Here is a 72089-nt window from a genome sequence, read left to right as displayed (position 1 = left end):
GGTCTTCAGCTTCCACCCAGATACCCAAGTAATATAAGATGAAGATCACTGAAAATCTTATCATATAAGAAAATTCTACCAATCCCAAACACACTATCTCCCAGGTTAATGAATACAGGCAGTCCCCAGGTTACGTACAAGATAGGGACTGTAGGTTTGTTTTTAAGTTGAATCTGTATGTAAGTCGGAACTGGCCTCCAGATTCAGCCGCTGCTGAAACTGATCAGTTTCAACAGCGGCTGAATCTGGACGCCAGTTCTGACTTACATACAGATTCAACTTAAGAACCCCAGACATCCCCAAGTCAGCTGCTGCTGAAACTGATCAGCGGCTGATTCCAGGAAGCCCTGGGGTAGGGGCTTCCTGTAGTCAGCCACTGGTCAGTTTCAGCAGCGGCTGACTTGGGGACATCTGGGGCAGAGCAGCTGGGGTGCTGCTGGGTTGGTCCAGTAGTGCCGCCGCTCCTCGGCACTACTGGACCAACTGAGCAGCACCCCAGCTGCTCTGCCCCAGGTGTCCTGATTCAGCCGCTGCTGAAACTGATCAGCAGCGGCTGAATCAGGACTCCTGGGGCAGAGCAGCTGGGGTGCTGCCGGATTGGTCCAGTAGCGCCAAGGAGTGGTGCTGCAGGACCAACCGGCAGCGCCCCACCTGCTCTACCACAGGCCAGGGGCTTTGCTCCACGTCTCCCTGGTCTGCTGGGGGGGGGGCACTAGCTGCGCCCCCCCCCCCCCAGCAGACCAGGGACATGGGAAGCAAAGCCACAGCGGCGGCGGAGTCCCGCGCCTCCCCAGCTTTGCTAGAGCAAAGCCTCAGAGGCGCGGGACCCCTCCGCCTCCCCGGCTTTGCTCCAGGTGTCCCTGGTCTGCTAGAGACGGTCCCCAGCAGACCAGGGGCACCCGGAGCGGCTTTTCTCGCCCCGGAGGTCGAGGTGGTGGGACCGCTGTACTCTGGGCGGTCCCGCTGCCTGCGAGCTCCGGGGCGAGAAAGCCCCGTTCGTAAGTGCGGATCCGATGTAAGTCGGATCCGCGTAACTCAGGGACTGCCTGTACTCCAAATCTTACCCAAATACACGCTTAAAACTAATTCTTAGTAACTAAACTAAAAATATTTTTTTTAAAGAAAAAAGACGTATTGGTTAAAAGATCAGTATGCATAATGGCAAGAGTTCAGTTCTGAGATCAGTTTCAAAGTAGAGATGATGAACTTTGTAGCTGCAAAATCTTCTTTCAGAATTCGTCCATAGGTTATAATCCAATGTTCATATTCAGGGTGATCCAGATGAGACTGGAGTTCTTAGTCTTATGATTCAAGCTGTCCCTGCATAAAGCATCAAGCAGATCTTAGATTAAAGGATCAGGACCTCAGAAACCTTTTATACAGTTCCAGGCTTTCTTTTCATAGCTCACAAAAAATAGGTAATCATCAAAACGATGAAGTAGACCTATTTCTTAAGCATCACCGTAAATTAGTTAAACAGATTAACATAGGGCAATTGTCTGTTTTCCACCATTTGCCAGTGATTTGCTATCCAGTTCTAAATGAGATCAACATAGTGATATCACTATATTTACAGTTCATTTAAATGTTAAATTTTTCTTTTGAGCTCTTATTAACAGAATACAACATAGACAGGGGCTGTTTGATTATATTGTTAACCTCTAACAGTATACATGTAACCCCACTAAAACACAAACATTATCTACCAAAATGTCTCTAAGGGCATGTCTGCACAGCAGCATTATTTCGAAATAGCTAAGTGAGCATCTACACAGCAAGTCCGTCATTTCAAAATAATTTTGAAATAATGGGCGTCTTATTTCGAAATCTGTAACCCTCATTTTACGAAAAATAACGCTTATTCTGAAATAGCTATTGTGGGATAGTGTATGTCTAGCCAGGGCAGCTGGAGTTATTTTGTAATAAGTGGCCTCCAAGAAATCCCACAGGTGCCCTGCTGGCTGCTCTGTTCACGCTCATCAGAACTCTATGGCTTCCCTTCCCCTGCAGGCAGAAGGGAAAGGGCTTGTGGCATGAAGCAAGCCCTGCTCGCATCCTCCCACACAGCAGAACCCTGCACAGCCTTTTCTGCTGCCATGGCTGAGCCCACCTCTCCAGCTGAGGCCCCCACAGCTGCCAGCGCTGCCTCAGGCAATTCCTAGGACCTTGCCCAGGAACAGCTGTGTGCCTTCCTGGTCTGGTGCAGAGATCCTGGATCTCATTGAGATCTGGGGAGAGGAGGCAAACCTCCAGGATCTCCGCACCAGATACAGGAATGCGGACGACTATGGCCGGATGGCCGATAGCCTGGCCACCAAGGGCCACATGTGTACCCAGGAGCAGGTCTGCATGAAAATGAAGAATTCAGTCACACCTATGCCAAGGCAACAGAGCGCAGCTTCCGCTGCGGGGCAGCACTGTAGGATATCTCCCAGGCATCATCCAAAGCTTGGGAAGGCCCCTCAGGTGAGTGCCATTACTTTCCCTAGACACACATGGGTGCAGCTGCGTGCTCCTCGCTTGGCCCCATGCAGCAGACTGTGCACGTGTGTGCACGTGCAGCGCCAGACTGAGGCACAAAGCCCCAGGAAGCAGCAACAGAAGACCCTTGTGTTCTGTCTCACAGGGCATCTGGAGAGGCCTGCCTCACTCCCGACACTGGGGTGAGATCCCCTTCCACCACAAGCCACCACTAGAAGGAGGCTGGGGACATGGAGACACACACACACACACACATTCAGCAGTGCTGCACACAGCACACAGGCATGCCCACACCCTCGGGGCAGTATCCACTCCCAGGGACAGCGTGATGAGGCTCAGGAACATGTGCTGCTCATACACACCTCCCCCCAACACCCTGCCCTCTCTCCTCCAGTGGCCAGGGATACAAGTCCTTGTCCTGTGGGATGTTGCCACTACCAGAACTGGAAAGAGTGTAGCATGTAGGGGAGCCCAGGCACTCCGTGGCTCCCCTCCTGCCTGCAGGCTCCCAGTCTGGCCAGCACCTTCCCATGCCTGCTTGTCCCTGGGAAATGGGGGTAGAGAGGCTCCCCCCTAGGACATCTGTGCCTCTGTAGGAAAGGGCCCACTCTCTAGGCCTCAGGTAGCCTTGCTTAAAGCGTATCACCTTCATCTGACCCAAGGCTTTTCAGTGTCAGCTCAGAGATCAGGGCTAGGCTTCATGCACTGTGTGCTCCAGGATGACTGCCCCTCTCAGCTTTTGTAACTGTTTTTTAGTCTAAGTTTAAGAAAAATTTCTAAACACTGTGTCTACACTGGGCCACTTATTACGGAAAAGCAGCCGCTTTTCCAGAATAAGCTGTGATCTGTCTACACTGGCCCCTTGAATTTCTGGAAAAGCAGTGACGATTTACTGTAAGAAATCAGCTGCTTTTCCGGAAAAACTATGCTGCTCCCGCTCGGGCAAAAGTCCTTTTTCCGGAAAACTGTTCCAGAAAAGGGCCAGTGTAGACAGCCCAGTAGTCTTTTCCGGAAAAGAGCCCCGATTGTGAAAATGATGATCGGGCTTTTTTCCGGAAAAGCACGTCTACATTGGCCACAGACCCTTTTCTGGAAAAAGGGCTTTTCTGGAAACGCAGCCTGCCAGTGTAGACGCTCTTTTTCCGGAAATACTTATAACGGAAAACTGTTCCGTTTTAAGCATTTCCGGAAATTCATGCCAGTGTAGACACAGCCAAAGTCATTTTGACTTGGAAAAAAGCTGAAAATTCCAAATTAAAAAATGTTAAAATAGGCTATTCTGAGTTTTGAACATTTTTTTTTTTAAAATTGAAGTTGGAATATTAGTTGAAATTCATTTTGTTTGGCAATCTAAAGAAGAGTTTTGTCTAAGCATGAAAATGTGTCTCTTTTCACCAACAGATGTTTCTCCAAAAAGATATTCCTTCACCCATCTTATTTTCCAAACAGTTCCTGTTTTGACAATCACTATTTTTGAGCAAAAATAGTCTCTTGAAAAATTCCAACCAGCCGTACTAAAGGCTTGATTCATAATTCTGGATGTGCAGAATTGTATCCCTACCTCTGAAGAGGCTCTGGATCCCACCTGGTGTTGAACTATTTTTAGTTTTATTATGCTACAATATTATTTGACTTATGTTTGGCCATCCGACAGTGTTTGCATGTGTATATATGTACATCCACACACTCCAGTGTTGAGTGGCTCTGAGATGAACAGCAGAAAACAGTAACTGAAAGATAGAAGAGTTCCTTAGATTCAGTTGTGGGCAAGATTGCAGTCAAAGGAATTGTTTTTATCTCAGGACATTATTTATTTATATTTACTGTCTTTGTAATTTGGAATTTATTTTGCTGACTCCCTGGGTTTTGAGGATGGGGCTTGTCATAGTTATTTGGAAGGCTTTTTGATTTCACTCTCTCTCTTTACCTGACAAGATGAGTGTTTAGAAAGGAAAATGGGATTTCTATCTTTTATGTAGAGTGGGTGGGTATTGCAAGTCTCCTATTCCATTTATATCTGCCTCTTTAGGCCTTCTTTGGACCACATCCTACACTTTCACTGTCCCTTTCTCTCTCCTTCCCCATACATTTCTCTCCATCCCACCTCACCTCATCAGATTCCTACTTCCAGAAAAAATAGTTCAAATGTATCAACCATGTGGACTCTCTCCTGTGTATTAAATATATGGATGAACATGCATTGCCAGTGCTACCTAATGTCTCCAATATATGCTGTTCTAGTGATTATGTTCCATTGGCATTGTAAAGGATGCTGCTATATTTTCCCAGCAGACAGAAATTGAATCAGAAGACAGCAGCATAGGTATGTGGAAGGAAATAAATGATGACATAGAAAAGTTTATGAGCCATATGTGCCCGTTTGTTTCGATCTGTGGAGCAAAGGACTACATAGCAAGTCACTACAAAAAATGGCCCGACAATGCCAGGTGCAAAGAGAAAAGTGGTTCCATGCATATCGCATTGCTCACCTACAACAGTGGCACTTCTTCGCTATGGATAATGTGACATCACAATGCAGAATTGGAGAATGCTGATATGTACTGCTCAGGCAGGTATAATTTACAATGGATTTCCTGCTGGAAGTTATTGCAGGTATTTAGAGCAGCCTACCCACCTCTGAAGAAGACCACCAGTATTAGTGTTCTGGAAGCATGCCTGGTTAATCTGCAGACATTGTGTATATGAGTTGTCTGTGACAGCAAAGGCCAGTAAATTGTGTGCTGTTTACTTTGGTGCATCCAGTGTGCAGCTGATCTCCTTGATAGACATCTGATTTTGTTGCTTTCCTGACAAATAATGTACAGAGTTTCAGATGCTCAGTGCATCACTTGCCCATTATACTGTTTGTGGCTGTGAATAACATGTAGCAGATAGAGTTGCCAATCCTCCAAGACTGTCCTGGAGTCTCCAGGAATTAAACATTAATCTTTAAATAAATATTCTATATGTGATGAAATCTCCAGGAATTTATCCAATCAAAGCTGGTAACCCTGGTAGGAGACAGGGCATGCTGCACCACTACTAGCTAAGGAATATCTTAGCTAATGGTCACCCAGATATTATCCATACCACAGAGCAGATTCTCAGCTGGTGTCAACAGTCATCATTCCACTGAAGTCAACAGAACAGTGTCGATTTACACCGGCTAAGGATCTGCCCTATGGTTTGAACTGTCAGAATATAACACCATATAAAAATGAAGTTTTGCATCATCAAGTAAAACAGCGTGTATCTTATTTCTATTTTAAACCAGCATAGAGTTAAGTGAACCCAAGCTGTGGAGCATATCAGAAGCTAAAATGGTTCGGACTGAGTTGATTTCACTTTGCCCTGGTCCACATTAGGAAGTTATTTTGGACCCCCCCCCCTTATTTCAAAATAAAAAGCAGAGTATCCACATTACCAAGCCTGTTATTTTGAAATCTGCACTCCTGCTTTCCTCAGGGAAGTTGTTATTTCAAAATAGCATTAGTGTGAACAATCCGGTGCTGCTAATTTGAAATAATTGGCGTCCAGAGGCCTCTCACAGCTGCGCCTGTGGCCTCTCTGGCCACACATGCCAGCTCCACTGCTCCCCTTCTCTTGAGGCGCTTAAAACAGTAGGCTGCAGAAGAAGGGCTTGTCACATGTGGCGAGCTTTGCCATTCCTGTGCCATACAGCCTCAGGCGATGGAGCCATGACAGACCCCAGTGCTCCCTCTGAGCCACCCATGGCTGCCAGCACTCCTGCAGCACCCCTAGGCTGCCACTGGCCAGGGACACAGAAGAGGACTGGCCTGGACTGGTGTGGAGATCCTGGACCTCATTGAGGTATGGGGGGAGGACTCTAACCTCTAAGACCCCGGCACAACACTGATGTCTGTGGCCGAATGACTGCAAGCGTGGCTGACAAAGGACTCACCCAGACTCTTGACCAGGTCCAGATGAAAATCAAGGAAAGGCACACAGGGGGAATGCAGGGGCCCTTGGTGGAGTGGCACAGAGGAGAGTCTGATAGCTGTCCTTGGCTGAAACTGTCCCCCAAGGCCTCCCGGATGAGCACAGCCTCTTGATGTGCTTGTCAAATGACACTGATGTCTGGCTGCTTGTAAGCTCTGGCCAACCACTCAACCTCTGCTCTCCACCCTCGCAGGAAAGTCTCTCCCTTGCTCTCACATAGGTTGTGGAGCATACAGCAGGCCACCACCACAAAGGGGATGTTGTGCTCACTGAAGTCCAGCTAGGTGAGGAGACTCCTGAACCTCCCTTTTAAGCAGCTGAATGCACACTCTACCATTATGTGGCACCTGCTCAGCCTGGTATTGAAGTTCTCCATGGTAGGGTTCAGGCTGCCCATGTAGAGCAAGGGGTATGCTGCATTGCCCAGGATGCAGATGAGCATGTCCACGTCCATGACCCTCACAGTGTAGTTGAGGGAAAATGTGCCAAATGTGCCAGTGTGCATCTTTTGGAACCGGCAGGAGTTTCGGAAGATGCAGGTGTTGTGTGCCTCCCCAGCCAGTTGATGTTGATGTCGGTGAAGCATCCCTTGTGGTCCATCTTGGAGACGTACCCCTTCCCAATTAAATAGCCTGAGGCCTGGTGGTCAGGGGCCAGGATGGGGAAATGAGTGCTGTCTATTTCTCTCCGGGTATGTCTACACTACCCTCCTACTTCGAACTAGCGGGGTAATGTAGGCATACCGTACTTGCAAATGAAGCCCGGGATTTGAATTTCCCGGGCTTCATTTGCATAAGCCGGGCGCCGCCATTTTTAAATCCCGGCTCGTTCGAACCCCATGCCGCGCGGCTACACGCGGCACGGACTAGGTAGTTCGGACTAGGCTTCCTAGTCCGAACTACCGTTACTCCTCGTGGAATGAGGAGTAACGGTAGTTCGGACTAGGAAGCCTAGTCCGAACTACCTAGTCAGTGCCGCGTGTAGCCGCGCGGCATGGGGTTCGAACGAGCCGGGATTTAAAAATGGCGGCGCCCGGCTTATGCAAATGAAGCCCGGGAAATTCAAATCCCGGCTTCATTTGCAAGTGCGGTATGCCTACATTACCCTCCTAGTTCGAAGTAGGAGGGTAGTGTAGACATACCCTCCCTTCCCTCCCCAGTTGGGGAAGCCCATGGCAGCAAATCCATTCATGATTGTGTCCATGTTGCCCAGAGTGATGACCCTCCGTAGCAGCACATGGTTTATGGTCTTGGCTACTTGCAGGAGCACGGTCATGACTGTGGATTCCCTGACCCCAAACTGGTTTCCAACAGAATGGTAGTTGTCTGGTGTGGCAAGCTTCCACAGGGTGATGATGACACACTTCTGTACAGAGATGGCGGGCCACAGTCAGGTTTCCTGTCACCTGAGAGCAGGGATGAGCCATTTGTAGAGCTCCAGGAAATGGCCTTCCACGTGAGGAAGTTTTAGGGCCACAGCTGGTTGTCTCATTGCTGCAGGATGATGCGGTCCCACCAGTCCAAGCTGGTCTCCCTTCACCAGAAGGGGCGTTTGACAATGTCCAGGGGATTGAGACGAATTTGTAGTAGCAGGAGCACCAGGACCTAGGTGAAGAGGTCCTCCAGTTTGGGCTGGTTGTTGTCCTGCTGAATGCCATGTGTGCCGTCTGGATGAAATGCTCCATGAGGTGCCGCACAAGCCCCGTGAGCCTTGCACTAGTTTGCAGCAGCTTCAGCTCCATGTTGAAAGTGCTGCGGTGTCCGCAAGGGCAACTTGAGCATACTGTGTCCATTTTGTGTCCCGCGAAGAGACAACAGAGGAGTGACATGTGAGATGCAGCTGTAGAGAGGACTCCCCTGAAAGCACATGTCTCAAATAGCCTGACCAAACAGCCACAGGAAGTATCTGCCTTCCTGGTGCCTTCCCCGGAGTATTCCCAAAGGAGGCTCCAACCAGTGTGGATGCGCTATTTCAAAATAATTCTGAGCAATTTTGATGCTTCCCCATAGTGGGAATGCACTACTTTGATTTTGTTATTTCACAAGTTATTATTTCAATTTTACTTATTTCTGAATTATTTGCTAGTGTAGACATACTAGGTTGCATGGGAATTACTGAAAGTTGTTTTATGGGTTTTACAGTTTTATATCATTATAGGTGCTGTGTTATACTTAGTACAAAGAGGGGCACTGACAAGTTTTAGTCCAATTTCATAGCAAATCCAGAACTTTAGCGGGTCATATGCATAAGTAACCAAAACCAAAAAAGGCAGCCAACAATAGTTCAGGAGTTTGGAGGTTTTTTGCTATGAATATATTATAGCCTTGCCCACACACTACTTTTTCATGCATTACATTAATCGTTAACATCATTAAAGATCCAACACAATAGAACTAAACTAATCTCAGTTTACTAAAACATTAACATACTAACAGCTACCAAGTTTGTTAAATCATAATGCAATGTCAAAATGACTATAATGCAGGAATAACATATCCAAAGTGTAAATATATTTTTCTACTTTTCTTTCTGGAGAAAAGAACATACTGTTTACTTTAATACAGCGACATTTTGTTTTGTGATTAATTTTAAAACAACATTGTAAAAACTACAAACTCGTTTTCATTTGACAAGCGTTTGGTAATTAATTCTCAAACAATGCTGCAGGAACCTAAGAAGCACTCTTCATTTGACATGTATTTTATAATTTATTTTAAAACAATGCTGCACAAATCTGCAAAGGCATTATTCATTTGAGAGTTCATTAATTATGCAAATGAGTTGCAATTAACAAATCTGTTCCAAGGATGGCATTTGCATAATAATGAACTTCATGTTTGTGACATTATTTAATAAGATACCTTTGTGCATTTTTAAACAAAACACTCCTGTGAATACTCTGAACTGGAAGGTGGCTAAAAATGGACAACCAGTGAATGAGATTAAAAAAAGTGTCCAGAAAAAACATAGTTAATATAAATAGAATTATATATTATACAAATGATAGATATGAATGTTGCTTTAAAAGACCTGGATTTTTTATTAACCTGTGCCTTCCAAAACAGTATTAGACTTTAATTTACATTTATAAAAAACATGTATGAGCTGGGGCTTATTGAGACAGCTGGAAATAAATAAAAATGTATGCAAACACCTATTTAGTATTGCCAGTGCGTGACATAAATTGAGTACATGACTCTGAAACGTTGTCTCTTATTACAACTTCCCTAATTAGCACATGAGCTAAAAGCCCAATGTCAGTCAATGGATAATAATTTTCAGCTACCTTAGAACACCCTTTGGATTTCATGTGTAATAATACCATCAAAGTGCTAGGAAAGGAGCCTTGCCAGACAAATGACCTTAGTTCCCACCACGTCAGAGTTTAATTTCAAATAGTTGTAGTTTGTGATCCGTTCCTAGAGATTCCATTCACAGTTCACTAATGGCTACATGTACAAGGAAATGGAGACCCAGATGTTTGGTGAAGACAAGTTCTTTATCGTAAAAAAAAAAGGCAATCTGCTGGTTGTTGTGGCATCTCAGTTGCAGCCTAAGACAGGGTTGCTTGGCAACACTATGAATAGTAAGGTCTTGGCTTGCTAGAGGGAAAAAATGACCAGACTGTAGTGAATCTGATAAAGTCACAATAGCATGTTTCAGCTACAGCTTGTTCGGGCAGAAGTGCTTCAAATGTAGATTGCCTGTGTCCTGTATTCTTGGCTACTTCCTCAGAATCAAAGAGATTCTCTTGTCTCTATTTTTATCTGTTGGTCCCGGTCTACACTAGGGAGTTATTTCAAAATAACACTTATTTCGAAATAACAAGTAGAGCACCCACACTATCAAGCTTTATTTCAAAATAAGGGGCTGGTTATTTTGAAATAATAACTCCTGATTTCCATGAGGAATAATGCTAATTCCAAAATAGTTATTTTGGGAGTTGTTATTTATTTCAAAATAATTTCTTAGTGTAGACATGCCCGTAGTCTGGTCACTGATGAGATGCTAAAGACAGGCAATATTTTGTGTGTACATCATATTGGACTCACCAAAGTGCTTTTAAGAGCATGATAAAGCAGTGTCAAGATGTTCATACAAGTTCTGTGTGACTCAGTTAAAAACAGATAAAGCTTTGGGATAAAGGCGTGTCCAAAAGATACAAGACAGATTTACAGAAAGTTATTTCCCAAAAGTCAGTTCTTATTCAAATAAACAGTGTTCAATAAAAAACATGAGTGGGAGATAAAAAGATAAAAAGAACAGACATTTCAAGCATAAAAATGCAAATAAACCTGTATTTTATTGATAGAGAAGTTTAGCATGCAGAAAATTACACACTCAGGACCAAATTATGCCCTCATTCATGCAATCAGTGAATTCAAAGATATTTATTGGTATTGTTTTATGGTAGTGTCAAGGCATCCCACCCAAGCCTCAGATGCCCATCGTTCTGAGTACTGCACAAACACAGCAAGAGACAGTCCCTGCCCTGGAGAGCTTACAATTTAAATCAAGAGGACAAACACAGGATTGAGGATCAGGGATAAAACAGGCAAACTGAGTGAGTGAGAGATACAGGCAGTCCCCGGGTTACATGGATCCGACTTACATCGGATCCCTACTTACAAACAGGGTGAGGCAACCCCGCACTAGCTGCTTCCCCCCAGCATGCCAGGGAGACGCGAAGCTAGCGCCCCTCCCCCAGCAGACCAGGGAGACGCGGAGCGGCTTTTCTCAGCAGACACCTCAGCTTGAGAATAAAGGACTGAGGGAAGTGAGGTGTGGGAGAATAAAACTGAGCTCTGGAGAAATGTTTGGCTAGAGTTTCCCCTACAATATGTACCAGTTCCGACTTACATACAAATTCAACTTAAGAACAAACCTACAATCCCTATCTTGTACGTAACCTGGGGACTGCCTGTAGTTTGCAAATGTCAACTTAATACGACAGTATGTAAGTTTGTAATTTTAAAAAATGGAGATGACTTTTTTTGGGGGGAGGGAATTAGCTATACAGCGAGACAAAGGAATAGAGAAAGGAATGCAGCCAGAGAATAGAAGGCAGTGAGAGAGAACAGCCAACCAGCAATTTTTCTGCTCAGAGCTGGCACAACTGGAGGGGAATGAAGGGCTTTAGTGCTTCCATAGGGGCAGAAGCACTGACTTTGTGATATTCCTAGAGGTGCCGTTGCAAGCTATGCCCCTACTGCATCCCTTTCTCCAAGCCTTGACCCCAACCCCGCCACTTCCCCTCCCGCTCCTCTCCCCTCAATCCCTTTTCCCTCCCCGGTGCTTCCTGAACACTGCTGAACAGCTGAACAATGGGGCCTGCTGGCAGGTGGAAGGTGCTGCGGGAGGGAGGGGAGGAGCTGATCTGTGGGGCTATTGGTGGGTGCTAAGCACCCACTTGTTTTTTTCAGTGCATGATCCAAGCCCAGAACATTCATGGAGTTGGCACCTATGCATGGAGGTGTACAGAGGTGCTTGAGAAGGACGAGTAATTCTGGCTGGAGCGCAGATCACTTCTCCCTGCTGTGGTTCAGCTGTCTACAGATGAGGACTCTAGTTGGCCCAAAGTGCCATCTAGAAACTAAGTTCTACCTCGGTTGTTACCTCTGGCACCATTGAAATCTTGTCAGCTAGGGAAGGTGTTCTCATTGCACATCATGGGGGATTTGCAGCTCTTCTGAACAAGCGTGTAGTGCACCCCTATTTGCTGCTAGCCAGCCCTTGCTGCCGAATGCACCATATGCACTAGTCATGTGGCTGGGCTAGGCATGTCCCTTCACTTTCATGAAGTGAAAGGGAAGAGTAAAGAGGGGAAGAGGATCCTTTTATACACTAACTCCGCAGAGAACAGGAACTAGCCCTTACAAGCAGGAGATGTTAGATGGGAACTCAGGAAACCAAATGCTTGTTGTTTTACATTAGATCCACATATGGCGGCAGGGGGAAAACACACATGCTAGGCCCACAGCTGACAGATCATAAGAGGATCACTCCTGAGGACTGATCATGCCATTTTGTTGCTGTCCTTTTCCTCCCTCCCCCCCTTAATATTTGTACCATTAATTGCCAGCTGCACTACTCACAGCTCCCAGGAGCCTCGCAGGGAGCCAGGCCATAAAATAGCATCCCAAAAATCTTTGGGATGTGGTTGGTTGCTTGTCTCTGTTCAAAGTGCACACGGGCCTGACGTCTCCCTCAGGCCTGCCCCACTGTTTCTGCTGCAGTCTATTTATATTTGAAGACTTTAAATGATTTTGATGGCCTTCCCCTCTGTGATCTCATTGCCAGGAACTAGAAGCTCATTGGAACTACACCAAGTTGTTGTCTGCAGTCAGCGTAAGCTCACTGGCTGATATTTTCCTGATCCTTGTGGCTTCCCCTGGGCTTAGCTCCATGGCAGCTTTAGCACAGTGTTCATTTTTGGATGTCCTTTTAAAGTGCATTTCAAGGGACTGACTCCATGGATCCCTCATTCTGTGCATCCAAGGGCAGTAATGATATTCAGGGCCTTTTCCCAGGTCCAATTATTAATTAGGATTCCTCTTCAAAATATCATGATAGAAAAAATGGATCATAGTATTTAGTGCTATTATACACTGACATTTCTGAAGGTGGGAGGGAGACAATCTTTATAGGATTCCCTTAGCTGTCACTTGGGAGATAACTGTCAGAATTGGGAGTGTGGGTCCAGCATAAGAGCACTGTCTTCAGACAGTGTAATAGTATGTTCAGTGAAAATATTTCGATTTGTAACCCTTGAGTATTAAAGCTGCTGTATAAATGTAAAATATTCATTATTATTATTATGTTAAAAACAGACATTCTTTCTTCATCCTATTTGAATTCTGACTAACAGCACAAGGGCTGTCAATTCTATGACAGGTATGCTGCTTGTGTTGATAAACCACACAGAGCTGGCATACCAAATCAATGGTAGGGATGCAAATATAACATCAACAAGCAGAACTGAACCTGGAACCTCCAGTGTAGTGCATGAGCCTCTACAGTTTAAGCTAGAAAGCCAGCTGGCGCTCAGCTAAGGCTGTAGAGCAAACTCATTCTTTCTCTCTCTATGTGGTTTAAGTACATGGGACAGTATACCACACTCAGCAGGTATGTGGGTTACATAAACTCTTGTATCTGTATATCAATCATCCACAGATCTTGAGCCTGTGATATAAATTGTCTCTATTTAATCTGTCACCACAAAGTGTGTTTGTGAAGTTAAACGCAATGTACTGCCAGGGCCAAAAAATAAAAATAAAAAATCTGGTTTACATTGATGTATCAGTTGAAGTCAAAGGAATTACTTCAAATGCATTACAATTTAGCTGTGGTTTAGAAAATTTTCTAAGCAGGTGCTTAATTTTAAATTATGCATAATCCCATTCCTACTGAACAAAGCATTGAACAGATACTGTGCTATAATAGAAGTATGTGTTTCTTTTAAAGCAAATGCATAAAGTAAGTGTTTTGCTGAACTGGACTAAATTTAGGCATGTGTTTAAGTGCCTTGCTGAAGGGGAAGCAGAATTTGGCTCTTCTTAATCCCAAAGAAATCAAATGTGAGAAATGCTGTACAGGCTTGTTCATTATGAAATTACTGAAAATAGGGTTTTTATTTAAACATTGTCAAATCTGGTTCCATTCCTCAAGAACCGAGTAAAAACCGAGGAGGGCTCTGAGGATTTAGCAAATGGTTTAAAATGTGTATTTTATTTCTATATTTGGGGAAATGCATATTTCAAAAGAACCAATTATATTTCTGAGACTACAATGGTGAGTAAACAGAGTTAGATCACATAAGCCATCCTTTAATCACATACATTTAATAGCCCTACAAGTACAGAAGGAAAACGAAAGTATTGGCTCTAGTCATCTCTTGTTGATTTTTTGTTTACATGCTTCAAATGCTGGGTAAGTGCAGCAGCGCTTGAAGTAGTTTCCATTTTCTGATGTCTGTCTAAGTAAAGCAATGAAATGAGAGTAGCCAAATGCTATATTGCTGGAAGTAATTATTGGAAAAATAACTGCAGTACATCAGGACACCAGTGAAGTGATGTTAATCTTTGCCTTTATTTCATAACTTATATTTTCTGCAGTTTACATATGTGTATGCTCAAATTGCATGAGGTCCCACAATATTTTAATAACTCTATGGTCTTGAGTAACCTGCAGAGAGCAGATGTTTCCCTGATAGCCATTGGTGTGAAAACCTGCAACAAAAACCTGATTAACTGAATACAGGACTTCACCCTGAAATGCTTAGACCTGCTATGGAAGTTTTGCAAAACAGCCCTGCAGTGGGGGTTGGACAGAATCACCAAAGTCAGAAACACATGAAAGCATTGTGCTGCCTATATTTTCCAGAAAGCAGTGAGATCAGAGAGGCTGAGAATGGTTATTTGCTTCAGAAAAGGGCTAGGCTTTATCTGCCTCTCATCTCAACCCCTCTTTGACACTTTGGGCTATCTAGTACTCAGGGAGGCTCATGGGAGCAGTTCCTTCATTCAGGTGAGTGCAAAGATTTTGATTGTGAAAATCCCTGCATGGTTCCTTGCATCCTACCCTCCCTTTGCACATCTGTGCTAGGAGTAGTCTCAATCTAGCTAGTGATTTGTCAGAGTGGTAGTTCTAGTATGAGGTAGTAATAAATTAATTAGAGCTGTTTAATTCAATAGGACAATAATAGCAAAAGCAACAGTCCATTGTTCTGATCATGCATATATTTTATATGGGGTCTATGACATGCAACACCATGAAACAATGCAGGTATACCAGCTAGATATGAGAAGACAGAATTAATTAACTGCATAAATCTCCTACAGGTGTCAAAGATGGAGTCATTAAGTATGGCTGGAGACTAAAGGTCCAATCAGATAGTCAGAGGAAAGCCCTGAGAACTTTATAGGAGCAACTCTCTGTGAGCGGTAGAGGAAATGAGAGGTTGGTAGAAGATGAATGAATCTTTCTGGCTAGCTAAGGAATGGCATTTGTTCTCTCTTTCAGAATGAAGCCTCAGAAAGGGAGAATGTGTATAGTGAGATTTTTCACTGTAGGAATGAGCAGCCTACTTTGCCACCTAACAGAGATTCCTGGTATTTTGAGATTGCTATCCACCATCAGGGCTGGCATGAGAATTTTTTGGGAGGAGTAGGGTGCTGATCTGACCTGTTATGTTCTTAAAAAAAAAATTAAAACCTCTTCTGTGGGTAAAAACCATAATGGCCCCATCAGCCAGGAGTAGATCCCAACTCAATATATTTTAGAAAGTTTTTCTAGGAATAGTTCAAATAAACTGGGGGTGCTGGGTGTGTCTTGCTTTCTAGCTACAGGAGGGTTTTGTGAATTACTAAACATTTAACTAAGCAGTTGCTTCTATTGACTTCTGGTGGTAGCAGGCATCGCTATCCCCATTTTCCAGGGGACAAAAGTTAAATGAGTTGGCTAAAGCTGTGGAGGGAATTGGTGTCAGATCAACAATTAAAACAGAGGAATCCATTACTAGTCTAAGCTACCTTATACTATTGAACTAATGCTCGCTCAACATATCCCTTGTAGCCAGACAAACCTAGCTGTAGTCGAAGGGGTTTTGTGGCATAGTGCAATTAACAGTACTTTTACTACGTCTACACTGGTGCATTCTCATGCAAAATCTCTTTTGCGGAAGAGTTCTTCTGCAAAATATCTTCCAGAAGAGATCGTCTATACTGGCATGTGCTTTTGCACAAGAGATGTGCTTTTGTGCAAGGGCATCCATGCTGGTGTAGGCGCTCTCTTGCGCAAGAAAGGTCTGATGGCCGTTTTAACCATAGGGCTTTCTTGCACAAGAAATTTATGTTGCCTGTCTACACTGGCCTCTTGCACAAGAACAGTTGTGCAAAAGGACTCATTCCTGAGTGGGAACATCAGAGTTCTGGCACACGAAGCTCTGATTTCATACATTCGAACATCAGTTTACTTGTGCAAGAATACACGGCCATTGTAGACAGGCAGCAATTTTTCGCGCAAGAGCAGCCGCTTTTGTGCAAGATTGTGCCAGTGTAGACACCGCCTTAGTGGTCTCTTTTCCCATTCCACCTTGGTGCCAAGATACACATTGGCAAAGAGTTTCCAAGAAAGTGAGGGGCTTGTTGCTGTAGGTTGCATAGACCCCAAAAACTCTCTGGAGGATTTGAGGGGACATTGAATTCCCAACCATAATAGACAAAACCAGTGTATACCTTTTAAGTCTAGCATTCAGTTCACATTTTTCAAGGCAGTGTGTGAAATTTTTTTTTTGAGAGATGAGTTTAGTCTTGATATTTCTAGGCTCCCTCACGTTAGAGAGATGGGGTGTATGGCTGAGGATTGCTTTGGACCTCAAAGACTGAGTCTGCAGAGATTTACACACACAGGGCCTGATCTAGGGACCCACTCAGAGAGCCCCATTCACTTTGAAGGGTTTTAGAGTAGGCATATACTGAGCACAAAGGGAAAGGATTTGAATGGAATGTCACCCAGAGAGGGTAAGGAGAAACTTGTAGGCTGTGTCTAGACTGCATCTCTTTTCTGTAAAAGGGATGCAAATTAGACACATCGCAATTGCAAATGAAGCAGGGATTTAAATCCCCCCCGCTTCATTTGCATAAACATGGCTGCCGCTTTTTTCCAGCTCGGAGCTTTGCCGGAAATAAGCTCCAGTCTAGACGGGGATCTTTCGGAAAATAAAGCCTTTTCTGAAAGATCCCTTATTCCTCTTAAAATAAGGAATAAGGGATCTTTCGGAAAAGGCTTTATTTTCCGAAAGATCCCCGTCTAGACTGGCACTTTTTTCTGGCAAACCTCCAAGCCGGAAAAAAGCGGCAGCCATGTTTATGCAAATGAAGCAGGGGGGATTTAAATCCCCGCTTCATTAGCAATTGCGATACATCTAATTTGCATCCCTTTTACGAAAAAGGGATGCACTCTAGACGTAGCTGTAGAGTGCTGACATGCTATTTGTTGATAGCTTTGTAAATATGATTTATACTACACTCCCATGCTGAAAAGCTTAGATTTCTGTCTTTATTCTTTTCCACTGACACAGAACTATTGCTCTCTTCCAACAGACACATTCACCCAAATTCACTGAATTACTGTTAGCAAAACAATCGTAAATGACCAAATATTAATTTATTTTAATACATTCATTCTATTAGCTTCTTAGATTCATTAACCTGCATTGCTGAGTGCACTCTATATATTTGTTTTAGGGATGTAATAGCGTAGTTGATTAACTGATAAGCAAAAGCTTGTAGGTTAATGCTATAGACTACATGTATTGCCTGCCCTCCCCCCCCCCCCCCCCAGTAAATTTTTTAGCAGTCTGGCCAGCAGTCTGGCTCAGTCCTGGCTTACACCAGGTCCGAGCTATCCCTGTTGCAGCTCTGCATTTAAAGTGTATTAGGAGCCAGGCAGGCAGGCTGCTTCACTCAGTTCTGGGTCCGGGAGCCCAGCCACTCTGCGCTGCTGCCTCTGTATCTGTGGCAGCAGTATGGGGTGACAGGTAGCCAGTCTGTGAGAGGACCTGATTTTTAAATTGACTCCTCTTGTGGACCAGCTCCCACCTGGCACCCTGTGCTTCACAGCCAGCAGCCCAGAGTAGCAGGGGGCTCCTTGGGAGTGGGGCTGGAGTGCACTGGCTGCCAGCCCCAGCCCCAGCCCCAGGGATTATAGAATAGTCGAGTAACCAATAAGAATTCATGAGATTAATTGACTATTCAGTTAACCGATATTTAACATCCCTAATTTGTTCGCAAAATCTCCTGATAGTGATGCTTGTAAATTTGCAAATGCTATAGCACTCACAGGAAGAACTTACAAGCTACAAAGTAAACTGCACTGTGCTGAATAGATGAAACGTAACCAGCCACTAGAACGTTCTATTTAAAACCAATGTTTTTATATTGCCCATCCTCTTCTGATGTTGTACTTTGCTTAAGGAAATTTTGACTCAACAAATGCAATAGGAATATATGATTTCAATTATGGAAAGTCTTTTCAGCTGATGGGAAAAAACAAAAGGATAATTGTGGTGGCAAATGCTGTAATGTGAATTTCTATATTCTTTATCCTTACTGTTGAAAACAGTTTCTATTTTGGATTACGTTATGCTGATGTATGAAAAATCCAAAGAAAACCTATGAGTATTATGTATGTTAATTGTATTAGATTCTGAATGGAAATGGGACAGCTTGCATAGTCTTCATCAAGCATATGCAAACATGGAAACTTTCCACCTTATTCCTTGTGCTGCATCTTCTTATAACCTATTTCATTTATAGCTACTTCCGCCCTCCCCCCACTGTGTTGTATTAAAACATTTCAGAAAATAAACCTTCCTGTTCTGTCTCTGTAGTAAGCATTTTCTTTAAAAATAACAAGCAATACCTCTTTGTTAATGATCAGCATTTTTTACAATGCTCTTTTCCCCCACATTCTCTGTAACTACTGTAACTAGATATTCCTTATTAAGAACAATGTGGCAAAAACAAAGTAAGATGTTGAAGAAAAAGATACTCATTGAAATAAATATGCATAAATTATTTCATGTCCAAACAATATTAATCCTCTTTTCTCTTGAGTTTTAGTGAGGCATACTTCACGCATTATATAAAACATAAGAGCATATGGTTCTGGCATTGTTAAATTTGTAGTGCACCGCAGATGTTTAAAACACTTCTGATGTTCCCTGATTAGCTTTCATAAAAATAGACCCAATGAGAAGAATATGTTAGTGCTGAGTATTCAGACAATGAACTACTACAAAGGGAGCAGACTACACTAATATTAGACTGAGCCCACAATTTACAAGCCACACAGTATTATTAAGGTCATGTCCTCTTCAGTGGTAAAACCATGGGAGGGGACAAGTGCTCAGGAGTCAGACACTGTCAGGTTTAGTTCGTGGGATTTCCTCTGTCTCTTCCCCTCAAGGAGGCTGTAAAAGAGGTGGGGACATAGTCATCAAAACCTGTAAATAATAGGGATCTACAGTGATAGTCAGCCAAAACAGCAGTTCTGCAAAGGAACCTGCTCAGCTGAAATCAGTCTCCTGAGGAGAGTGGAGGTTGTGGTCCCATGTTTTGCTTGCCCTTTGTGGTGCAGCCTACCACAACCTTTACAGCTCCACAATTCCTTCCGGTTGCTGCTGGAACTTCCTCTATCAAATCACTGCCTCTTCAAACCTTCCCATATCCAGTAGTGTCTCAAAGATTGAGCAGGTGTTAAAATGACCAGGAACAATATCAATTGCTACACTGTAGAGGGGTGTGTTGTTTTTTTTTTTGGAAAAACAGCTGTTTTTCTGAAAAAAAAAGTCACTTACGTCCACACTGCAATCATGTTCTTTTGAAAAAAAATTCAGAAGAACAGATGGTTTTTTCCAACATTGGAAAACCACTTTGTACAAGGACGAAGCCTTTTTCCGAAAGAGCTCTTTCAGAAAAAGGCGTGTGTGAACGAGGAAGAGGGGGTTCTTTTGAAAGAAGAGGAAAGAGGAAAAAGCACAGGTGCCCTGGTGGCCACTCTGTCCATAGTAATCACAGCTTACATGTGAGATAGCATCCATTCAGTGTGGATGCTATCTTTCGAATAAGCAGATTACTTTTTCGATGTGCTTTGGCAGTGTGAAGATCTCTTCCAGAAAAGCTTCTTCCGAAAGAAGCCTGCAGATTAGACATAGCCCTAATGTCTTCTCCTGGCTGACTGAGGAAGTGGGGTTTATGTAAAATAAGGTAGGGGGAAGTAATGGTTCCTGTCTTCTACACAAACAATACAGTTCTGGCTTCAAATCACTTCTGCTTTTGTTGAGAGAGGGACAAAGGTAAATATATCTAAGAGTAAATGTCTTTTTTTTTTTTGCAGTGTCTTCTGCCTAAGAATCATCAAAGAGAGGAATTTTGGATGTATTAATCAATACATTAATTAAAATAAAGTAAGAGTGAGTGTTCTAGCTTTATTCTGGTCATAAGAACCCAAAACTGCCATAGTGGATCAGATCAAAGGTCCTTCTAGCTCAGTATCCTGTCTTCCAGCAGTGGCCCATGCCAGGAGCATCAGAGGGAATGAACAGAATGGCAATTATGGAATCATCTGTCCCTTTGTCCAGTCCCAGGTTGTGGCAATCAAAGGATTAGGGACACAGAAAGCATGGGGTTGTGTCCTTAACCATCTTAATTAGTAACCATTGCTGGACCTATCCTCCATGCACTTCTATAATTTTCATTTACCCCATTTATATTTTGAGCTTTCATAATATCCCAGGCAATACAATCTGTGAGGAAGTATTTCCTTATGTTAGTTTTGAACCTGCTCCCTATTTATCTATTGGGTGACTGCTGGTTCTTGAGTTATGTAAAGAGGTAAGTCATACTTCCTTATTCACTTTCTCCACACCATTCATGATTTTCTAGCCCTCCCTTATACTCCCCACCCTTAAGCTGTCTCTTTTCTAAGCTAAACAGTGCCAGTCATCTTAAGCTATGATCAAATGGAAGTCGTTCTATGCCATTAATAATTTTTGGTGCCCTTCTCTGTACATGAATCAGGTCTAATATTTCTATTTTGAGAAGGCGTTTTACTGAGCTCTTGTGTGGCTTACTAGCAGATGTGAATCCCCAGGAGGTCAATATTTGCGTAGAAAGAATGACAAATTTTGGCATTAGTACAATACATACACATTGCCTCATGCAATCTAAATATCCCTATGGGAAATATCTGGAGATCTTCCACATCATGTGTTCTTTTTGGAAAATGTATATGTTGGACATGAGAAGAAGTGAGAAGCCCAAAGAGAAACAAGGGGAAAGCATTATTGACCACTCAGCACAGTCATTGGCTATGCTATTGATGTGGGAGGAACCGCACGCCACCACAGCAGCACAGTAGAAGAATCCTTTCCCTTCCACCATCCTAATCCAGTCTCTCACTCAGACCCACATAATTTCTCACTTTGACTCCTGCAATGTCTTCCTCTCTGGCCTACATATTGTCTCCATTGGTCCATATAAAATGCAGCCATTGAACTCCTCACCAACCTTGCCTGCTGATGGGATCTGTCCAATTGTCTTCCTTTCCCAAGTCGCATCACATTTAAGGTTCTCATGATGACCCTTTTCAAAGCTTTACATAGCTTAGACCTGCCCTACACATCCTGCCTTTCCTTTGTTGAGCATTGCATCACACCCATCCATTCTGCTCTGTCAGTGCTCCCAACCTTGGTCATCTGTTTGTCAGCTACACACCCTCCTCCTTTCTTCTGTATAGCACAAACATGAATTCCATGACCTCATTTCCAAGGCCCTTCATTGAACCAACTAATTAAAAGAATCTAACAGGTTTTCTTTGTAATAAAAGATGGGGGAAATAAATCAAGCCCTCTCTGTTCTCTGTATACAAAGCAATTGTAGATCATGTCCAATTTAACTAGTTGTATTTTACTAAGACCAAAGTCTCAAATAATAGATGGTTCAAGAGGTTTAAATAATATCGTGAAAGTGAAGTACCTTTTTGCTATTTTAAAACTGCCACATATTAAAACACCAGAAGGGAGGAGGCTTTTAATCTTGTTTCCACTCTTTATTATGATGCTTTGTGTAATTAGTAGAGTTTCTATTGGAATAAATGGTAATTTGGAATTCATCCAAATTGAAAATCTAAATGAAGAAGGAGCATTAGCAGTGGGTTGCATGTTAAAAGAGGCAAACTTCTCTAGGGCAGATGTGTTTGTGCAACTTGGCCCTGCTTAAATAAAATCTATAGAATCCATGTGGAATTTAAAATGGCATATAGTATGTAGGAGGAAGGTGAATGCAAAAGAAAACAGATTTTCAGCCAGAAGGGCAATTCACTTATAGTTTAATGAAAACCCCTAAAACCAGACAGCATTATGTATGCTACGCTGAGATTTGTTTTGGAATTAAAAAGTCTATAAATAAATGCAAAAATATTGCTCTGTATTTTTCATTATTGAATTAATTGCACTTCAGGAGTGGCTGGTATAAAGACTTTGTTGCCAAATGAAATTATTGGATTCTTCATGTGACAGTATTATAATAGTACTTTTGATGCTGCTATAAGGGACACTGTGTCACTGCTCCCAATTATAAATTCCAATTTTCAGCTGGTGTCTGGGCACTTTCAAAGTGATAGGAATGCATAAAAATTTCAGTTAGTGGATCCAGGCACTGCTAAATTATAAATAATTTTCTTTTTTAAAAATGAAAAATTGAAGTCATTAATCTATGTGCACACTAGTGCTTTGGGGTACTTTGGGGGCAAATGACTAACATATTTTTGTTTAGCGACGCGGCTACTGGAAATGCAGATTACCTTTTAGGGGATAAATATTTTATAAGGTGTTTTAATGTGTGGACTTTGTGTGCATGCATGGCAGGAGCACAGAACATGATAGGCTGGAATGTCTCTGAAGGAACTGTCACAGTCCCTTGAGTCAATTGTCCATGAACCAAGAAGTGCTGGAACAGTTCTAAAATCCCCACACTGTAATGACATTGGTAGAGTTGTTAAGATTGTATTGCCAAGAATCCAATAAGGAAAGTGTGCCCAAATAATGTTTGACATTAGAAACACTAGAGCAGATTCTTGAGGTCTAGTTATACTCTGTCACATAAATCCACATCGCCTCACATTCTGTGCATAGAATGCCCATTAAAGCCACAAGAGATCTGTGAGATAACTCAGTTTATAATATGCGCTAACATATGAATTTATATATGAGACTGTGACAGGCCTCGGTATCTATGGAATTAGCCATTGGCATATTTTTATTTTACCTAAATAGTTAATGGAATAAAATGCAGGTTAAAACTGTGTATAGCATATGATAGAGGGATCAGTTATTATTCATTAATCCATTCCATGGAGCTCGAATGGCTCTTATGACATATTTACCATTTCTGAACTTTTTTATTTTACTAAACTATTCTAGAAATAGAGAGGAAGTTTTGCAGTAATTAAAGCTTAGGCTATGTTTTTCAAAAAAGAGCATCTAGATTGCATTAAGCGGATCGAAAAAGCGATCCACTTTTTCGAAAAAGAGCATCCAGACTGCTGGATGCTCTTTTGAAGAAAAAAGGCACCCAGAACTGCTTCTGGCAGGGCATGGGGGCAGCATTTACTTCCTGTTGTTGCTACCTGCCCTTTGCAGAGATGTGTGCTTAAAGGGACCCCCCTGGACAGCCGTTGCTCTGCTCCTACTTCTGGCTTGCCTACCTCCTAGAGGGACAGCAAAGCTGCTGCAGTGCTTGCTCTGGTTGCCCTGCTTCCTCGGACACCACAGCAGTTTCTTTTCTGGTTGTTTTTCCTGCTTTTCATTGGGGGTTTCTTTTTGGCCATGGAGCTAGAGCTGCCCCTGGGCAGGTGACGGCCCCGCAGCTATACTGCGGCTTCTGCTGCATCTTCATGACTCCGTCATGAAGCTCCTGCCCCACATGGACCCAGAACAGAGCTACAAAACCTTTGTCTGGGAAGCAGGAGCTATGCCCTTGCCTCCAAACTTTTTTGGGGACAGGCAGTTTTGGAGGCATGAGACGAATTTGGACTGGTGGAACCAGCTCATCATGGAGCTCTGGGATGACAAGCACTGGCTCCTCAACTTCCGAATGTGAAAGGCCACATTCCAGGAACCATGTGCCTGGATCGCCCCTGCTCTGCAACACCAGTATACCCACCTGCAGCCCACCATCCCCTTGCAGAAGCGGGTCGCTATTACCCTTTGGAAGCTGGCCACCCCCGACAGCTACCACTCAGTGGGACACCAGTTTGGTGTGGGGAGGTCTACTGTCGAGGCCGTTTTGATGGAGGTAAGTCACTTTCGAGGACAGGCCCTGATGACTTGAGGAGCTGAAAAAGGGGGAGTGCCAAGCAAGGGCAAGGAAGAGTGAGGGATGGAGTGGCAGTGGGAGGTGACTCCTCGGCAAACCCTGCGCTGATGCAAGGGAGGGGGGAGTTCTGACAAGGGGAGGATAGGTTCTCCTCCCAAGGTCTTAGGTACCCGGTCTAACTCCATGGTTGCTGTCCGTCCATTTGTCTCTTTCTGCAGGTGGTGAGGGCTATCAATGTGGAGCTGCTGAAGAGGCTTGTCTGTCTGGGAGACCTGGACACCATCGTTGCTGACTTTGCTGGGCTTGGCTTCCCAAATTGCGGAGGAGTCTTCGATGGGACACACATCCCAATCCATGTACTCCCCCATCGAGCAACCCAATTTATTAATCGCAAGGGCTACTTTTCTATGGTGCTGCAGGACCTGGTTGACCATCAGGGGCAGTTTATGGATGTTTGTGTCAGGTGGTCGGGGCAGGTACATGACGCCCGCATATTCCGCAACTCGTACCTGTACCACAGGTTGCAGGCAGGAACATTTTTCCCACAGCGGGACCTCGCGATTGGGGACGTGCAGATGTCAGTATGCATAGTGGCTGACGCGGCCTACTCCTTGATGCCGTGGCTCATGAAGCCCTACACCGGCCACTTGGATGCAAGCAAGGAGCTATTTAACATGTATCTTAGCCTGGCTCGCATGCAGGTGGAATGCACGTTCAGCCGCTTGAAAGGGAGGTTTTGTTGCCTCCTCACATGGCTGGAGATGGGTGAATGCAACATCCCCGAGCTGGTGGCCGCATGTTGCGTTCTCCATAAACTTGTGGAAAGGAGCCCTCCTGCTGGGGTGGGGGACAGGTGCTGATGGTGAGGGGAGGCAATTTGAGCAGCCCTGGACAGCTGCCATCCGTCAGGCTCACCAGTCTGGTGTTCTCATTCCAGAGGCCCCGAGGGAGAGATTCTCTGAAGAAGCCCACTCACTCTCCACAGGGCCTCCCCCTTGGGAGGGGGGGTGGCCTGGCCCACCCATACCTTTCCCTTCACAACCCTCACTCTCACCCTCTTCCCATAAAGAATACATAAAAAACCAGTGTCTGTTTACAAAGAAAACTGGGTGTTTATTAGAAAAAATATGGCTGTGTCTACATTGGCAAGATTTTGCCGCCTGTCTACACTGGCAGCAAGTTCTTGCGCAAGAACACTGATGGTCTAATGTACGAAATCAGTGCTTCTTGCACAAGAACTATGATGCTCCCGCTCAGGAAAAAGCCCTCTTGCGCAAGTGTTCTTTGAAGTAGAAATAAGAGATCCTCTGGAAAAGGGCTTTATTCTGGAGGATCGCACCAGACTAGACGCTTTTTTCCGGCTTTTCCCCAAGCCGGAAAAAAAGCGGCGGCCATGTTTATTTAAATCCCACGGGGGATATTTAAATCCCCCGCGGATTTCCCTATTCCCAAGTTCAAAATTAGCATGTCCCTTTCGAAGAAGGGGTCAGTGTAGACATAGTCGTGTGTCTGAAAACTGTAGGTACTGGGGGTAATTTTTTTTTTTTTAAAGCGGTACTTTATACAAAAAAGGTTGAGAAACAGTGCTTTAGCTGGTCTTTTCAAATTTGCTCTTCTTTGGAATCAAAAAGATTGCCGTAATTTGTTTAATTTCTTTCTTCCCTGCACCAAAACATATGCAAAGAAATTCAGCTAGACATGCCTTTTGTATTAAAACAGAGTGAAGCCATGAATCACTTGCTGACACATTAGAGTGATTGATATCAAAGAATCCCTTAGGGATATTAGAAAAAAGGTAGTTAAGCAATTAATGAAGATATTTAAAATCCTAATATGGCAGAGACAGTTTTGAAGGCAGTGAAGGATTAATATTTATTTGACTGTCAGATTCTGTGCCAAAAAAAAAAAGAAAGACATCTGACAGAAGTCACCCTACTCCGAATGCAAAAATGCACAGTTTGAAGAATATTTTATGATGGTGACATCATTAAATCATGTGTTGTCACAATAGATGGGAAAACAATCTCACCTTAAAGCAAGAATTAACATTGCTGCTTGTCAGTGTTTCAACTGAAAATAATGGCTTCCAATTACCTCAGTATTTTGAGCTTTGTTGGATTGTGTTAGAATGATGTTTTATGCAAGGAGAGAACATATTTGCTGAGAGTGGTGACGTGGTTAGCTACACCATTAAATACATATCTCTGTGACTTTCCTGAGATTTTTTTTCATAGAGTTTTGCTATTATTATCACTTGAGTCCCATGAAGTCAGATGTAGTATTTTATAGTAACCTAATTAATGTCTCCATCAGGTATATGGAGTACATTAACTTCTTCGTATTCAGGTGATGGCCTTCTGTAGCTCTTGGTGATGAATCAGTTTTGATGTAAACTCTTGGAATTCCAGAGCCACCCTGTCCAGTTAGATCCAGACTAGGGAAGCTCAATCTAACAACGAGATGGTCATGACTAATGTGATGAGCAATGGTTACAGAACACTTATGCTCCTTAAACATTATATCTGTGATCTCTAAACCACTACAGATGTTTCCAGATGTGAGGTATCTGTTTGCATTCACCAGTCTGAGCCCAGTGTTGGATGTGCTTAGTGATACAGAACTAAATGTGATACAGAAGTGATTCTGAAACTTTTTAATTTTTTTTTGTAGATAAACTTCAGAACCATGACTGGTTGCATAAATATAATATCAAAGCAATAGAAAGCAAATGTGTCATTCTCCTTGAGTCTGGTACAGAATTGCTGTCAGAAATTTTGGTGCTAAGTGGATCCTAATCAGTCTTTGGTGTGATGGATCCTTGCTTCTCGTTCTCATGGTTGGTGAAAGCCACAGGGGACAGTTTAGATACATTAATCATAAAACCATAGAATTGGAAGGGACCTTGAGAGAACATCAAGTCCAGTCCCCTGCCCTCATGGCAGGACCAAGCACCATCTAGATCATTCCTGATAGATGTCTATCCAGCCTGCTCTTGAATATCTCAGTGATGGAGATTCCACAACCTTCCAAGGCAATTTATTCCTGTGTTTCACCACCCCAACAGTTAGGAAGTTTTCCTAATGTCCAACCTAAACCTCCCTTGCTGCAGTTTAAGCCCATTGCTTCTTGTCCTATCCTCAGAAGACAAGGAGAACAATTTTTCTCCCTCCTCCTTGGTCATGACTTTTAGATACTTCAAAATTGCTATCATGTCCCCTCTCAGACTTCTCTTTTCTAAACTAAACAAGCCCAATTCTTTCAGCCTTTCCTCATAGCTCATGTTCTCTAGACCTTTACTCCTTTTTGTTGCTCTTCTCTGGACCTTCTCCAATTTTTCCCCATCTTTCTTGAAATGTGGTACCCAGAACTGGACACAGTACTCCAGCTGAGGCCTAATCTGTGCAGAGTAGAGTGGAAGAATGACTTCTTGTGTCTTGCTCCTGTTGATGCATCCCAGAATCATGTTTGCTTTTTTTGGGACAGTGTCACATTGTTGACTCATGTTTAGATTGTGGTCCTCTATGACCCCTAGATCCTTTCTTACAGTACTCCTTCCTAGACAGTTGCTTCCCATTCTGTATGTGATTAGTCCTTCCAAAGTGGAATTTGTCCTTATTAAACATCATCCTATTTACCTCCATCCATTTCTTTGGTTTGTCCAGCATTATTAATGATGAGCATTATTAATGTCTCTCTGTTTGAAGACAGCCTGCTGGTTGCTTAAACATGGTAGTTAGGCACTCTCTCAAGAAATCATTTATTGACACAGACAACCGTGATAATTTCAAACCCATCAGAAACCTTTCCATGCGAGGAAAGTTTATGAAATGGTAATGGCTGACCAAATCAATACCAGCTGAATTTCTCTAAATTCTTTAATCCTTATTAGTTTGAACATGGCACAAGAAGTACACTGCTATAGTGTCTTTGGCTAATAATTTCCTCCTGGAAATGCAGAATGCTCAGATATCTATGTTAATATTGATGTCTTTCAACAGCCTTTAACATGACTTACCCCAAGGAAGTGGTTTCATTATGAGGCCTCTTGAGAGCAGATAGGATGACTTTACAACAGTTCCTTTCCAGTGGCTGATCTTTGGATGCCACCATTTTAGGAGTGCTGCAGAGTTCCATTTTGTCCAGTTAGGTAAGGCTGCTGGCAGGAACCCTGGGCAAATCTGAAGCTGTTTATTTTTTTTCATCCCAGCCCTGATTGTTTTCTCACCTGATTTAAAACCAATCCAAATAACACAGAGGTGGAAGACAGGTGTATGGCAGGAACTGACCAATGCCAGCAGTTTCCTCAGTAGAAATTATTGCCTTTGATGTCAGTAGTTTGGAATCTCGGGTCTTTATGGAATCCGTTGGGTAGCATTTAGATTTTAAAGTGTTAATGAAGGTACAAAATACATTTTTACATAATGGCTGGCTAAAATATGAAGCTTTTCCTCTCTGAAGTAGACCTCATTACAGTTATGCATGCCCAATGTGTTTGCAGCCTAGATTACTGTAATCCACTTCGCAATGGTGCTACTCCTTCAGTCTTGGAAAATGACATGGAATCTTCTGCTTGGGTGTGTCTAAACTACATGGCTCCATTGATGGAGCCATGTAGATTAGGCTGATCGGCAAAGGGAAATGAAGCCGCGATTTAAATAATCGCGGCTTCATTTAAATTTAAATGGCTGCTGCGCTGAGCTGACAAACAGCTGATCAGCTGTTTGTTGGCTCAATGCACTAGTCTAGGCACTCCCACACCGACCTGAAAGCCCTTTATCGACCTCACCGTTATGCCTCGTAGGATGAGGTTTACCGGGGAGGTCAATAAAGGGCTTTCATGTCAGCGTGGGAGCCTCCAGACTAGCGCGCTGAGCTGACAAACAGCTGATTAGCTGTTTGTCAGCTCAGCGCGGCAGCCATTAAAATTTAAATGAAGCCGCGATTATTTAAATCACGGCTTCATTTCCCTTTTCCGAACAAACAAATCTACATGGCTCCATTGACGGTGCCATGTAGTTTAGACATACCCCTTGTGAGGAATTCAGTCTTCTATTTAAAAAGGGGCCAGGTGGCTATGAACATGAGATCTCTCTGTTTTGAATTCTGCATTGGATTCCTTTGTGTTTGAGAGGTTAATTCAGCCATAAGTGGCCTTGGATACAATTTGATTTGCACCAGACAGTTGACCGAAATTATCTTTTTCTGTCCCTTCATTTGAACTTCTTAGGGAAGCCAACAGAGACTTCTGGTGCATGGCCTCCATATCTGGAACTGGATCTCACTTATGGCCTGCCAATTTTCATTTTGGCAACCTTTACTACGTAGTGCTAAATGTGTCTGTTTTAATTTGTCTTTTAATTAGCAGGGGATTTACTGCCAGTGGGGCAGGATGTGTCGCAGTTAGGGAATGGGTAGAGAGAAGTGTTATTGGTTGACAGTTTTTAATGTTTGCGTTTTAATCATTGTGCTTGCTCCTGCAGACTTTCTAAATTATAAATTAATGTATAAATAAATGTTTATTAATGTTATAAAGTCCCATGAGCTAGGTCCTCAGCTGGTGTTAATCAGCATATCTTTTTTGAAGTTCCCCGTAGTCTGTGGAGTCACTGAGATTTGCCCCAAATAACAATTCGAACTGTAAAATTTCTTCTCTTGGCTAGAGCAGATTACTACAGATTTTTTCATAAAGTCCCATACTTTAGATCAGTGGAGATACGTGGCTCTCTTGTCATATATCTACAACATTGGTTCTGCAGTTCTGCCACTGAGTTCAGTATGAACTTTGCCTTCACAGAGACTGAAACAGGGTTATCGTTAATATTAATTCCTTGATAAGTATTTAAAATTAGTTTAATACAAACTATGATGAAACTGTGATTGTTAACATACATTTAATAGGATTAAGATTGGTTACTTGACTGAGCAAAGAATCCGTAGCACAAAGTGAAAAAGCTGATTGTCAAAATATCTCATTAGATTAAGAAGCTTACATAATAATCATGAGTCAAAGGTTTTATTTCAAAGTTTCTGTTTAGTATATAACAGATTGGGGATGGGAGAGGAGGCCTTGACTTCATTATACTTACTACTTAAAAGTCAACCAGCACATTTATTTTCAATATGTTGATTTAAGTAGACGGATAATGATGGCAAGTTTTAAATGCCATGGACATAAAGGTCTGTTTTAGTGTGGAGAAAGCAGCTTTACATATCATTATATTTTAACCAGGTGCCTGAAATACCTAAAGTTTGTTAATAAGGATAACAATTATACATCATGGTAAATTTAGTAACTCCTCTATGCAACCCTCTTAGGATCATGTGCTAATGAAGAAGATGCTCTAATAATTAGGCCTAAAGCCCACTGAATGTAACACCTTCCAATTAGCACTCCCCAGCATGAATACTAACATTAATGTTAAACAACAAAGACAAAAATGGGTATCAATTCACATAATAGGAAATAACTGATGAAGTTGGAGGGTGTGATTATTTGTGATTACTTTACAGTCATGCACAGAAAGTAAGAGAACCCCAGTAGGAGCTAATCTCTGGCTACCTCTTTGAAGATAATGAAATTGGCTTCCTACTGATGATTATTCATTAACAATTAATTCTTTCTTGGTGATCAGCTTCATTTTCAGCTTCTCACCACAAACATGCAATGGAATAATTACAAGTGGAAATGAAAAAGCAATTAGTGGCAGATAATGCCAACATCTGATTAAAAAACAGTAGAACAGATTAGCAGTTCAGTAACTGCAAGTCTGGTGCCTTCAGCAGGGAGATGTAAGTTACTCACCAATATTGCAATTCAAACTGTGTTCCTGTTTTATTGCTTCCCCTACATCATGGTCTGCTATGGGAAATGCTCTTTTATTCTTAAAGGTACTGGCTTGTTGAAAATACTTTTTAAATGGGAAGCATTAGTTGAGAGAGCTTGTTGTCCTGCATGCCGATGCTTTTTCTAAAAACAAAATAAAATTAAATAAAAAGATAGTTAAAACAAGTGATTCACTCTGGGGGCAAGCAAATGCACTCAAAGTATTTTAAGATAGGAGGAGACAAAGATCCTTGGAAATTGGGAAAATCAAATGTTTGTTATAAAGGACAAAATGTGAGGATTGTCATTAAGCCCCATACCGTTGCTATGCTAATTTGTGGTTTAACACTTGCATTTTGAGACCACAAAATCCAGCAGAAGACACACTAAAACACAATGTTATGAATTAAGGTAGTGGTGGTGGTTGTTAGTCCTATCCAGAGAGTTGGAGTAGTGAGCAGTTCTTTAAGGCATAGTCAGAAAGAGAAAATAATTATAAAACAGCCATTAAAATAAAGATCATTGTGCTCCATGCTGGCAGAATTTTATGTTTTCAAAAACATTTATTATAAACTACTATTCACTTTCAACTTTTTGTTTTTTTGCATGTATGAAGAGGGGAGGAAAAATGTCCTGAGAGAATTTGGGCTCTGCAGGGGAATTAGTGTTTCCACATAAAAATAGATGGATAATAACAAATGAAGGAAAATGTGAATGCAAAACTTATTGCTTACATTAAAATCCTTCTCTCACATGAGTAAAGAAGTATCTATAGTCTGTTGTGATAATTGGACTTACAAATTTACTTCAGTTGTGGGCTCAACTGTAAATGTATGTGGAAGTTCATACAATGTTAAAATAATGGATAATAACAAATGTCAATAGGAAAAGGTATGAAATAGAGATGGAGAGACTAAATTCAACTAAATAAAAAGGACCTACTTGATATGGTTCAGAGAGACTATATTAAAATCATGCTTGATAAAAACAGAAGATGTAAAACCCGAAATTAGTGAACCAATATTGGTGTATTGGATATTAAGTGTGTAACTAGTGGATAATGAGGAGAAGGGCTATTTCATACATTATTCCATTTTGAGGATCTTTAAAGAAATAAACTTTTTTGGGAAATAGAGAAGAACAGGTGGAAGCTACTGGAGCAAGGTTCACTATCATGTTGGCTGCTTCTCCAAACATTTTATGGGACCCTAGACCTACCTCATCCTAATCCTGAGGGATGTGCTGACTAGACTGGTCCAGAGAGAGGGATCCAGATGATATCACCACCTCTACCAGCTCCATCTGACTCCCACACACCACCTCAGATGAAACAGGATTGGCCTTTGAACAGCAGCTTCAGCCCATGTCAGCTAACCACATGAGATACTAACCAAGAAAGAGACTGTCATACAAAGGGGTTTTTCCTTCTGAACCATTCTACAGCTAAAGGGAAAGGGAACATGGGAATTTGTTCAAGGGACTTAATATGTATATCAAATACTCTGTCTTCTCCCCGTTTCTGTATCTTTAATGAAAGGTTTAAATGATGCTTGGTGGTCTGTTTGCCATGGTACTAAGCAGGCTGATGTCTCTGTATATCAAAACCTGATTCTTGTTTATTGTTATACAGTGACTGAGTTATGTTAATACTGTGACCAATTTATTCCATCTCATATAATACAAAACGTTTTCTTAAGTGATAGTTTAATACATGGACAGACTATTGATTGTCAGTGCTTTTCTGGTTACTCTATAACAACCTTTTGCATTCCCATGGTTTATTCACTACATAAAATTTTCTTTTCAAGTTCTTCCATCTTCAAAGAAAGGATTGATATCATCTGTCATGACCAGCTTTCTTCCCCCTTAAGTGCCCCTCCTCATCCCCTGCTGCATCTTTTTCCTTCTGTCATTGACTCTGTCTCTTGCACGTTACCTGCCCTACTCCATCCACCTGCCCCTTCTCCCCCATCCAGAGGTGCTGGAACAGTTTGTACAGTGGGGGTGCTTAGAGCCATTGAAACAGACTGACACCCTATATATAATGGCAACCCCTTCAAGCCAAGGAGTGCAGCAGCAGCCACTGCACTGGGACAGTTTACCTGGGGGCCAGCAATTTAAAAGGGTCTGGAACTCATGTCTGCTGCTACTGTGGCAGCAGTCAGTGCCTCCAGCTCTTTACATTGCTACTGGAAGCACACGCAGTGCAACCCTGAAGGACGGGCTGGGAGAGTCTAGCCACAACTCTGCCCCTTCTGGCCGAAGCCCTGCCCTTTCTTGCGGCTCCTGCCCATCTTGCCTGGCAGCTTGGCAAGTCTCTCCACAGCTCTGCCCTGCACCCCTAGTTCCAGCACTTATGCCCCCATCTCCTTCTAGCTGCTAAGTTCCATTTATTCTCTGCCTTCCTTCCTTGCCATTGCTAAGCCTTTCTTTTTCCTGCTACCTCTCCTCTGCCAGCACCCTTCACTGACTTGGGTAGCTAGACACCACAGTGTGCCTGCTGCCTCCTTTTTTCACTGTGATGTGTAGCTACACATACCCTACCTGTCACCACCTCAAGTGCTGTGCAAAGTGGCTATAGCCTCAGAGGAGTGCTGTGGCCCCAAACTCAGAACAACTATAGGTGAACCTGTTTAGAAAAAGACAATGAAAGGGAAAGCATGATATAGGTGGAGCAAATAATGGATACCAGTGGTTTTCAAACATTTTTCATTTGCAGTCCTCTTAAAAAATTTCACCTGGAGGTGTGAACCCCTTTAGAAAACTCAGATATTGTCTGTGGGGGACCATGGAACATGGACTAAAAACAGTTTATATAAATATTGAAACACGAAAAGTGAAACCCAGAGAGAAAGAGAAACTCCATCTAAACACTAGATCATTGTCATGGGGCATATGTACTGGGTGCTGGCTCAGCAAACAGTGGGTTAATACAGGCACTGCTGGCCATGCCGACTAGCAGCCTCCAAGGATAAAAGAGGTGGGAAGCAAAGGGTTGGAGTGGCTTCCAGAGGAGCAAGCTGGCTGGAGAAGAGAACTGCCAGAAAACTGCTGAAAAGCTGCTCAGCGAGAGCACCCTGAGAGGGGAGAACTGAATGAGCAGGCCAGAGGAGCATAAAGAAACCAGGGGAAGGAACTCAGGACATGGCTAGAGTTGTCAAATCCTAATTTGGCTCGGCTGGTTTAAGGGTGCTGAGTTGGAATCCAATGGATTGGTGGGCCTGGGTTCCCCTACCAATCCTCTGAGGGATTTAAGAATGGAGAGACCCTCTGGGAACCAGGAATTGACTGAGGCTATGTCTACATTGCATTCCTCTTCCGAGAGTAGAATGCAAATGCAGACAAGCAAAATTGCAGATGAAGCGCGGATTTGAATGTCCTGTGCTTTATTTGCATAATCACGGGCCGCCGCTTTTCCGAAATAGCATCTTTCAAGAAAACAAATGCGGTCCCTATGGGGTTATTTTGAGAAAAAAAACCTTCCTTTGAAATAACCCTTTTTTCTTGAAATAAACCCGCAGGGACTGCGTTTGTTTTCTCGAAAGACATTATTTTGGAAAAGCAGCCATCTGTGATTATGCAAATGAAGCAAAGGAAATTAAAATCCATGCTTCATTTGCAATTTTGCTTTTCTGCATTTGCATTCTACTCTCAGAAGAGGAATGCAATGTAGACATAGCCTGACGGTGCTGCCAGATTGAGGGAACTCAGATGCAGTGCTCCACATGGCCAGAGGTGGTGCAAGGGCACTGAGACACCAACTCTCTCTCTTGAATTAGTCAGCCTGGTCAGCCACGTTGCCATGATATCAACTCTCTGTATTGCTCAAATAAAGGATTGTGTAACCACTCAACTTTCCCACGTATAGCAAACTTCTCTTTTTGGGGAGCTCTTCTTATTCAGGTGATAGGAGAAAACTAGCTTGATGTGCAAAATGCACATGGGGCTCCTTGTAGCCATTCTATTGATTAAATTCTTCTTCAGAGAGTAGTAGGAGTTTGTTCAGATTGTGTGAGTCTTACATGTATAAGATAGCTTCACATTCCTACTGTGAGAAATTGAAGAAAATGAATGAACTTGGAAAAAAAGTAGATAGAGAATAAGACAGAGAATATCTTATTGCTTCTATATAAAACCATGGTACTCCCAAATCTTGAATACTGCAGACAGATGTGGTCACCTCTTCTAAAAAAAGATATATTGACATTGGAAAGGGTTCAGAATAGGGCAACGAATATGATTAGGGATTTGGAACGGGTCCCATATGAAGAGAGATTAAAAAGCCTGGGACTTTTCCGCTTGGAAGAGGAAACTAAAGGAGGGATATGATAGAGGTCTATAAAATCATGACTGGTGTGGAAAAAGTGAATCAGGGAAAGTTATTTACTTGTTCCCATAACATAAGAACTAGGGGTTACCAAATGAAATTAAGAGGTAGCAGTTTTAAAACAAACAAAACGAAGTTTTTCTTCATGGAGCACACAGTCAACCTGCGGAGCTCCTTGTTAGAGGATGTTGTGAAGGCCAGGACTTTAACGCCGGGGTTCAAAAAAGAACTAGATAAATTCATGGAGGTTAGGTCAATCAATGGCTATTAGCCAGGATGGGTAGGAATGGTGACCCTAACCTCTGTTTGTCAGATGCTGGAAATGAATGACAGGAGAGGGATTACCTGATAATTACCTGTTCTCTTCACTCCTTCTCGGGCATCTGGCATTGGCCACTGGGATAGATGGACCTTTGGTCTGAACCTGTATGGCTATTCTTATGTTCTTATGTCTCTCTGTGTTTGTGTTCTTTATTTTTCTGGGCTTCTTTATCAGAGAGTGTTTTATAAGTTACTAAAAGCATTAGAGCTGGAGTTTTCATATGGTAGCTATCCAGAAATTGGAATACCCTTAGAAGACTGGATGTAGGATATTTTCCCTGTAAATAGCCCCCTGAAGCATTGAAAATTGAATCTTTGAAAAACATGAACAGAATACAAATAATACATAAAAACATGAACAGAATACAAATAGTATGGTAGCACTTTAAAGACTAACAACATGTAGCTATCATAAGCTTTCATGTACCCCACGAAAGCTCGTGATACCATCTACATGTTTTGTTAGTCTGTACAGGATAAACTAAAAAACAACAAATTGTATGGTAGCACTTTAAAGACTAACTCAGCTACACCCTGAAGCTTTAGAATACAAATAAACACAGATAAACAAACCTACATATAGCTATCATTTCTATATACATCTTTGCTGTTATGAAAGCATCTTTCATGAGAGAGGAGGAAGGACAAGAGGAACATGATGTATTTCATATAAGGATGAAACCATAACAATTTTTAGAAGTTCCTTTTTCCCAGATTTTGTCTTTTAGCCAGAAGTTAAACTTGACTTCGGTGGAGCTTTTGTATTTGTCAGATAGAAGGGAGACAAGGAAATAGTTATCGAGGATTGCAATGATACTGTTGTGTGCTAACTGTCTCAGGGCAAAGATTCCATTCCAGCACAATCTACTGAAACAGCACAAGACCACTGCATATGGGGCAGTGGACAAATATTCTTGAGGCAAAAATCTTGCTTTCATCAATGTAGGCATTTCCTAGTGTAGTCCTTAAGACTTGTTCATTTGTATATTTTTGGAAAAGAATTGCCTGAATGTGACATGTGGAAAAAGTACAGGTTGGTCCTCCTTGGTCTGGCATCCTCAGTGCCAAACAAGGGGGGTTGCCAGACGAGTGGAGGTCAGGCTTCTGAGCCATCCCAGGGTTCTCTTCCTGGCTCCTGGCCAGCATGCTGCATCTTGCCGCCAGTCTTGCACTGGCTGTTAGCCTGCCTAAGACATTGGCCAACAGACCAGGTCTGCTCCTGTCCATTCACCCCATGAGCTACCCACCTGCCAGACTGGCTCCACTCCCAACCACTGGAAACCTCTGCAGGTGGGGCTTTCTGGTCCAGGACTCTTTGGTCAGGAAACATCCATGGTCGTAATGAACCACAGATATTGCCAGACTAGAGAGGTTCAACCTGTACTCAGTTAGACACCACACAGCTATTATACAGAGACAGCCACCTAAACATCTGCTTCTGTAAACAATTTGCCTCAAAGTGTCAGAATATTAATCCACACAGTAGGATTTCTCCCCCCCCCCCACACACACACTTTTTTTTTTAACCAGGCAGTGGTTTCAGTCTTCACTATTGAAGCAAATCTACACTGTATTCCTGTACTGGTTAAGTTCTTAGTTGTATTATGAATTTTTTAAATTCCATAAAAACGAATTTTGAAAGCAGTAAAAATTGGTCTATGTTTAGTAGGTATTTAATGTATATTGGCTGTTCCGCAGGCCCTGGCACTTGCGATCAGCCAGATGCTTAACTCTAACCCATTTCTAGGGGAAGCCCAAGCTGCTCACTTCTGAAGTAGCAGTAAAAGCTGCTTTCCCCATGCCACTAGATCCTTTGTATACCTTGTGCTTGAGGAACTACCACAGTTGGCTTCCCTGTTCTGTTTCTCCATCCCCATGTGGCTTAAGGGAAAAGGCAGAGTGTGATATGGTTTTATTTGTAAAGTTTGACCCATCTCCCTATAAGAGTATTCTCTCTCCAGCAAGCTTCAGAGCATTTACTCTCACCTTCTCCACCTGAGTACTTCAAATACATTTTACCCAATTGCCATATTTAGGCCTGATCCAAAACCCATCTACATCAATGAGCATCTTTCCATTGATTTCATTAAGATTCAGATCAGGCCCACACGTAGTGGTTAGTTTTATGATAGTTGTATCTTCTAATGAGCACGTAGCTGAGTTTCACAGACAAGCAGAAAAAGGGCCCGATCCTGTGAGTGCTCAGTGCCTCATACCAAATGCCAAGACTTCTCAATATCCACTAACGATATTGGGGGGAGGGAGGAAAAGGCCCATTCTTCCACAGAGACAAACTCTGGTTTGACTAACTCATTTTCATTTCATGTCTTAAGTACTGCAGATTCCTCCTGTATGCATTTGGCATCTACTTTGTCCCGCTCAAGTCTATTTAGAAGGGTGGTGCTAAAACCATCTTCTTGACTCATTGCTCTGACCACATTAGATCCCACAAGCTTTTTTTACTTTACCATTAAGGTTCTTTATCATTTTAAGCTCACCCTATCTACCTGATTTAGTAATGTATCATGATGTGGACTCCTGGCTTGGCTTCACCAGTGTGTTCAGCCTTTATTACCCACCAGTCATCTCCCTCTTTAAACAGTCCTGTGCTTTCTCCTACTCTGTCCGTTAGGCATGAGAAAAACACCCCGATAAAACCTACTATCTTTTTATCCTTCAGTTCCTTCTCTGAGACTTCTCTCTGCCATGATGTCTACAAAATCCACCCTGTTGGTCTTAGTTGCTGAGCATTGATTATTTCTCTTCCTTTTCTTTCCTCTTCCTCCTCATCGCTACTGCTAAATTAACCTTTCATCACACAAAAAAAACCCCAAACAAACAAAAAAACCCTGACAATGTATATAACTAGCAAAGCTTTATTGATTTTTTCCAACATAGTCTTTTCTTGCATGTTGCATCACCATTCTCTACTTTTTTTCCCGTTTGTGTCTTTAGACTGCAATCTCTATAGGGCAAGGAAATGCCTCCATGTTTATATCTTACCCAGCACAAGAGGATCCTGATCCCATCTGGGATCTTTGTGTGCTACCATAACATAACTATTTATTATGATGATGACTACATATACTACTACTAACCTCATTGTAGTGGTCTCAAAGAAAAGCTGGGCCAGATTCAATTACTATACTTCCAAAACATTCTTTCACTTAAAATGTGTCTCTCAGTGAAGGCATCTCAGTGTGGTGTGCAAAGGTGTCTTTAAACTCATTTTCCACTGTTATGATCCTGGGTAGTCTGTGCCAGACTGTACCCTGATACAATTTAGAGAAGTCTGCAGGCTCTGTAACTTGGGCTGTCTGTCAGTGGCCTTAGGGGTCTGAAGCAGCAGGCTGAACTCAGTTTACAGAGAAACCATATCTGTCAGCAACCAAGTGGGTTGTGGAAGTGCTGGTCTTGGAGTCATCATGACAGTTAAGAGAGCTACTAGAATTGCTTCTATTTTGGGTGGGGGGGAGCAGTTCTCTTTCTTTCACTGCAGTAACACTTCCTGTTGACAAAAAAAAGTGAATATACTTAGCCGCATAACTGTATACTTGTGAAACCACTATAGCAACAAACAGAGACTTGCTCCTTAAGTGAGAAAAAATTAATTTCCTATGATTTTATTCCCTGTTTAGACTTTAGCCTAAAAGTTTTAAAGTCATCTAAGGGTGGCCTAATCTTATTTCCAAATAATATGAAAGAGAATTGAGTGTCTGACTCTGGCTCAGATGCATTTGAAAATCTTAGAACTAATCTTCCATAGGAGGTTGAGAAGCAACTCTGTGAACTGACACTTTCTTTAGTTATATTTATTGTGCAAGGGTCAGAATGGATTATACTGGCTGTTTGTATATTTATAGGAGTCTGGAAGGAAACTCACAATGTTTTGAGACTGAGAGGGAAGAGGTGTGTCTATAAACACTGAGGTGAGGTTGATTATTTTGAGCTGGTTTGATCTAAGCTGATCAAGTGACTTCTTGGGGTTACACCTTTATTTTTTTCCTACCGATTTAATGCTGCATCCCATGGCAGCTGAGCAACTCACAAGCAACAAACCAAACAAAAGAACCACCACCCTCAACACCACCACATTGAAATTCACAGATCTTGTCTGTGGAGAAGGTGAAAGAAACAACATTGTGCATGTGTGTGCGCACACATTTCCTTGGTCGTTGCTTTGTCCAGTGTTTAGATCCCTGAATGATAAGTGTAGTGGTAAAAGTAGCTAAAATAGGTAGATTCGAGGGTCTGACTTCTCTAGAAACTGAATCCACTGGGGGTGAAACAATTCACTGCCCAATTCTCTTCCAGTCCCATTGCTGCAAGTTTATAGCCAGATTTATAGCCTGATTTGATTTGCTCCTTTCTGACAGTTTGGGGTCTCATTGTACATAGGCCAAAGCTTTGTACAAGTTGAACCTCTCTAGTCCAGCACTCTCTGGTATGGCAACAACCATGGTCCGGCATGATTTTAATTAGCTGGATGCCCACTTATCATGGGCATGGTCAAGTTTTCCATGATACCATAAAGTATGTTTACAGCCACCAGTTCTGACTCTCAGTGTTCTGTGTCGCTATTTAGCTCTGATTTACCCCTAAATGTCTTTGGGTATGTCTACACTAGACCTCTAGGTTGAACTAGGGTGGCTACTGTAGGCATTTGAACTTGCAAGTAAAACCCAGGATTTAAATATCCCACGTTCCCGGACAGGCTCCATTTTTAAATCCCCTTAGTTCGAACTGACTGCCCATGGCTACACGCGGCAGTCAGAAGTTAATCCGAACTATATCCTTAGTTTGGATTAACGGTTACTCCTCCTACAATGAGGTGTAACAGTTAATCTGACCTAAATCATTGCAGGAGGAGTAACCATTAATCCAAACTAAGTATTTAGGTCGGATTAACTTCTGACTGCCGCGTGTAGCTGCGGGCGGTCAGTTCGAACCAAGGGGATTTAAAAATGGCGCTCACCCAGGAACATGCAAATGAAGCCTGGAATATTTAAATCCCGGGCTTCATTTGCAAGTTCGAATGCCTACATTAGCCACCCTAGTTCAAACTAGGGGCCTAGTGCAGACATACTCTACAAGAGCCTAATAAGCAGTGGAAGTGTTGGTAATGCAGCTAGACAATATTGACCTTCCATGGCATGGCAAATTCTCTGGTTTGGCACTGTTTATGTCCCAAGGGCACTGGAATAGAGAGGTTCAACCTGTACTTCCTGTGGGAAAATGATGATCCTTCTCCTTTGGAATCATAAATGTAAGGATGGCCTTTGTGGTCTTTCTGAAGTTGCATTACACAGTCTGGCTTGCTGTATATTAAGTAGGCTGGTTGCCTTGTGCTGCTGATCAGATCCTGCCCCAATTGGGGTCTGCCTTTTGTACATCTGCATCTAAACTATTGCTAGAAATCAAATCTTCAGTGTAATTGTGAAGAAAACCTTCCACATGAGAACCAAATGCAAACAAATGACAGTGTGGCTTCAGGCAGCTTGAAACATTAGCTCTGAGATGCAAACAAATGGTCTCATTTATTGTAATGGATTGTTCAGACTGAAGCCTATTGGTAATGTGTTTAAATGACATAATATTAACTGTTTAATTGCTTCTTAAAGTGATGTCTTACTCTGGTAGCAAGAATGGGTTACAGGACATTGAAGAGAGAATCGCCATTATCCCCCATAATGACACATTAGCCCTGTTATGGGTCACTTACATCTTTTTCCAGTCACTACTGGTTATTTATATTTGGGAATTAATTATCTTTTCGGGTCTTTTTTTCTCTTTCACATAAGAATTTTAAAAATCATAAATTTAATCATTTTAGCTATTTAGATCTGAATTGTCATGGCCTTGTGATTGCAGGGATCCCAACCCAAAAATGAGTGTTTGTGTGTGGATGGGGTGGGTGGGGGCACGGCTATTGGAGGAGTAGTAAAATAATTTAAAATTTTCCTGATACTAATCTATAATTCTCCATCAATTAGTCCATACTTTTCCATAAGTATCTATAAAATGACATTATTATTAGCTAGTACAAGTAAACAAGTTACACATAAATGCTGCTCGAGATGGATGATTTGAGTGTCTTTAATGGTTCAGTCTAGGGTCTGAAGACATGCCATATACTCCAGTGAGGTTGGATTAGGCTCTAAGTGATTAGAACCCAGCTATTACATAATACATTAATTACTTCTTGTCTAAATCAAATATTAACATGTCATAGTATTTGTTATGAGAAGAAAAGCAAGCACTTCCTTAGGGTACATCTAGACTACAGGGTTTTGTCAATGGAAGTTTTGTCGACAGATACTGTCGACAAAAGTTCTGTCAACATAGAGCGTCTAGACACATTCAGTTCTGTCGACAAAGCAAGCTGCTTTGTCGACAAAACCCTGTAGTCTAGACGCAACCCTACAGGCAATAACACCTTCTGTCGACAGAACTCTGTCGACAAAAGGCGTTATGCCTCGTAAAATGTGGTTTACCAGTGTCGACAAAGCTGCTGAGTTCTGTTGATGTTATGTCGACAGAACTCAGCGGTAGTGTAGACGCAGGTATAGTTTTGTCGACAAAAGTCCACTTCTGTCGACAAAACTCAGTAGTCTAGACACACTCTAAACCCCATTATATCCCTGTCATATGTTTAGAATGCTGGGAGCAGACAGTATATTTAATAGTTCTTTCAGAGTGGGCTGTTTTCTTTTTTTTTAATTCCACCCACATGAAGAGTGAATATTTACAGTGTAAGAGTTAGAATCATATTTAACATGATGAAGCAGAGGCAAAGAAGAAATAGAAAGGAATATCATTCCTCTTGTTACAATTCACTGTGTTATTTTATATGCAAGATAATTAACAACAATATAGACTGCAGTTCAGCAAGGGACATAAACACATACAATCTTTGGGCTATTCACATGGTTAATGGGATGGGCTTATGAACCTTGTTGAACTGTGGCCAGAATAAAGATTCATCATACTGAACATAAAAGGGGGGGTTCCCAAGTTAAAGAAACTCTCCACTAACAGCTTCAGTAACACCTTACGTATTAAAAAAAACTGCAGTACACTTTACATTTGTTATACATTCTGTTTCCTCATTTTTAGTATTATTTTCAGCCATTGGTAGCCAATGGGTTGAAAGATTGGATGGTAAAAATAAGAAACTGTTGATGAAACAAAATTACTCAGAAAGTTTTTCAAAAATCTGTAGAATAAGGCTCAGATCTTGAATGGAGTTTTGCAGAATTATAAAGTGAGGATCTGACCATACATTCATTGTCTACCTTTGAAAAACAATGGATAACTTTTTTGCCCTGAATCATAATTTTAGTGGCCAGCCATTTCTGTTTCTCTGACTGCAATGTCTTACAGCTATATAATAACATCAAATGATGCAGAACTACATGAAAAAGGAAATCTCACACTAATAATGTTTTGAAGAGCTGATCGACTCTGCCAAAGGGGTTAAAATGGAGCTGGGGGAATAACAGGAAATGGGTTTTTAACACTTAAATATTGATCTACTTAAAAGAAAAAGCTTACACAGTTCTCAAGACACTTCTGATGAGTGAAATCATAATTTCCATTCTATATTAAACAAATCTATATAGCACAGCATTCTCTTTGCTTGTGTTGAGGCAGGAGTTTTTTATTTTTACAAGCCAATGTGCAATTTCACAGTTCTTTTATAACCACAACCATACCTTCATTCTGTGCACCATGACTGTACAGAAGCAAGGAAATGAAGCTTAACAGGTTACCCGAGCACAGCTGCAGGAACAGAATGTACTAAAAATATGTATATATACTCTGTATTTACATATACTCTCACATAAATATGGTGTTTTGCAGGACACACAAGAAAAATTATCCAATGAAAACACCGGAAATGAAATGGCAATAACATCAGATTTCGAAGCAAGTCACCTAGCAGAGTTCACTTCAGGAAAATTTTAATAATTTAAACCCTTGTTCGTTACTAAGTCTCTGAAAGAATATTGATTGTATTTGCTGACAGTGGCATGAAGTGGAAATTGTCCCCCAAAAGGAAGGCATCAAGAGGGAATCCCCACATTTAAAGCTGCATTGCATTTTGCTCAGTTGCACTTCATATGTTGTTGAATGATTGAAAACTCTAAAAATGTAGCCCCAAGAGCTCTAGTTCTCACTCAGGAAAAATCCCATTTAAGTTCTAGGGAATTTTGCCCAGTCAGGACTGTGGGATATTCCCAGGTCACACAGATGGCTGGATAGTGGCAATGAGCAAGTGTTTCAGACTAGTTTTGAATATTGTCATCCACAAACCTGTAGAGTTAAAATTTACTTTTGAATTTGTTACACATGCAGGCCCAAAGTATAGATATGTTCTGCTCACAATAATGTCAATGAGAATAGTGCGATCTGATTCAACAGCTGAATTTGGTTCTTCAACTTTTGGACTCAATATATTTGGGATCAATATTCTAAAGTCGTATTCCTCTCCCTTTGCCTTTTCTCCTGCTTTCTTCAGCACTGATAAGCCCAGGTTTTGATGTTGTTACTGCTTTTACTACCAGATATTTTGCAAACAGGTACAGATTAGCTTCCTCACTCTAGAGCTGTTCACATTCTACTTCCCCTTTCATTTAGACTTATAGGCCTAGCAGAATTTTTGCTGTGGCCACACCTGCTTTCTCTTCCTTCCAGTAGCTGCTTCCCATAAAATAGCATGAAGATGTTTCCCTCCTGCCCTCTTTACGTGATCCCATTTAATTTGAGCAGGGCAGTTTCATTTTTAGAATATATGCTTCTTTGAAAATGTATTGTTTGTTACTCCCAAATCTAAGATGTGATGCAGATGCTCTAATCCTGCATAGGAAAAAAAAATCTCTCTCTTTCTATTTGTGCTATTTACACTTCTGTGAGTTTACTCTGTTTTTGAACACTTCATATGTTCTCTGTATCTGCCAGTGTGCTTTGCACTTGAAGCCCTCTCTCCTCAATGCATCACATCAGGAACAAGATGATTCTGTGAAGTGCCGAGAACTGAGACTTCTGCTCAGTGCTTTGCCAAGCCAAGCCCTTCACCAGCACCAGTGAAAAGCATGAAAAATGAGCAGCAGGAACAGAACCTGATCCTCACAAATATACCAAGTAAATAGCGCAGGAGGAACAATCTGTTTAGCATCCACTGAACAGACCCGCCAAATCCTTCATAGCTCAGTTGGACCGTATGAAGCAGCTTTCCGAAGGAATTATGGGTAAGCTTTCCTTCACGCCTCTTCCCTCCTGAACTGATTGATTGTGCTATGTAGCAACAGGATTTGACTGCAAAGGACTGAAAAGCGTCATTACAGCAACATAAGGGGATGTTGGTTGTCAGTGGTGAACTCACCCTCGAGGTGCTGAAAATATTCTGGCATGGAACAAACAAGCTCAGATAGGAGACTGTTCCAATTGGAACTCCTCCATTGATGAGTAATCCCTTCGACATGCCCTCGCTCACTAGCACAAGGGCTATTTTACCAGTCTGAAAGTGATCGGTGAACTTGCAATGGCTGGTCAACCTAAAAATAGGTTGTAAATCAGGAGGCCAAGTCAAGATGATATGAAACAACATTAATGACCAGTTCAAGTTCCCTTGTGAATGGGATTATTTGTGTGGAAGGAGATGAACCTAAGTGTGCATCAAAAAGTGAAAGGATGGCAGGCATAAAACCCCACAATTCTGAAAAACCAAAGATTTATATAATAGTAGTATTATTATCAAAACATTTATGTTATGATAATACCTAATTAGGATTAGGATCCCATTGTGCTGTGCACTGTGCAAAGAGAGACAATAACTCTTCACGAGGGCTTAATCTAAAAACCACAAGCGGATGAAAGGTTAAGAATAGGGCTATTTCCTTCAAAGTGCCCCATAGGGTATGTTGCCACTGCATTTTCAAACAGCAGGTGTGTGTCTCAGAGCCAGGCCTACAGACTCAGGTGTGTGCTACGGCACTAAAAACAGCAATGCAGGCTTTCAGCTTAGGCTCTGAAGCCTTGGTAGGTGGAGTTCCCTACGCAAGTGAAATGTAAGAGATACTGTTCTCTCTGGGTGAGTGTGTGTTTACTGGAACATCTCACGCCAGCCCCTAAAGAGTGAACGACCCCCTGCTAATGAAGTAACACTGTGAGGAAGTTGAGGTATATGTTTCGTGCCTTGTGGAGAGGGAAACTGTTTTAACCAGCAACTGAAGCAATATTTCTTCAGTCAAAATTCTTCCCTTGAAACTTCTCTGACAGTTATTTTTCACAAAGTCTGCTTTGCATAGAAATGTTTGAGCTCGTTTCAGCTTTTCAGCCAAAACTCAATCTTTTTGTTGAAAATCTCCAGATTTCCGCTTTTCTGCAAAAGAAAAGCCATTTTCTCACAAGCTCTGCACTGCCCCATCTTCCAACAATAAATAGATGTTTTCTGTTGTTAAATTTGAGCTTATACTAGTGCCATTATTCAAGGGTTTCTGCATGACAGTGCTAGCTCACCAATAAGGAGACTGAAAGGTCACTGGACAGAAATGAAACTGATTAAACCCTAGGATGTCTATTGAACACTCTCTCTTACACAAACGTCCCCAAACAGCCTGCAAATGATTTAATAGCCAGTTAAAACAAACAGCTTTTCAGCAGGTTTAATAACTGATTAAAGCTTAACGGTCTCAGACTAACTTGTTTAGTGCCAGTCTGAATATACACAATGGCTAAATGAGTCCTCCCACTATAATTCTGCAGTGCACTGGTGGCTTTGTAAAAGACTCCCAAAATGCTGTACTCTAGGCATTGATGCAGGAACAGTGATAGATGCCCTCAGAGGACGTAGCAACTGAAACAGTTTAGGACAAAACACTAGCTGAATTCTTCACATACATGTTCAGATCTTTTAATATGGTGCATTACCCTGCTCTTTGTGATGCTGTTAAAATAATTCACAATAATAGTTAAATGCTATTTGTATTAACAAAAATTAGTTGGTGATTGCCCATGAATGAAAATGAGCCTGTGTAGGGAGAAAGCAGTGGGTGGGAATGCTCCATAATGGGGTGCCCAGGAGAATTTACCCTGCTGCTTATCCTGAAGTTTTTGTTGAAGACCCAGCATGTGTTTGAAGGAATGAGTCAGACATTAGAGGAGGAGGAAAAAGCTAGTCTGGAGATAAAACGGACTCAAAAGACCTTTTTTTTTCTATCTGGTGGTGGAGGAGATGTTGTTTGTGGTCTGTGGGTAACTGAAACAACATTTCAAGAGTGCCAGGGCACAGGTTCTGCAACAGTTTTCTCTTATCTGTATGCACACATGTCATCATGGCCATTGTACTACATTGGTTGCAGAAGTAAGGCAGGCATAAAACTTGCCATTTCCTTCCCTTTAAAGCTTGCAATTATTTTATTTTATGGAAGTGCATGTGATGGCCAGTAGGACTCCAGGAAAGGGCTAGAGCAAAGACACATGCTGTCTTATTTGTTCACTTGTGAACAAAATTTTGTCAGTTTCCCATAATGTCCATGACCTTCATTAACCCCTTCCTCTGCTCCCAAAATACAGGTCACTGAAAGAGGAAACTCACAAAGGGGAGCTAAAGAGTCAAAAATATTTGCAAGCAGGCCTTCCGACAGCAATTCTAGCCTCCTTCCCCCAAGGGTAGAACAGTCCATGGGCCCCCCACACACTTGCAAGCTACGCCAGTGCTGACTTTTGGACAGTGCTGTATTTGCACAGGTTGGTGCCCAGCGAGCGGTTGGCTGCGCTGCCAGTGCCCGCCGAGCTACCAGCCTGGGCGGGATTTCCATGTGTCCCCCTGATAGGGTTGCCAACTGTCTAACCACACACACCCAAAGACACTTGCCCTGCCTCCTTCCCCTTCCCTGAGGCTTTGCCCTTTCTCCCAGACCCCACTCAGTCGTTCCCCCCTCCCACACTTTCACCAGGCAAGGCAGCAGGATGGGATGTGGGAGGAGATGAGGGGTGCAGGCTCGGGGACAGAATGTATTGGTGGGGATGGCGGGCTAGAGCTCTGGGTGTGGGAGGGACAAGGTTGGTGACAGACTTTGCTAGGCCCTTGGCAGGATATGTGGGGGATGGGAGGGAGGGCTCAATTCTGGATGGGGCAGGGCCTCAGGCAGAGGGATGGGTCTGGGGACTAGCCTTCTCCACCCAGCCCTCAGTACTGCCTGGAATTTTCATGGCAATTTAAAGGGCCCCGGGGTCTGGCCTCAGATGACATCTCAATAGCAGCCTGGAGCCCCAGGGCAATTGCCCTGCTTTGCCTCCCTCCCGCCCCCCATGCGCAGCCCTGGGGAGAGGGTACAGGGTCAGGTCCTGGAAGGGACTTTGGATGCAGGAGGGGTGAGGGGTCAGGCTGAGGGACAGAGCTTGGGTGCAGAGTGTGGGCTCTAGGCAGGGGCAGGAATCTGGGGTACAGGAGGGGTTTTAGGGTGCAGGTTCTGGGAGGGTGTGAAGGGTCAGGAGAGTGGACTCTGGAAGGGAGTTGGAGTGTGTGAGGAGTGCAGGCTCTGAGCTGGAGAAGGGGATGCAGTGCAGGAGTGGGACGGGGCAGTGCCTACCTTGGGCAGCTCACTCCTCTGGCAGTGCTCCTAAGCATGGGGAGGCAGAGGGTCTCTGTGCACCACTGCCTACAGGTACCACGCCCACAACTCTTACTGGAAACTGTGGAGTTGGCGCTTGGGACAGGGGCAGCAGGGGCAAACTAGCCGTTTCCATGGGCAGTGTGGAGTGACGGTGGGCAAGAAGAAAAAAATGAGGAGTAAAGTTAGAGCCAAAGGGGTTGGTTCAAATTAACGTGTCCCGGCGCACACTTCCTGGTTTGTATCAGCTGGGATTAGAACTAGTGTGCCGGCGAGATCATGCTAATGAAGCGTGGGATATTTAAATCCCCGTTTCATTAGCAATTTTGAATGCCTGCATTTGCATCCCTAGTTCTAACTAGGGTGCAAGTGTAGACATACCCTTATTGTGTAAGGTACTGATACTTTCTGTATAGTGCTCAATACCTTTGATTCCCATTGGCTTTAACAAGAGATGAGGGCACTCAGGGTAAGTCTATACAGCTGTCCCTCAGCAAGGTAGACAAGCAAGCAGGGAAACCTGAGAACTGGCTGTCCAGGGGGGTCCCTTTAAGCACAGGCCTCTGATAGCCTCAGGCAGCAGCCACACAAAGTAACTCCTGACCTGATTCCAGGCAGCCTTAAATGCGATTCAGTGTCCAATCATTGTGGACACGCTGTTTTGAAATAGCAAAATGCTATTTTGGAATGCATTTTGTGTCTAGACGAGTTATTTCAAAATAAGATTATTTCGAAATAATGCTGTAGTGTAGAGATACTTTCAGTTATTCAGCTTGCCCCAGCTTTAGAGCTACTCTGCCAGCAAAGTTTTTTTATAAGAAACACATGGAATTGTGATCAGACTCTACCAGAGGCATGATGTCATTAAACTGTTAAGTTGAAGGAGCCAAACTTGTAATTTTAAAACTGATATTTGACTTAAACATGGATGCATGAACACTGTGTTAGAGCACTACAACCTGTCATGGGATGACATCTTTGCTTTCCCACTACCAACCTGCAAGCAGTGTGATAAAACACCCAAAGTTCATTCTCCTTCTCCCTGGAGTGGTAGCCATTTTGGAAGTAGCCGTGTTGCAAATCATGACAACCTTGAGTAAAGTTGTTTGGAGACCACAAGGCAATTAGTTCCTTTGTTTTTAAGGAGACTATATCCCTGTAGCATGCCCTAGTGCCACAAGTCCCAACACTAATATGGGGCCTCTTGGAACAGGGCTTTAGTTTACATGTTTTTGATAATTTTTCCAAAAATCAGAGGGAAAACAGTAAAACAAATAGGTGTAAAGTGGACTTGATGGGTGGATTCTACTACTTAGAAACCACTTTTAAAATTACTCTTAGTAGAACCATTTTTTCCAAGTTATCCCCCTCTGTCTCATTATCAAAACACTCCTAACTTGCCTCCCCCCAAAGGGCAGTGCTACCTGTCCTAGGAAATGACAATATAAAGATCTGAACTCCAGTCACTTCAATTTTTCCTCTACTTAGAAATCCCATTTCAAATAATTCTGTTGCTTCTACTTACGTATCGGGGGATGAATCCTGCCATCACAGGACAGAAGTAGCTCCCACTGGAATTGAAGCTTGCAATGAGAGAATTGCATCCTTGCAGTTGGAAATAGGTAGAGGGTGGGTACCAAGCCTACTTTTGGGGGCTTTTTCAGATGCAGTATGTCTGATCAGAAACCATTCAAAGAATCACACTGCAAAACTGAACATACACGGATCCGCCATTGAGCGAGAAGTAGAGAGAGAAATGCTCCTGAACTCAATCAGCCTTTGATATCTGCAGAGCTGTCAAAGTCATGGCTGCCAAGGTGACAACTCCTATCGTGGCCCCAACTGACAAGAAAAGAGAGTCTGTGCAAAGAGATTGGGGGCAGAGGATTTGTTGAGCACCCAGTCCCATTAAAACTCTAGTTTTGCAGTTCTCAGTGCTCATAAGGAACCCAATGCCAATACAGGCGATCCCAACACTCGATGATCCACAGTGCAAGGCATACTGGGGGCACATACACTCTTCTTCAGCATTCTGTACTATCGGGGGACAGATATTGGCAGCATATCAAAGCCCTCTGCCATCTGTTCAGTTTCATTCCTTCCTTCTCCCCTCTTTAAAAATGTTTGCATCCGTGGCCAAGATTACCCACCTCCAGGAGTTTCTTGCTTGCAGGAAGCCTCATACTTCCTGCCCATTTGCATTCAGCTGTCACCTGGCCTCCATTATGAGCAAATCTTCTTTATCTCCTCACTGTGCCTGACTGGCTAAATTGCAGTTATTCCTCACTACTCTGCAGGGCAGCAGCTAAGTTACTATGAGGCTTCTACTGAAGCCACTATTCTCCTCGGCTAGATCTAGACTGGCATGATTTTCTGCAAAAGTTTTTCCGTTAAAAGCGTTTGTGGAAAAGAGTGTCTAGATTGGCACAGACACTTTTCCGCAAAGCACTTTTTGCGGAAAAGCGTACATGCCAGTCTAGACGCGGTTTTGCGCAAGAAAGCCCCGATTGCCGTTTTCGCGATCAGGGCTTTTTTGCACAAAACAATACCGCGTTGTCTACACTGGCCCTCTTGCGCAAAAGCATTTGCGCAAGAGGGCTTTTGCCCGAACGGGAGCAGCTTAGCATTTCCGCAAGAACACTGACAGTCTTAAATGAGATCGTCAGTGTTCTTGCAGAAATTCAAGTGGCCAGTGTAGACAGTTGGCAAGTTTTTCCACAAAAGCAGCTGCTTTTGTGGAAAAACTTGCCAGTCTAGACGCAGCCCTCTTATACAAGAGCAGTGACAGGGGATCGATATGTGCTGGGATGCAAGGGCCTCACATTCTATTCTCACCTCATCCCAGGCAGCAAAACTACCTCAGTTTCACTGTGGGTCATTTTGGCCCTGAGAAATGGAAGGAGCACTGCAATTGAGCCTTGTGCAATTAGCCTCAACATCCATTGGGAATTAATTCATTTCCAATTGGTTTATATTAGGAACAAATGGAACTTGAATTTACTCCATTGTAGTCATAGCATCATGGTTGGCTTCCTGAGTTATGTAAAACCAACTGTATATGTGGTTCTGAGGAAGTAACCTCATGCCACATTGTGTGGCAAAAAGTGAAACCAATTTGTTTCAACCACCCAAGAACTATTTACATAAACTGCAGGGTATGTAGAAATATTGGATTTAGAGGGGCTTTTGTAGCATTTGTGTATGTATAAAAACAACTTTTAATTGCACTTCAAGTCAGAAATTATATTTTGAGGATGAGGTCTTGTTTAACATGTAATAATATAGATTCAAAAATACCACCCTGGTTTTTCAAAGGCAACCTTTTAAAGAAAATTCTCTTTGGGGACCCACTTCCTTTTTCGAATCCTTTGGAGTGGCACAGTTGTGGTTTTCAGTATTTGTAATATTTTATATATTTGTCTATAACTTAGAATTAAATTCTTAGTAAACCTGAGTGTTTTCTGAGCTGGATTCAAAAATAAAAGGTAGAAGCCAGATTCTTCCATCCTTATGCTGAGGAGGAGTGTATTCTGTCAGTAGTCTCACTGAAAACAACATAACAGTAATGACATCTCTTTTGATGTTTGGTGTCTTCCTTGATGCCCAAGACGTAGGCTTAAAAAACAAAGTCCTTCAGGAGGTCAGAGAAAACCTTTAAAATGCGAATCCCAAAGCACACTAAAAGCCTTGCAGGAACAAAAATCAGAAATAAAAGAAAAAAGGACCCCCAAACTACCATTTTAAATATCTCATTTTTAAGGCAATATCATGAGTTTGGAGACCTTGACTCATATGAGGTTGTGAGTTCTGAGATAAGTTCACTCACCACAAGTAAAAGTGGCAAAACCTAGCTGTAAAATTGGAAATACAGAGCCATGAATAGAGGGAGCATCCATACCACCCACAGTGAGGCTCTCCCTGAGCAAATTCGCATTTTGCCTTAAAACCCAACCATGCAAATACGGATTGCAATGTGATTGCTCAGGTATGAAATGTTATATATGAACAATAATACCTATTTAACTTCTAGTACATTCGGTCATGAAGAAGTAACCCTTGCAAGCTCACAGTGGAGCACCAAAGCACTTTAATTAGAAGCGTTAGATAAAAATGGAAATTTGCCGTACTAAGACTGTAATCCTGGGAGGGGCTGAGTGCTCAAGCTCCAGGACCCGTGAGGGTAGATGGTTGTAACGCGGGAGCCCCGTCCTGCTCCCCGTTGACTTAGGTCCCCCTCTCTCTGTGCGCCTCCTCACCAACTCGTGCTACCCCGCTTCCCCCTTCTGTGCAGTGTGGCTCTCTCTCTCCCTCCTCCTTCGCTCATCCCTCCGCCTCGCTATCTCCCGCTCTGTCCTCCCTCCGTCTCGTTCTCTCCTGCTCCGTCCTCCCTCCGTGCTTCCTCTCCCTCCCCTGGGCCTGTTTTTAAAAACCGCGCCGACGTCCGGCCCTGATGACGTCAGGCGCAGCGTCCGGAGGCTCCTCCCCCGCCGTGCGTCCTTGCTCCGCCGTTGGCCCCGCCCCCGCCGTGCTGCCCGTCAGCTGGGCCGCGGCGGCGGAGCAGGCCCTGCAGTCCGGCTCCCCTCCCCGGGTGGTGCCCAGGAGGGTCAGGGCGACCGCGGGCTTGGTGCGGGGCGCGCCGCTGTCAGGTGCACTGGGGCGGCGCGCCCCGTCACACACCTCCCCCCTCAAGTCCCCTTGCTCCCCTCCTTGTGCCTCCTGGGGTTCCTCGGGGATTCTAGAAAAAAAGTCCGCGTTCCCGTGGTCTCTCCCTGCTCGGTGTCTCACTTTAAACCGGTAGGGCTGCAGCGCCAGGTACCACCTCTGGATGCGGGGGTTGGCGTCCTTCATGGCCAGGAGCCACCTGAGGGGGGCGTGGTCGGTCACCACCGTGAACGTACTGCCTAGGAGATAATAGCGTAACATATCAACGGCCCACTTAACCGCCAAGGCCTCCTTCTCTATTGTTGAATATCGCTGCTCCCGCGGCAGCAGCTTGCGGCTCACATAAACGATAGGGTGCTCCTCTTCTCCTTCCCCCTGGGACAGTACAGCCCCGAGCCCACGCTCGGAGGCGTCTGTTTGCAAAATAAAGGGGCGAGAAAAATCGGGCTGCGCCAGCACAGGAGCCTGGGTCAGCCGCTGCTTTAGGGTTTCAAAGGCCTGAGCACACTCAGGGCTCCACCGCACCCGCTTGGGGGCCGCGTTCCTGGTCAGGTCCGTCAGCGGGGCTGCCAAGGTTGCAAAATCAGGCACGAAACGTCTATAATAACTGGCCAGCCCCAGAAACTGCCGGACCTGGCGCTTTGTGCTCGGGGCGGGATAGCTCCGCAGGGCCTCCATTTTCCTGATTTGGGGCCGTATCTGTCATCCCCCCACCGTGTACCCTAAGTATGAAACCTCCCGTTGGCCAAAATGACACTTCGCGGGGTTGGCGGTAAGCCCGGCCTCTTGTAGTGAGGATAATACCGCTTTTATCTGCTGCAGGTGCTCGGCCCACGTTGCGCTAAAGATAATTACATCATCGATATAGGCTGCCGCGTACACCCCGTGAGGGCGGAGCACTTGGTCCATCAACCTCTGGAATGTGGCGGCGGCCCCGTGGAGGCCGAAGGGCATCCGCTTAAATTGATACAGGCCGAACGGCGTGGAGAACGCAGTCTTTTCGCGGGCCTCCTCCCTAAGGGGAATTTGCCAATATCCCTTCGACAGGTCAATGGTAGACAAGTATCGGGCGTCCCCCAGTCGTTCCAGCAACTCATCTATCCTCGGTATAGGGTAAGCATCAAACACGGACACCGCATTGACCTTCCTAAAATCGATGCAGAACCGGATGGTGCCATCACTCTTGGGGACCAGCACGATGGGGCTCCTCCACGCGCTGCGAGATTCTTCAATCACTCCCCATCGCAGCATTTTGTCCAACTCCCCGCGTACTGTCCCCCACAGCTTCCGGGGCAGTGGCCTGACCGGCTCTCTCACGGGGCGGCCGGGTTCGGTCACGATCGGGTGTTGGATCAAGTCGGTCCGCCCTGGTGTCTCCGTCAGGACCCATGAAAACCTCCACAAGGTTTCCTGTAGTCCCCTGCTCTGCCCTGGTGTGAGGTCCGGGCCTAGGTGGGGCCCGGTGACCACCCCTTCCTCCCTCGGTTCCGAGGCCCACCCTTCCAGGGCCTCCCGGGACCGCCATGCCTTTAGTAGGTTGACATGGTAGATGTTGGTTGCCTTCCATTTCCCGGGCATCCTGATCTCATAGTTCACGTCCCCGACCCTCCTGATCACCTCAAAGGGGCCTTGCCAGCTGGCTAACAGCTTAGAGGACTGCTCTGGCAACAGGAGGAGGACCCTATCCCCGGCCTGAAAGGTGCGTAACCGGGTGTTTCGGTTATAGTGGCGGGCCTGCCTCTCCTGTGCCTCCTCCAGGTTACGCTTGGCGAACTCCCCTACCCGGCGTAGCCTTTCCTTGAGCCTCAGGATGTACTGCACTGTCCCTTGTACCCGTGTCTCCTGCTCTTCCCAAGCCTCCCTCACTATATCTAGGATCCCCCTGGGCTGTCTACCGTACAGGAGTTCGAACGGTGAGAATCCCGTAGAGGCTTGGGGTACTTCTCTCACTGCAAACAGGAGTGCCGGCAGGTCTCGGTCCCATTCTTTGGGTTCTTCCTCCACGAACTTCCAGAGCATCCCCTTGAGCGTCCGATTAAACCGCTCCACGAGTCCGTCGGTTTGGGGGTGGTAGACCGAGGTCCTCAAAGTCTTTACCCGCAGCAGGCGGCACAGTTCCTTCATAAGTGTCGAGGTGAAGTTCGTCCCTTGGTCGGTGAGGATTTCTTTTGGTATGCCTACTCGTGAAAAGATCTTAATCAACTCATTCGCGAGCGTGGGGGCGGTCGCGTTCCGGAGTGGTACTGCCTCGGGGTAGCGAGTCGCATAGTCCACTACCACGAGGATATACTGGTACCGATTCTTTGTCCGTTCCAATGGACCTACTAGGTCCATAGCTATCCGCTGAAATGGGACGTCTATCACAGGCATCGACACTAGCGGGGCCTTGGCCACCCTACCTGACCCCATCTTCTGGCATTCCGGGCAAGATTCACAAAAGTCTTTGGCCGCCCGGTATATGCCAGGCTAGTAAAACCTCTGCAAGAGGCGCTGCACCGTTTTCTCATACCCCAGGTGCCCGCCCCAGGGGTTACTGTGAGCAAGGTCCAACAGCCGCCTATGGTGTATCTTTGGTACGACCAGCTGCGTGACCACCTCGCCATTCTCCCGTCCCTCAGTGATCCTATAGAGGCGATCATCCTGGATCTCGAAGTGGGGATAAGTCCTTTCCCCCTCCGCTCCCACAATCGCGTTTTCCCAAGCCTGCTGCAGAAGGGGGTCCTCCCGCTGCTCCCGTACGAAATCGGGGGACCACTCCCCTTCCATGAAGGCCGGGCCCTCCCCGGCCCTGGCTCCCATTTTCCCCATTGGGGGTTCTGCGTCTTCCGTGGCCAAGGCGGCCTTGTCCCCCTGCCACTTCCGGAGGGCCTGCCTGAACCCGCTCCAGTCTCTTCCGAGGAGCACGGGGTATATCAGTCCCGGGACCAGGGCGACGTAGGCCCACCCTTCCGAGCCTCCGTCCTTTAGGTGTACCCAGGCGGTGGGATATGGCTCGACCCGCCCATGCACGCATTGGACGAACATGGGGGTTCCCCGGGGTCCCCCAGGGGTGACTAAGTCGGCTCGGACCAGAGTCTGGCCGCAACCTGAGTCCACGAGGGCGGTGACTACCTGGCCCTCCACTTCCACCTCTCGCAGTATCCTCCCCGTGGCCTGGGGCCCTGACCCGTTCTGTCCCGCCATTACCTGCGTAAAGGAGCAGTCCATCAATGGGCAGTCCCGTTTGAAATGTCCCTCTTGGCCGCATTGGTAGCATGCTCCCCCAGGGCCCCGTGCTAGTGGGGGGATTGGTCTTCCGCTCCTCCAGGGCTGCTGGACGGGGGGTCGGGTCTTCCCTCGTGGGTCGGCTCCACACTGGTGCTAAGCGTCTGACCCCGGTGCAACTGGGGCTGGGAGGGGCGGCCGGGCTCCGCGCCTCCCCTTGCCGGGGTGGGGGTCGGGTCTCCCTTGGCGCCCCTCCAGGGTGCTCCCTCCGGGACCCGGTTCCTTCCCCGCCTCCCTCGGCTGACATGTAGTCCTCCATCAGGGTTACCGTGTCGGCTAGCGATGTAGGGTGGTGCCGCCTCACCCATCACTGCCCTTCCCCCGGCAGGATGTGTATGAATTGTTCCAGAACCACCTTCTCCGCTACCTGGGGCCCTGATTGCTGTTCGGGCTCTAGCCAGCGCCAACCCGCCTCTCTGAGCCGCTGGGCCACGGCTCACGGGCGGGCCCCCGGGGCGTATTTTTCCTGCCGGAACCGCTGTCTGTAGGTCTCTGGGGTGACCCCTAACTGGTCCAGGATTGCCTCCTTTACTTTAAAATAATGTAGGGCATCTCGCGGATCTAGACTCCGATAGGCCAGCTGAGCCGGGCCCGTGAGGTACGGAGCTAGCAGCGTGGCCCAATGTTGCTCTGGCCACTGGGCGGCTGTGGCTACCCTCTCGAAAGTGACCAAAAAAGCCTTGGGGTCATCGGCAGGGCCCATTTTAGTCAGTCTTACGGGGAGCTGGGCTAAAGCCCCGCCTTCCGCCCCTTCCCCTGCGGCCGCCGGGGCCGGCCCCCACCCCGCATTCTCCCACTGTCTCACCTAGTGGTCCTGTTGCGCCCGGAACTGCTCGGTTACGTCGCGCAGCAGCTGGGCCTGCTGTTCTCGATGCTGTGCGGCCAGCTGCTGAAGGAGGGCCGTCTGCTGCTGCTGCTGCTGGTGTTGGTTGTCCGTCAGCCACTTGAACACATCGGCGGCGTCCATGGCTCCACGTCGTGCCCGGTCAGAGCCTCGCTGGGCTTCCGGCCCCGGCTCATCGTCACCCTTTCATCTGTGTTTTTTTTTTGTTTTTTTTGGGGGGGGATGGGGGGTTCTGTGACGTTAGCTAGGGTTCAAAAAGCTGCCCACATTCTCCACCACGTGTAACGCGGGAGCCCCGTCCTGCTCCCCGTTGACTTAGGTCCCCCTCTCTCTGTGCGCCTCCTCACCAACTCGTGCTACCCCGCTTCCCCCTTCTGTGCAGTGTGGCTCTCTCTCTCCCCCCTCCTTCGCTCCTCCCTCCGCCTCGCTCTCTCCCGCTCTGTCCTCCCTCCGTCTCGTTCTCTCCTGCTCCGTCCTTCCTCCGTGCTTCCTCTCCCTCCCCTGGGCCTGTTTTTAAAAACCGCGCCGACGTCCGGCCCTGATGACGTCAGGCGCAGCGTCCGGAGGCTCCTCCCCCGCCGTGCGTCCTCGCTCCGCCGTTGGCCCCGCCCCCGCTGTGCCGCCCGTCAGCTGGGCCGCGGCGGCGGAGCAGGCCCTGCAGTCCGGCTCCCCTCCCCGGGTGGTGCCCAGGAGGGTCAGGGCGACCGCGGGCTTGGTGCGGGGCGCGCCGCTGTCAGGCGCACGGGGGCGGCGCGCCCCGTCACAATGGTACTAAAGCTTGGTCTGGACAACAAACCCCTGTGTCTTCTCAGCAATATTTAGCCCTGCAGCCCAAGCCTGAGTCAGCTTTTATCCCTGTCCAGATATTCTCTGAAAGCTCTCAGCCCTCACTATGTAGCAGGATAGTGATAGAAATGTAGCCATGTTAGTCTGGTTTAGCTGAAACAAAAAACAGGACTATGTAGCACTTTAAAGACTAACAAGATGCTTTATTAGGTGATGAGCTTTCATGGGCCAGACCCACTTCCACTATTTGATCTGATCTGAGGAAGTGGGTCTGGCCCATGAAAGCTCATCACCTAATAAACCATCTTGTTAGTCTTTAAAGTGCTACATAGTCCTGTTTTATGTAGCAGGATTGAGCCCTGGCTAAGATGAGCCATTAAAGTATTAGATTCTGGAGGGGAAATTTACAAAAAGCTAAATTGTGACTCACTGCAGGTGGCTACAGAGGTGTGTAAAAGTGTTTCTGGCCAGCTCTCTTATCCTCCACAGCATGGTCGTGGTGCAAGCGAGGAGAGCAGGGTCTGCATGTCCATTTCTTCCACTCTATGCAAGGGTACAGAGAAGGGCAGGGAGTCGGCAGAGGTTTGGTTCTTGCCCCACAGCACCCTGGCAAAGGCAAGAAACAAGCTTAACTATAATCACTGGATTTGTGATCATAGCGGTTTCTCCATCACTGGCAATTCTGCAATCAAAAGTGAATATTTCCCCAAAATAATTGATTTGGGGAAAGTTTTATGGCCCGTGTTATTTAGGAGGCCAGATTATATGATCACAGTGGTCTCTTCTGGCCTGTGAATCTATGAATCAATGTGTCTCATTCATTCTTTTGGACTTTGTACATGGTTTGCCAGCAAAACGTCTTGATAGTATGTACCTAATTACGAAAGCAGCTCCTGTACAATAATGCAACCCTTGAGCCTTTTGGGAAAGTCAGTTATTGTACCATGTACAGAGAATACATTAATATTAGCTAGTTTCTACTGCTTCACTATGTTGCCTTCATAATATAGATTGTAGATAGTCCTCTAGGGGTATAGCTACACTGTGGGGTTTTTTGGGTTTTTTTTTCAGAAGAGGTATGCAAATAACACTTGCATTTGTATAACTTCTTCTGATTTTTTTTTCCAGAAGAGGCTTTTCCGCCATTTGGCCTCATCTACGCGGGGCCAAATGTCGGAAAAGCCCCCTCCTTATTCCTCATAAAATGAGGTTTACAGGGGCTTTCAAATGAGGGTTTTCCCCTGACATTTGGCCCCATGTAGACGGGGCCAAATGGCGGAAAATCCTCTTCCGGAAAAAAAACCTGAAGAAGGTATGCAAATGCGAGCACTATTGCATACCTCTTCCAAAAACCTCCCCACAGTGTAGACGTATTAGGTGACTTCAGTGGCATCTCTGAATGCATCTGAAGGCTGATTTTGGCCTTCAGCATTTTTCAAGGAAATTGCCCGTGAGTCTTTCAAAATGTAAAGCATTTTCTCTCTCACCCTGTCCTCTTCAAACCTGCCTCACTTGTGGTCATTTCATTTGGGAAAACAATTGAAAATCCCTCTTCCAATGCTTTGTATGTCGTGTTTTCTGGAGAAACAACAACCACAACCACCTTTAAGTATAATGGGTGGTATATTAGGGCAATGTTGCCTTCACGCCAGCTTACTTGATCGCAGGGGAGGAGTCACCCTTTGTAGGATGGAATAAGACCCTGCCTTACCCTCCACCCCCTCACTCTGGTCTATTCTCTACTGGGATACTGGTGTTCAAGCAGAATAATTAGCAGTTTACTGAGATTCAAAGACCAAATTTTGACAATCATAATCCGGCATTACTAAGCACTGTCAGTGGGAATTCTGACGAGTGAGACTTAATTCAAGCAGAAGGTCCATATTTTCAGCCCTAACTTGGTTACTTAGCCAGTGGTTTAATGGCACTGCTTGCGTAGTAAGTCCTACTAACATGAACACAAGTGGAAGAGCAAGGCCCAGCCCTGAGTCAGAGTGCTAGGGTTTGATCCTGATGTTACAAGCATGTGTGTTAGAAGGATCTGGTGGGAAGCAATGCCTCTAGTGCATGCTGGCCTGGAGCCATGCATTGTGCTACAAAGGAAAGAATTGGAGAGCAAGGAGCCTTCCGACTCCGTGTGCTTTTTCTGTAGGCCCAAATGTTATGATTCATTCTGTTTTTTTCATCATGTATCTGCTAGGGTAGCTCTGCAGTGAGAACCCTACACACAAATCATCCCCCGGGTAACAGCTCTGTGTGCCTCACATAATCAGCTTTGAAAGGTAAATGTTTACATGCCATTTCTATGCTGACAGATAAACTCGCAGTGGAAATAGGGTTTTTTTTTTTAATCCTGAAGAAGGACTTTGGCTTCCATTACCAGGCACAAAAAACCTTTTTAGTCACTTACAAATGGTTGCAGATATTAACTGAACTGTCTGATGTCACAACAGAAGTTACACAAGAATTTTAACAGCATTATCCTGATGAAAAGGGAGCTTAAGATGCTCTTTATGATATTGCTGGATAGAGGACTAGAAATACATACACGTGTGCCATTTGATTTAGTGTATTAGGATGAACAGAGGAAAGAACAAAGAGCTATTGTCATTTCCTGGGAAGCCTGGTGATAAATCAAAAGCTCTTGCTTCTTTTAGGTGTTGTGGCTCAAAAAATTCTTGAGTTGTGCCCCAAACACTGTGCATGGCCACACACCTTAGGCTACAGCTACATTACAAACTTTTTCCAGAAGAGGAAATGCAAATGGAATGCTCATTTGCATACCTTGCTCTCTGATTTACATAGTCTCTTCCGATCCTTTTTTCAGAAGAGGTTGTCGCGCAAAAAAGCGCTATGTAATGGTATCTTTTTGCACCAAAAAAACCCCTTTTGCACAAGATCCCTTCTTCCTCAGTTTTTGAGGAAAAGGGAATCTTGCGCAAAACAGAAGCAGCTACACCGCTTATTTTTGCGCAAAAATCCCTTGCACAAAAAGGAACGGCAGAAAATATTCTAATGATGTCACAACTTATGCTAATGAGCCCCCATTAGCATATTTTCCGTGCAAAAACTCGCAGTGTAGACAAAGCATTGGGGGGAAGTGAGGGAGTAAGGCATGTGCTCTTAATTTCTGTGCATCCCACGTGAGTGCCACCCAGAACACAGCTCCTGTGCTTAGGGAAGCACATGGCTTACAAGTATAGTATTATACTTGCAGGCAAAATAAGGAGCAGAATGGGAAGGATGATTTACCATGACTGCGTGCCATAAGTGCTGGCCCTGTGGCACAGGAGTATGCTACACCTCTTAATAATGTTACCCTGCCTCCCCTGAAAGCACAAAGTTCTAGTGGCCATAGTTCACTATTCCCAGCCATTGGAGCTGTGAGGGGGTGGAGAGCTTCTGTGGATGATCAACATCAGCAAAATATCTTGCGGCCCACAATCAGGTTACCCTAATGAGCCCACCCCTGTTTTAGGGACTGATTCTTCAGCTCTTGCTCATGATGAATACAGGCAGTCCCCGAGTTACGCGGATCCGACTTATGTCGGATCCGCAGTTACGAACGGGGCCGTTCCTCTCCCTGGTCTCCAGCAGACCAGGGAGAGGAAGCAAAGCGGCGGAACACGTGGGCAGCGGACAGGGTTGTCCGCTGCCCACGCGCTCCGCGGCTTGGCTCTGCTTTGCCCCCCCCGTCTCCCTGGTCTGCAGACCAGGGGGATGGGGGGGCAAAGCAGAGCCAAGCCGCGGAGCGTGCGGTCAGCTGACAGCCCAGACGCAGGAGGATGGGGGGGCAAAGCAGAGCCAAGCCGCAGAGCGCGCGGTCAGCTGACAGCTGTCAGCTGGCCGCGTCCTCCGCGGCTTGGCTTTGCTTTGCCCCCCCCCCCGTCCTCCTGGTCTGCAGACCAGGGGGACAGGGGGCAAAGCAGAGCAAAGCTGTGGAGGACGCGGGCAGTGGACAGCCCAGACGCGTCTGGGGTGTCCGCTGCCCGCGTGTTCCGCCGCTTTGCTCCCCATCCCCCTGGTCTGCAGACCAGGGGGACGGGGAGCAAAGCAGAGCAAAGCCACGGAGCCCGAGGTCAGCAGGACATCCACGGCGCGTCTGGGCTGTCCCGCTGCCCCCGTGCTCCGTGGCTTTGCTCCGGACACCTGTGGTATAGCAGCTGGGGCGCTGCCAGTTGGTCCCATAGCGCCGCTCTGGGCGCTACTGGACCAACCGGGCAGCACCCCAGCTGTTCTGCCTCAGGCGTCCTGATTCAGCCACTGCTGGTCAGATTCAGCAGCGGCTGAATCAGGACGCCTGGGGCAGAGCAGCTTGGGTGCTGCTGGGTTGGTCCAGTAGCGCCGAGGAGCGGCGGCGCTACTGGACCAACCCAGCAGCACCCCAGGTGCTCTGCCCCAGGCGTCCCCAAGTCAGCCACTGCTGAAACTGACCAGTGGCTGACTACAGGAAGCCCCTGCCCCGGGCTTCCTGGAATCAGCCGCTGATCAGTTTAAGCAGCAGCTGACTTGGGGATGCCTGGGGTTCTTAAGTTGAATCTGTATGTAAGTCAGAACTGGCGTCCAGATTCAGCCGCTGTTGAAACTGATCAGTTTCAGCAGCGGCTGAATCTGGACGCCAGTTCCGACTTACATACAGATTCAACTTAAGAACAAACCTACAGTCCCTATCTTGTACGTAACCCGGGGACTGCCTGTAGTTTCAATGGGTTTCCACTGCCCCAGATCGTCTTCCCCAAATACTGAACATGACTTGTTGATGATTGTACGAGAAGGCAGCATCAGAGAAATGAATGAGTTCAAAGAGACAACACATGTGAGCAGACGCCACTTAAAATAGGAAAGGTGTACACAGGTGGGCCCAATATCTACTACTGCTGAAAGGAAATTCTATTTTGCAAATATCCCCAAAATTTAAGGCAAACATTTGTCGATGATGTAAGTGTCACTAATAATAATACTGAATATTAAAATGCTCTACAAACAACATCTCCTCACAGCACCCCCACCAAATAGGAATTTTACTTCATGTGAATTGAGGTACTTTTTTCAAACTTCAGTTGTGGGTGCAAGTAGGTAGTCAAGACATCCATGCTCTTAGACATGCATCCTCACTTAATTATGGGAGGACACATTTGAGCCTTAACAAAGGAGAGAGAACGGGCTCAACCTTATCAAAAATGTCCACCTATATAAACTGAAGATCTTGTATGGAGTATACAAGATGATTGAAAATTACTCTTTCATTGATAAGCATTGTTCAATGCCTAGAGATGATGTGATGAAGGTTAAAATATAGCATACGTTACCCTGGAAGGCTCTCAATACACTCAATACCATCCTGACAGCCTCTGCAGGTCCTTGGGTAACGTGGGGAGAAGGGGTGGCGGGCAGGGCTTCTCTGCGCTCCAGGAAGAGATGGGGTCTTGGGAAGAAGGGCTGGAATTGGGGCCAGCCAGCTCTCAATGCCGTCTGAGGTGCAGCAGCCCCTGCCCCATCCTTACTGCCACCCGGAGCACACTGCATGACGCTCCAGTGATTTAAAGGGCCTGAGGCTCTGGCTGCCGCCACTGACACAGTAGCAGCCACAGCAGCTGGGAGCCTTGGGCCCCTTAGCATTGCTGAGCCCTGCAACTGCCCCCTCCCCAATTTGCTCCCTCCTGTCGGTGGGTCTGACCAGCCTCAAAATCACCCACTTGGGCAAAAGCTTTAGAAAAGTGTCAAGACTTACACCGTTCCCTGAAGGGCAATAGAATAATAGATTTGATGTCTGACAGACAATTGGTAGACGTGAGTCCCAACTGAGAAGGCATTTTTCCTCCATATCCTTCTTATAAGGCTAGATTACTAGGGTTTAACACCACGAAGATTCAGGGAGCGTAGAGGTCAAAATGTACCCTCCAGTCATCAATGGCATCTCACCGTACAAGGACTTCTACAGTTTGAGAGCTTATTGTCATGGCCCTATCAGCACTTCTGTTAATCCTGCTCTGACTTCATCTATAATTCTGTCTGAATTGAATGCATAAACCCAACATGCCAGGATGTCTCTAATATATTTCAGCCAAAGTTTTCTCTAAATAAATTCTGTCATTGCACCACCTGTGTGACTGACCTGAAGTCAATAGGAGCATTGCATGAACAAGAGAATTTCATGGAGCATATGCAAAGGGAATTTTTTTCTTTTTCTCAGATTTATTACAGGGGCTCATAGACAATATAATATAAATAATACATTTTCATCATAGGTATTCTGATAAGACTTAAAAAGTTCTAAACATTTAAATTGACTGAAATAGGAAGCTTATAAAAGTATTGAGAATAATTGTTTTAATATTTATTTATAGTATTGTATATTATGCACTGTGACCTTTCTGACAGGCCACTGCATACCTGCCCTCGGCTGGGGGGGGAGGGCTCTAGTGCTGCCACCCCCCTGCGTAATCCCGCTCCGAGTTGTCGGTTGATCCTGCGCACAGTGTCACACTCCCTGTCACTCCGGGGAAGGGGAAAGGGGGGCCCGGGCCCACCCTCTCTCATGGGCTCTAGCCCAGGGCCCTAAGGACTCGGATCCTGAGGGGGATCTGGTCCGGCTGGCGGGGCATCCCGCCTTAACTCGCCAGCCCACCAACCACTCCGGATTCCGCCCTGGGCTGCTTCCTTTCCCCTCCGGAGCTACCCCTACTCCGGTGGTCACCTTCTCCTTGGTGGACAGAGCTGGGGGTCGGGTGATCCTCTGCCGTGGCCGACGCTGACTCCGACGACCTGCCCCGCCCAAGGGGATAAACTCTGGTGCCCCCCCTCCCTTGGCTCCCCACCTGCCAGTCAGCCCTCTCCCAGCCCGCCTCCTCTTCCTCTCCTCCTCTCCCCCCCCCCCCCCACTTCGCCGGGCGCCGGCACTTTTGAACGCCGCGTTCTCCCTGCTCCCCCTATCATGGGCAGGGGAGGGCATTCTGGCCTCACTTCCCTGGTCTGCCCCTTTTGCTGCGGTTGCCGTGGTGCCCATCACCCGGGATGTCGCACCGGCTCCGGCCGCCCCAGACATCGCCCAACATTTCGTCAGAGAGGGGCGACGGCCGTGCAGCGTGGGAGCAACCTGCGCATGGCTGGGCCTCCCCAACCCTCTGGCCAACCAGCGCCTGCCTGGCTGCTGCCAAGGTGCAGGGTGAGGGTGCCCCATCACATGCACCATATACTTTCCAAACACTGAGACAGGATGTCTGGATTGTTCACAGTCTAAGAATCTAAATTACTTGTGCGGATAATCAGAATGTATATTGCATTGTGTTAGAAATATTTCATACACAGATACTCTAGTTTCATTCCAGTGCTGAATGTAGCTTATCCCAGTTTTGAGCAGGGTAAGAAAGTTTGTTCTTGTAAGACACCCAAACTACGTCTACTGTGTCATGCTATTTCGAGATATGGGAGGTATCCTGAAATAGCTATTCTATGTCTTTTGAGCATGCCTATTATTTCAAAATATAATGGGCGCTTTATTCGATGTCCTTATAAACCTCATTCCACGAGTAGTAAGGGTTGTTTCGGAATAGCTATTTATTTTGAAATAAGTGTGTGTAGATAGCTCCAAAATTTTAAATAATCTATTTCGAATTACAGTGCTGTGTAGATGCACACCCAGAGAACTGCAAAATACATGGTGGTTTTTGGATGCTTTTCTGAACTCATTCATGCAAGTCATAGCTTGGATAGCATGGTCTAGGTTTCAAAAGTGTGCCCCGTGAGTGCATGCAAGTTTGCATTATACATGTATGCAAATACACCAACATCCCTGACTTTCCCATGCTCTTCCTGCATTTTCCATGCACCTTTCTAAAAATTCAAGCCCTAGTTCTTCATGACTAGATGTCTAGAGCTGGATAAACTGCTTATACAAATAGTTAATGTGATGAATGCAGCCTTTGGTTTTTATAACATTATTAGTCTGTAGTTGGAAACACCTAAATAGAGCTTATTTCATCCCATAGGATGTTCATTCACAGTTTAATTCAGATATATTTTTGACTTTTCATAATTCCTGGTGTCTGACTGAAAACCTAAATCACATAGCATTGTTTCTGCTTCATGACTGGGTAATAGTGACTGGGTAGGAAATAATATCCTTACTTGTAATGAAAATCATAGGTTTTCATACAAACAGCCGTTTCTAGACAGGTATAGTCAAAGGTCTATTAGCACAAGTGTTCAGGGAATAACCACCAAAAGAGTGGTGAGTGTGTTTGAATTGAAAAGCAAGTTAGAATTCATTTGAATATTTGAGATTGAAGATGCTGTAATATTCTGGTATGGATTCTTCAGGGTCCCTCAGAATGAAATAGCAGACTAACAGTTTAATATCTAAGAATAAAAATTTAATATCTCCTAGTAATCACATGTATTTAATCATGTGTTATGATAAAGATATTTACAAACATAATGAGATTTTATTATAGTATTGCTATGAGTATGTTTATGATGCAAGTTGTATTGTTAAACTATCGAATTTGTACTTTGTAAAATCCCTATAAATATTTTTTATTTTCAAACCAGCATGTTCTTTAAATACTGCATGTGTTCATGGTGCAGTTCCCTGAATCATCTGTACATAGTTGTCCACTACAATGTTAAGTTTTTATAAAGTGTCACTTCCAAAATGCTTAGGTGCAAATCAGGTGTTCATGATCCACTGAACATTGTTTGGCATTTTAACGTTAGGTGAGAATGCTACCTGTGTTTAATAGAGTAAAATTAAATGTTGTTCCATCATCCGACCTCATAAAAATAGGACTATCATAACTGGAGTGAAGTATTGATCCCTGTGAGCTCAAATGCTAAATTAATTACTCTTCAGTTATTAGACTTTCGGAGATTTTTTTCTTTCCCCAGAGGTAGGAGGATCTGTCTTATTGTTTATAATTCAGAAATAACAACAACATTTTGATTTTGAAACATAAATAAATATTTAAAATAAATAAAGTGGTAAAGAGGTTGGTCTGGGGATACTTAGCGATTTATGTAAAATTCTGCAAATTGCAGAAAACCATCTACTTAGCTCCTGACACTAATATTTTGAAAGGCACTTTGTGAGTATTAAAATCTTGATCTTTGGAATGCCAAGGATTTACTTAGCCGTTAAGGTAGAGAGCATTAGTTCCCTAGGATTGGAGATGTGACTATAAACACAAACACTGACTTTAAATTTTCATAAACATATTTAAATATGAAGGCAATTGTCTATAGTTTGGCTGAGCCCAGTTAGAATGAGAATGCACGGGAGTTAATCTGTAAGTAAGCAATGTAGTTTTAAAAAGAAAGTGTAATACTATCGTTGTAAAAAAATACCTGAAAGCATCATGTCCTATAATTATTAACATTTTCACTTTTATCATTTTCTTTATTTTTACATGATAAACTAATCTCATGGTGACAAAGCTCTGAAAGAATGGCAGAACAAGTCTGTTGTGGGCATCGTCAGTGCAAACTTCTCCAAACTCCCCTGTCAGAGATGCAAGAGGGGGTACAGGGTCTGGGATGGAGTTTACCTGGGGAAGGGGGACAGGGGGTTTCGATGGTGACCTGGGGAAGGGAGTTGGGGTGCAGGATGGGGTGGGGGGGTGCTGGAGGCAGGCTTTGGCTTGGAGCCCTTACCTAATCATCTCTCAACCAGCAGCCCTGCAGCACCCTTGCAAGGCAGGCTGGGTTCATTGCCTGCTGAAGTCCCAGATTGTTTGAAACTTCAGGCTGCTCCCTTCATGTGGCACTCATCTCTGAGAGTGCTGCCCCCGTTTCCCAGGCCAATCTCTCAGCTCCTATTGGCCGGTTGTTTCTGGCCAATAGGAGCTGGGGATTGGACTGGAGGCAGGGAGATCATCTGAAGCCTCCCCTCCCTCCAGAGTACAGAGTCACATGGAGCAGCCATGCCCTTAAAACAATAGCTGCTGCTTGCCTGAGGGTCCTGGCAAGGTCCACGGGCCGGATCCGGTAGCTTGGCAGGCTGGATCCAGTCTGCGAGAGGTATCTTGCCCACCCCAGTATAGAATAAAACCACACAAAAGACCAGATTTCATGGTCCACGACACATTTTTCACGGCCCTGAATTTCGTAGGGCCACTAATTTTATTGCACTGGGAACCATAGATTAGCATGTTTTTTTTCTATCTACTTTCAATTGTCTTTATCTTATTGTTCCTGTATTTCTAACATTATATTGAGAGCCATACCAAATTCATGGCCCATTTTGATCAATTTCATGGGCATAAGATTTTTTAAAAAATCATAAATTTCATCATTTTAGCTATTTCAATCTGAATTTTCATGGCATTGTAATTGCAGAGATCCCGAATCAAAAATGAGTGTTTGAGTGGGTGGGTGTGGGGGGGAGGGAGTAAGGTTGCAAGGTTATGAGGAGGAGTAAAATAATTTACAATGTTCTTGATACTAGTCTATAATTCTCCATCAATTAGTTCATACTTTTCCATAAGTGTAGATAAAATGACATCATTTATTAGCTATTAGCTAGTACAAGTAAACGAGTCACACATAAATGCTGCTAGAGATGGATGATTTGAGTGTCTTTAATTGTTCAGTCTAGGGTCTGAAGACTTACCATATACACCAATGGAGGTTGGATTAGGCCCTACGTGATTAGAACCCAGCTATTAAATAATACATTACATTACTTCTTGCCTAAATCAACTATTAACATGTCATAGTATTTGTTATGAGCAAATTTGTTATCAAGCACTTCCTTAAACCCGTTATATCCCTGTCGTACGTTTCGAGTGCTGAGGGCAGATAGTATATTTAACAGTTCTTTCAGAGTGGTGTCTTCTCAAGATTTTTTGTCTAAGACACTAGTAGCAATACTTACATTCCCACAGCTTGCATGGAAGTGGTGGGTGTAAATCATACAGTTGTTTTCAGCTTCCTGTCATGTTTCAGGCAGGTGGTTTTTTTGCCTAAAAGACATGAGAAAATTGGCTCATGTACTAAGTATAGCTCACAGTTTCAGCAGCACTTCCTTACAAACAATGATAGCTAGTGTCCAACATTAGATTTGAAAAAAAAATCTTCATGTTTGACTTGGCCATTAGGAGACTATGGGAAATAGCTATGATGGCTATGAGAGTATCAGGAAAAGAAAAACAGATGAAAGCAATCATTTAAAGCTATTTCAATCTTGCAAGCAGGGAAATTTCTTGCCTGGGAAAATCTTTTAGGTCTTCCAACTGATTACACGATTTGTTATTTGAAACATGAAACTACTGTAAATAATTTAATATTAATGGGGTAGCCTACAGGATGAGAGAATGTTACCCTTTTAATAGTATTTGTCTTCTTTTTTGTGCCATTAATTTCTGATAGTGAAGTCCCCTTCCTCTAGTCCAAAAGTATCTGTCACCGCAAGTTTCTTATTGTGGCAGTGATCTGCATTGAATTCTAAACTTCATTACTAGAGTCTTCAAGGTTTTGGCAGCTTCCAATGCACACCACTATCCTCTTTTATGATGCTCTAGCACAGTGAGGAAGTGGGTCTGGCCCACGAAAGCTCATCATCTAATAAACCATCTTGTTAGTCTTTAAAGTGCTACATTGTCCTGCATTTTGCTTCAGCTACCCCAGACTAACACGGCTACATCTCTACCACTTCCCTAAGTACGGGTCATCATGGCCCAGTATTGGATTGCAGGATTTGGGGTACTGGGTTGGCAGCCACTGGGGAGCTTCCTGGGGGGGAGGGGAGTGGAAGAGGGGAGACAGGCCCCAGCTGCTGCCAGGGAGTCACGAGCATAAATGATTTTTTCCAGTTGGGTCACAAGAAAATAAGTTTGAAAACCACCGCTCTAGTATCATTAAACCAGAATGAAAGGGTAGATAGCCCTTGCTTGTGTTAATTCCCCTGAGAGCATGCAAAGCACCTTTCCTCCCAGGAAGCTGAATGTAAGAGCTGTGGTTAGAAGCTGGTCATATTATTAACTCAGAATAATACAGTACTGTATTTACTGTTTATTTAGCCCTTTTTGTTCATACATTTTTCATACACCAAAACTAATCTGGTAGATGAACAATTTATTTGAATAGAAATGTGTTTGATACTCTCAAGTATTTGCTGAATGAAAAGTCTTTAGCCTGTGGATCATTCATGAACTGCTTACTTGTTGTGCTGTTAGTCACCTGAGTCACATTGTACAGTTTCTGCTCCTGCTTGGATGTCTGTAATTTCGAAAATTAGAGAATAACAAATGACAAATAGTGCATAATCCATGTCCATTACACATTTTTGGACACATTCACACAAAATCCATTAAACTTTCTGGATGCAATTTCTCTAAATCAGCTCTGTTCCCTTCTGTTTTCCTACTAGTGCCTCCTGAACCATTCAACTCATAGTTCAAGGACTAATATTCTCAAGTGAAATTTACTGTAAAATATAAATCATGTTTCATAAACTGATGTAATCCACAGATTGATACTTGTTTAAGCTCTTTGGAAGGACAGGCAAAATCAACCAATGATGAACTCAGTATATAGGAATTAAAATCAGCTAAATTAAAAGTATTCTCAGCATGACTAGTGCCATGAATTAATATTACTGCTTGTGGAATTTATCAGAGAAGAGTGTTAACTAGTGAGCAGTTAATTACGAGAAGCACAAAGTAAATGGTATTACTGATTATTGATAGGGAAACATTCGTCATTGAATTCCTGATGAGTTAACTCATACACTTGTAGGTTTTAAAATCAGAAGGGACCACCATGATAATCTAATTTGACCTCCTGCACATTGGAGGCCACACATCTCACCACCCACTCCAGTAATGGACCAATAACATCTGGAAGTGTGCTATGAAAAGTTGAAAGTGCTGACTCATCTGAAAAGACTATTAAAACTAAACTAAACACACATAGCATCTCCAGCCAATGTCCTTATGTTATTTTAAGAAACAGAAACCAGGAGAATGGAATACCCCAAAATATGATTAAGTAAAAAAAATCCTTAAAAATAAGTATCACAAAAATGTATTCCAAAAATATCAAAACTATGTAAACCAGTAGGCAGAAAAAAATATTTGAAATTCCATAGTATAAGTTGATTTGTGTCTAAAAACTGAACTTCCAGGCATTATATTATGTTCTATAAATATATATGACAAATAATCTTTAAGGAAGACTAATTAATCCTCTCTCATTCTGATATAACATCCTTCATGTTAAAGGCCCAGTCATGGAACGGTTACTCATTTTGCTAACTACCTACTCACACAAGGACAGTAGTCTTGTTTATTATTGATGCTAAATGGTGGCTATGCCTAAAGCCTTTTGGAAATCATAATCATCATCATCAACAACCATGGGCTTAATGCCCGGTGGTGTCCGATGCCTCCCACACTATTTCCTTCCATCTTTCCATGTCCAGTGCGGACATGGATTCGTTTGGTGCAGAGCTAGTCTGTAGAATCTACTATATCATCTACCCATTCTCTTTGGGGTCTGCCTCTTCTATTCAGACCCTCCATTATGCCGTATACCAGGGTCATAACTTTTTGCTTGTCATTCATTCTGTAAATATGCCTGAATAACTGTAACTTCCGTTGTATAACCTTCTGAAGTAGGTTCTCTTTCAGTTGTATCTTCTTATATAATTCCTTGTTGGTGACCTTCTGCATCCATCCTATTCTCAGGATCTTTCTATAAAAACTCCTCTCGAACGCTGATATCCTTCTCTTTGAATCTTTCATTATCACCCATGTCTCACATCCGTGCAATATGCTGCTAAATACACGTTTTCAAGATTCTCAGCTTCGTTCCTAAGCTAATTGCTTTACTTTTCCAGATCTTATCCATCACCTTCAAACTCACTCTTGCTTTTGCTATTCTAGTTGCTATTTCTTTCTTACAGTCTAGATCATACGTCATGTTGCTCCCCAAAAACATGAACTTCTCTATGTTCTCTATGGGGTTGTTTAACTTTGGGGGGGAGGTGTGATTTTTTTTTCCCCTGTGCAGATTGCTGTGAAAGATGTTTACAATTTCATGATTCTACAAACAATAAAAAGGGCTGCATCTCTGGAGTCTATTCCTATTCCCCATCTTGGTCTGCCCTTTTTGCTCAAGTAGCTCCTAC

General features: G+C 44.2%; 1 long non-coding RNA gene across 1 annotated transcript; it reads right to left on the bottom strand.

Annotated features, from left to right (window-relative positions):
* Positions 1-29297: 29297 nt before the first annotated feature.
* Positions 29298-50552, bottom strand: LOC142830201 (uncharacterized). Its single transcript, XR_012905238.1, has 3 exons — positions 49934-50552; positions 38890-39299; positions 29298-31287 (listed from the first exon to the last, which is right to left on the bottom strand). It is a non-coding gene; the product is annotated as an uncharacterized LOC142830201 (long non-coding RNA).
* Positions 50553-72089: the final 21537 nt, after the last annotated feature.

This window comes from Pelodiscus sinensis, chromosome 7 (assembly GCF_049634645.1).
Source record: "Pelodiscus sinensis isolate JC-2024 chromosome 7, ASM4963464v1, whole genome shotgun sequence".
NCBI classification, from domain to species: domain Eukaryota; kingdom Metazoa; phylum Chordata; order Testudines; family Trionychidae; genus Pelodiscus; species Pelodiscus sinensis.
This window is presented reverse-complemented; position numbering and strand designations above follow the sequence as displayed.